This window comes from Malania oleifera, chromosome 8 (genome assembly GCF_029873635.1).
Source record: "Malania oleifera isolate guangnan ecotype guangnan chromosome 8, ASM2987363v1, whole genome shotgun sequence".
NCBI classification, from domain to species: domain Eukaryota; kingdom Viridiplantae; phylum Streptophyta; class Magnoliopsida; order Santalales; family Ximeniaceae; genus Malania; species Malania oleifera.
This window is the reverse complement of record NC_080424.1, coordinates 55,255,428-55,327,516: the sequence shown is the minus strand read 5'-3', so window position 1 is coordinate 55,327,516 and position 72,089 is coordinate 55,255,428.

Below are 72,089 nucleotides of genomic sequence, written 5' to 3'. Positions count from 1 at the left end.
TTTAGCACCACAAACACCTAAAAAAAATGGAGTTGTTGAGAGAAAGAACAGATCCCTACAAGAAATGGCTAGGACTATGCTAAATGAGCATAACCTACCAAAATATTTTTGGGTCAAAGCTATAATTACCATTTGTTATGTTATGAATAGGGTCTCCATTAGGGCTAACTTGAATAAAACCACTTATAAGCTTTGGAAAGGAAAGAAACCAAAATTTTCATATTTCCATGTATTTGGCAGTAAATGTTTTGTTTTAAATGATAAAGGAGACCTAGGAAAATTTGATGCAAAATCCAATGAAGGGATTTTTCTAGGATATGATCTGAATAGTAAAGCCTTCAGAGTTTACAACAAAAAGAATGTTGTCTGTTGTTGAATCCATTCATGTTGTATTTGATGAAGCCAAACCATTCTCTTCTAAAACCATTGATAATGATGATCTAGATATAAGAAAGAGTTTAGAAGACTTAGCAATTGATGATAGCAAAGAAGAGAGCATTGAAATTAAAGAACCATTTGATAATGGCTCTCAAAACCAAGTTAAATTTCCAAAAGAATGGAAATTCATGAAAAAACACCCTAACGACCAAATCATTAGTGAACCATTACGAGGGGTGTCAACTAGATCTTCACTTAAGTTCATGTGATAATTGTGCGTTCCTGTCACAAGAGGAACCTAAAAACATAGATGATACAATTATTAATGATTTATGGGTATTAGCTATGCAAAAGGATCTAAATCAATTTGAAAGGAATAAATTTTGGAAGTTAGTTCCTAGGTCTGATGATCATTCAATAATAGACACTAAATGAGTTTACGGGAATAAAAATGATGAAAATGGCATTATTGTTCGTAACAAGGCTAGAATGGTAGCACAAGGTTACAATCAAGAGGAAGGAATCGATTTTGAGGAAACCTATGCTCTAGTTGCTAGAGTGGAAGCCATTTATATGTTACTTGCCTATGCATCCTATTGACTTTATGAGTCCAATCCTGTTTTGATAATGACAAATCACAAGTATCTCATTTGTGCATTTAGTATTTAAACATGTTTATATTTTAGCATGCACATATGGTAAGGATAAAATGGAAGCCATGAGGCATTTAAAGCTCATTTCACCTTGCTTATTGAAGAGCAAAAGAGTGAAGACTTTTACAATTTCAGTTGTATTGCTTTAAGTTTCAATTGTAAATGCATTTTTTACTTGATTTGATTTGAATGCTCAATATGGACCATAGAATGACCTTAGGAAATCAATATTTTCATGGAAAACCTTTTCACTTAAAATGCTAAATTCATACAAAAGGTTTGAAATGCTTTTGGGGTCAAAAGAGGGCCAAAAAGCTGAATTTTGTGTAAGGCCTAGTTGACTGGATCCTAAAGCCCAGTCGACCGAATAGAACATTTGGCCTGAACTGAATTGTGTTAAGGGGCAGTCAAATGGACCTTCAAGCCCATTCGACCAGACCTCACACTGTTGATGATCCAGCAGCCCAGATTATGTGGCCAGTCGACAAAACCTCGCGGAAAGGGAAAATTGCACTAGGCCAGTTGACCGGACCATGCCCCAGTCGACCGAAACTCTTGGGTTTAGCCATTTTTAAGCTCCAAAATGGCCATAAAGTTCTAATTTAATATTTTTTTAATGGTCAAACAGTCACTTAACGACTACAAGGGGTTTATGCCTATAAATACCAAACCCAAAAGTCATTAAACAACTTTTGCCAATATACTTTCATATTATTACATCTTTGGGCATTCCATACTCTCATTCTCTAAAAATCAAAGAGCATTCATTCACTCTCTTCATTTACAAAGTCATTTATTGCTCTTGAGGTTTGTTGAAGAAGCATTGATTTGGGCATTTAATTTTCACATAAAAGATTGTCCACTCTCATCTATACTTATTTTGCAAAATTATTTTGAGAGCAAATCCCTAGCTTCTCCTACACTCATTCTTGAAAAATATTTTTGGAGAAATATTTTATTAGGGCTTGAATCTTTGAAGCGCTCATTATATATAATTTTTTTTTTCAAAGATCATCCGCTCTTTTATTTTGCAAAAATATTATTGAGAAAAACACCTAAACTCTATTGAGCTTAAATCTCATCTTGTGAGAGTGCATATAGTTTTACATTGTACAAATTAGATTTTGAGAAGCATTTTCCTATAAGCAAATTTTTCATTCTCATTTGTATTTACGGTTTAGGTATAGAACCGGGCTAGGTGTGGGGTATTTTCTGGAGAGGGGGGCTCCACCCTACTGAAGGAGTGTGAAATGGGGCGCTCCACCCAAGTGAAGGAGTGTGTAAAAAGGTGGCTTACCTTGTTAAGGAGTGGCTTAGTGAAATCCTTAAGTGGGTTGGCTTTAGGCGGGAACATAGGCGAGGATAGCCAAACCTCGTAAAAATCCTATGTTTGCATTTTCTTTCCCTACACTCTTTATTTTTCCACACTTGTATGCTCATTACTGTATATGTGTTGAATATTGGCATACTTAAATAGTTGTGGGATTTGAGATTGATTAGAAAACCCTAAGCTTGAGTTATACTGGTTGTGGTTTTAAAAAATTAAGGCAAAAGTGACCCAAATTTTTAAAATACCCAATTCACCCCCCTTTTTAGGAATACACCAAAAATCACACTTGGTATCAGAGCCTCGTTGCAATATAACTTAACTGTTTTTGTTAAAGATTGCAATGGGTCATCTTGGTGTATCCCCTTTTGGTGAGGGACAATCATCCACATGCCCTCCAATCTTTTGCGGTGTCAACTACACTTTTTGGAAATGAAGGATGAGAATTTTTCTACAAAACTTAGATTGGAAAGTGTGGAGAGTTGTCTCCACGGGAGATTATGTACCTATAAAAACTGTAGGAGAGTGTTTTCCTATAGTTGAAGATGATTTTACTGATGATGATATGAAATTAGTTCAAGTAAATGCTAGTGCCATGAATGCTTTATACTATGCTTTAGATGCAAACAATTTTAATAGAATTATTGCATGTAAACTTTATAAGGAGATATGGGACAAATTAGAAATAACGTATGAAGGTACCAAGGATGTGAAAGATAGTCGTATAGATATGCTTACTAGTGAATATGAGGCTTTTAGAATGACTACTAGTGAATCCATACAATTCATGTACACGAGATTCACACATATCACAAATTCTTTAAATGCTCTTGGTAAGACTTATCCTACATATAAGATGACTAGGAAAATACTGAGATGTCTACCTCCAATTTGGGAGCCAAAAGCTACAACCATAGCTGAGGGGAGAGATTTTAAAGTAATGACGCTAGATGAGCTCATTAGATCCCCCATCACATACGAAATGGCAATCAATGAGAGGATGAATGAGCAGAATAGAATGAAGAAACTCATAGCTCTCAAAGCTTCAGCCATTAGCTCTAGTGGGGAAAGTGATCATGACTCTAAGGAAGAAATGTCCATGCTGACCAAGAAGTTCAGCAAGTTCTTCAAAAAGAATAGAAGATTAGACAGAAAATACTAGGGCTCAAGATCGGAAAAAGGAGAGTCAAGCAAAAGAAAACAGAAGTCAGATTCTCTTATGTGCTATAATTGCAATGAAGTAGGCCACATCAAGCCAAAGTGCCCATTGCTGAAGAAGGATTCGAAAAAGAAGGAAAAGGCAATGAAAGCCACTTCTTGGGACAAACATAGTACCAGCAGTTCAGACAGCGACTCCAGCGACAATGAAGTCAAAAATTTGTGTTTAATGGAACATAGCGACCCTGAGGTAAAATCATCATATTCTATCTTTGTATTATTCTAGTGATGATTCTGTTGATAATGACATGCCTATTTATCATGAATTACAACAAGATTATCTTAGTGTTATTAAAGTGCTTGAGAAAATAACTAAGAAAAATAGCGATTTGAAAAATAAATATAAAGAATTGCCATAGTTCTTAGAAAATCAAAAGGAGTCTCATTCTACCTTGATGAAAGAAAAGGAGTTAAAAACTGAAAGATTGGAAAGAAAACTAGAAGATGACTCCCAAATTATTTACAAATTTATCAAAGGCCAAAATAATTTTGAAAAACTCTGTGGTGCTCAAAGAAAATCTTTAGACAAGGAAGGACTTGGCTTTAATGGAAAGGAGAATAGGAAATAGAAAAATCTTTACATGGGCTATTTCGTGAAGGAAACAAAATCTTATATTCCCTCTAAAGATTCTGATAGGCATACCATATGTTTTAAATGTAAGAAGAAATGCCATATTAAATTCTACCATCCTTTAACAAATAAGGACGCTAAAAGTAAGATGGTCTAGAAAATTAAGGGAGAACCAGGTACTAACCCCAAAGGACCCAAGAAAATTTGGGTTCCAAAAGTAGTCACTTGAGTATCTCTTGTAGGTATGCTTGAGGACATCCTGCACTAAGGACAAATGGTATATGGACAGTGTATGCTCGAGGCATATGATGGGAGATAAAGTCAAGTTCGCATCCATCACACCAAATGATGGGGGTTTCGTCCCCTTTGGAGACAATGCCAAAGGAAAAATCATTGGAGTTAGTAAGGTTGGTAAGGAATCCTCTCTCATTATTGATAATGTTTTGCTTATTTATGGTTTAAAGCATAACCCGTTAAGCCTCAGTTAGTTATGTGATAAAGGGTATAGGGTTTCCTTTGAACATGATAAATGCATTATTGAAAATCTATGTGAGCATAAAATACTGTTTACTATTGAACGTAATGAAAATGTTTATACTACTAGTTTTGACAACTTAGCCTCTTAATATGTAAAATGCTTTTCTGTAATTAATGAGGCTAGTTGGCTTTGGCATAGGAGATTAGGACATGCCAGCATGGATTTACTATCAAAACTGGTGAAAGGAAAACTAGTTAAAGATTTACCTAAGACACAATTTGTAAAACATAAAATATGTGATGCAAGTCAACTAGGTATACAAACTAAGTCTAGCTTTAAAAAGAAGAAAATTATCTCCACCACTAGGCCACTTCAGATGCTTCACTTAGATTTATTTGGCCCAACTCAAGTCCAAAGTCTAGGAGGTAAATCATATGCATTTGTTATTGTTGATGATTACTCTAGATTCACATGGTTTTTGTTGGCCTAATAAGGCTTACAATTATTATTTTGATGATAACAAATCAAATGATAAATTTAATATGTTTCAAGTAAAAGTGTTCAAGAAAATAACAGAGCTCAAGTGTATAAGAAAGTTCATGGATTACAAAAAGCATGAAGAATGAAGTCATATTGTGAAAAGCTCAAAGGAAAGAATGCAACTACAAAGATGGTGGAAGAACAAGTTTTGAAGACTAGATTATACTTTTAAGGATATTCTCAAATGTAAGTACTTCAAAGTAAATCTTAAGTATAAAGAAATTTGAAGCTCATAAAAATTCAAAAATATGTTTTTATATATATATACTCAAAAGAATATTTCTTAAATCCATAAAAAGAAAGGGTTTAAGAAAAGAAATTTTTTTTGAAATAATGAAGTTTTTAAACATATTTATTTCAAAATATTTGGAAAATAAAAAATATTTTTTTAAAACATATATACTCTAAAAAGTATTTTTTTTATAAATAAAAAGGGCTTAAAAAGAGAAGATTTTTTAAACCATGCTTTTAAACATATTTATTTCAAAATATTTGGAAATGAATTTTAGAAATCCTTGGGAGTAATGGATGATTTCAAAAAAACTCTATAAATAGTTCTAATCTCAAACATTTTAAATTAGAGAAAAGAAAGTACAAAGAAAGAGAGAAAAAACTTTGATGAAATATTCAAACGAATTTTGAAATTGAGAAATCCTCTAAAGTTTCCAGATCAAGTGCTTTTCAACAACTTTTCTGATCCAGAGATATTCAAAGCTTTTAGATCAAAGTAAGTTTTTTTTTAAGGGTTTTGGATCAACTAATCTTCAAGTATTCAAAATTTTATTTTCAAAGGATCTGAAATTCTTTTAAGATAAACTCTCTGATCTGAAATCGATTTACATTTTGAAATTAAGTTTTCCAACGATCAAAATTTTTATCTTCTTTGGAAAATTATTTGATAATCCATACCAAGTAATTGAGCTTGAAATTTCTTATATTTAAATTACTTTGAGGTATAAAGTGAGCTGATTGGTGTATTAATTCACTCTACTGTGAGAGTTTTCTTTTGTACACATATTCTTCGTTATCTTTCTTAAACGATTCTGAGTTGTTGAATCGTTGAACTAAATAAGGGGTTGTTATTTGGAGAGGCGGGTTCTAGCCTAATTGAAGGAGTGCATTGTAAGTTGGTATTGTTCCACCAGGTAAAGGAACTGAGATAGTGAAATCCTTTGGTGTTTTTGCCAAAGGCGAGGACGTAGGCTGTGTTGAAGCCGAACCTCGTAAAAACTCTTGTCTACTTCTCCCTACTTTAATTTACGTACTTTATTCGCTTTTGTTATAAAATTTGTGAGTGCAGGTTGCAGGATTTAAATTAAGTTCTTGATCAATAGAAAGTACGTTTTGATTAATCTTTTGCGGAAACCCAAAAGGGGAGTACGTTGATTAATTTGCGGAAATCTTTAATCAAGTAAAGTGAATAATAAAAGGTTACAGGGAAAGCGATGGAAGCCTAAATGTTATTGATTGATTGATTACGTTGATTGAATTATTATTTTAAATTCCAGTTTTCTTAAGTGTTGTTATATATTGTATTTTGTTGGGTTATTAAAATTAGAAAACTTAAAAATCAAATTAAATTAAAAGATTTCCAATTCACCCCCCCTCTTGGGAAGCTATTCTTCATTTTAGTTTTTATTTCTAGCATCTATAGATGAAGCATGTAAGAGATTTACTAAAGTATGTAGGAAAATTCAGAATGAAAAGGGGTATACAATCACACATATCTGGAGTGATAGAGGTAAAGAATTTAAAAATAAGGTTATGGAAAACTTCTGTGATCCACATGGCATATCCCATAACATTTTAGCTCCTAGGACTCCACAAAAAAATGGTGTGGTTGAGAGAAAGAATATATCTCTACAGGAAATGGATAGAACTATGCTTAATAAACACTGTTGACTTTGGTGCAATCCTAAGAGGGGGGAAGGGTGAATTGGAGATTTAAAAGTTCTTCTGAGGTTCAACTAATCTAGCAACAGTATTACACCACCTAGGGGTAGTCTAAATATGTAAGAAATTGTAGAGATGACATATCTATTAATTTTCAGCACATGTAAACCAATTTTAGTATCACTCAACCAAAAATAATAACGTGTCAACTAGATATGCAGTATATTCAGTAAGGAAATTAAACCAAGTACAAAGTAGAATATAAAACAAGCAAAGTAAAGGTAAGACAAATATGTTATTAGGGTTCGGCAAATGTGCCTACGTCTCCACCTTAGCTCGCAAACCTGAGGATTACCACTATTGCACACTTAATGGGTGGAGCGATGCCGATTACAACCAGGTCAAATTTATAGGGCTGACCTCAACCTTTACAAACTCTCTTTGTGCGGCGGAGAAGACCCTGGCAACTAATCCTTATGGGCTAGATCAATACCCCCTCAGGCCACACCTGGAATACAATCAGAATAATATAAAATTTGTATACAATCAAGACGCTTCTTAGACTAACAAAATATGTACCACAATAAGCACAATACAACCAATGCACTCAAATATGATAAGAGTTAATGCTCAAGTGAGTATATCAAATATATCTCTCAATCAAATAAATTATATGATAATGTGAGAGATGCTAATGTGAACTATATGACAACTCTCAAGAATGTGTGTGTGTGTATATATATATATATATATATGAGAGTGAGCCCTTTGATTCAATATATTATATTCAATAAATGAATAATCAAATGTGTTCTATAAATCCCTATGATAATATCTCAAAATATTTTATCAAATATCAAGCACAATAGATATTAGAGTTTAAGCTTTCAAAAATATTTTTATCAACAGCACAAAGTAAGCTTTTGAACCTTGCAATAAGGATGCAAAGATTCACAAGCAAGGAGGAGTTCTTCCCGAATAATATTTATCAATAAAATATAATGGAAAAAACTTTAACTTACTCTCAAAATCAAAATCAAACAACGCAAGTATGTGAGAGTAGTTAACTTAATCAGAATGTATAAATGCCCACAAGATACGAGTGTTCACTCAATCCTCAAGTTGCAATAACTTTGCAAATGAAGATGAAGAACACAATGCACTCTTTCTAAAATATGTAATCAATAGAGTATGAGAAAGAGTTTTAACAATGAGCTTATGAAAATGTGGGAGTATGAAAGATTTTAGCACAATAAAATTTTCAAAGGATTTTTGCCTAATCACTTTGCTGATCTTATACTAATTATGACAACTAAGGGCGTATATATAGAGTAGGGCAAAAATCTAACTGTTAGGGACATATAGGGTATTTTAGAAATTATTTAATTATGTTTAGTAAAAATTAAGCCTGTTTAACACGCGGTAAAAATATCCAATCCGAGAGGTTTGGTCAACCAGATTTGAGGTTCGGTCAACCATATCACTAACTTCAGTTGGCCGTGACATTTTTGAGCTAAGGTTTTGGTCGACCAGATTAAGGCGATTTTAAACCCTCTAAGGTTCAGTCGACCAAAGCATGTTCGATTGACCAAATTTAGAGGTTAGGTCGATAGGTCAAATTTGAACTAAGATTTCGATCGACCAAGACATTGGGAATTCCCCACATGTCAATTCGGTTAACTGTATGTGCCCAGTTCATTTGAAAATAGTCGACCAACCAAAGCCAAAATGTTGACTTCAGTTCGGTCGATTGAAGACTTTATATAGCTTTGGGTTCGGTCAACTGAGACCACTAAAATATGCATTTAAGTCTTGTTTTGGTATCAGTGTTTCATCAACCTAGTGTAATTAAGCATAAGGCATTTTAGGATATATGGGTGATGATTCCTATGGTCATTCTAAGGCTTCTTGAGAGTTAAACCCAAAAATCCAACGTTGGTCAACCTGATCCCTAAGGTCAAACTATGGTCTTGAGCATTCAATTCTTATCATGCATGATTTGCAAATATTACAGACCCAAAATATAAAACAAAATGCATTTTACAATAAGAACAAATGTCTTCAGTCTTCTTACTCATGTGTCTTCATGGAAATGCTCCAGATACATATAATCTTGGAGTTTCTTTTGGCTTCTACGTCCCTTGATGTTATGTGTACTGAAATTTAAACTTGTTCACGTACTTAAACACACATAAGATATTGGTACTTTGTCAGCATCAAAACAGAGATCAGACTAAAAAAGTCAACAATCTCCCCCTTTTTGATGATGACAAGCACCGAGGAGAAAAATGGGTTATGCTTGAAAAGGCTCCCCCTAAGAGTATGCATAATTTAAAGATAAACATTATAGCTCAAGCATAATCGTGAAAGAAGACATTAAGAAAGACACCATGCATTTCGTTTTAACATTAAAGCATTGGCTGAAAAGGCTCCCCTTAAGAGTATGCATAATTTAAAGAAAAACATTATAGTTCAAGCATAATCATGAAAGAAGACATTAAGAAAGACACCATGCATTTCGTTCTAACATTAAAGCATTGGCACACATGCATTTTGCTCAACAAATCTCTCCCCCTTTTGGCATTAGCGAAAGGGTTAAGTTAAGTGTAAGAGATTTTAAAGGACACAATTAGCTTCAGAGAACTCCCTCTCTTAAAAAATGTTCCCCCTTTTCAACATTTAAGCGTAGACAAATTCTCCCCCTTTATCATATAATATATGGCCATATAAATGTTGTTTAACGAAGATATAACATTTAAGCACATATGCAAGAAAACAAGATATGTCGCATGAAAAATCATTTTCTTGCCAAAAATAATTTAAAAATATATATGTATGTGTGTATATATATATATATATATATATATATATATATATATATATCCACCAATGATGTTATCAGGAAGTACTAAGGCTTTCGATTTAAATTGCATGTGTATATGTCTCCTTTAATTGTATGCATTCCTCTAGATTAAGACCTAGTGCAACCAACTTAACCATTCAACTCATCATAAAGGATATGAAGCTCAAATGGATTTGATTTATTGTTTGAGAGCTTATGAAGCATAAAAGAATAGATGCTCTTAACAATTAAATTATCATTAAGTTTAGAAGAGTATTCAGAAGTGAGCATATATGGATAGTATTAAAATAGTTTTATAGTAATGAATATGTCCAAACCATTTAGACAAAGATTAACCAGGTGTATATGAATTCTTAAACACTGCTCTTTGGTGATTGGAAAGTATTCTTAAGACAAGATCATGATTTAGAACAAGGATACACCCCAAGGAATAGGCAAAACCTTTACTTGATGTGATCATGGAGTGGTAAAGATTTCTTGTGGATGAGATAAACCAAAATTAGAGGATTTATGATTGAAACTCATAGGGAAAAATTTTATGATGTCTAGATGAAGACTTGATTCCCTTAGTGGATACCCTTAATTTGGTTAAGAAATGATGTCTCCTGATATGCACTCAATTCATTAGTCATTTTTTATCAAGGCTTTTATAGTAAAAACTGAGTTTAGGGATAGATGATATATGACAAGATTGATTCCCTAAACCTCAGGGTTGTGTGATGGAAAAAAGTGCACTTAACTTTATATTTTCATAATAAGGCATAAGTTAAGCAATAAGAATTATTTACCAAAAAAATATGCATTGTCCATTTGGAAGTGGCTTTTGTTCAATTTTTGTATTGGTTTGCTAATTTTTAGTATGGTAATAGTGTATAGTGAATACATATACTAAAATTTGACATTTGAAGCCCAAACCACTTCCCAAGCTTATTGTCATCACTACCCCCAATAGCTAATCCTAAATGCTAAGGAAGAATTGCGTGATCATGTAATTCCTGTTTGAGTAAATTCTTCCTTGAATTTCAAGGGGTTTGCTTTCTTAACAACCCATAGCATTTTTCTTTCTTTGATTCTTGATGGGTTAGGAGTCAGTGATTCTTTGACTTTCCATACTCGTTTGGGTTTCACACCTTTTCTTTTAAACATGCAATCAAATTTTATGTGCCCCTTTTTTTTACATAAGGTGTAGGTGGTGTGAGTATATAGACTGGAGGAGGTACTAGCATAATATTTAGATTATCTTACAAAGTACCCCATGTATAGGTTCTTCCTTTCCCTATTTTAAATCCCATTAAAACCGATACCTTATTTATTTAAGGTCATTTTTTGTGAACCTAAGAGCTTGTCAAAGTTTTCTTTACCCCTAGTGAATGTGTGGATGATCTTAGCTTGGTCCTTAATTTTTCTTTCTAGGTTTTGAATTTTTAGATCTTTCAAACCTTTGCAAACACCTTGTAGTCCTGAGGGGGGGGGGGGGTGAATTGGATTCTAAAAATTTCTTTTAATTTCTTTTAAGTTACCTTGAACTTCTTTTATTTATTTTAACCAATTCTTGACTTGTTTGTTTAATCTTTTAATCAATTAAGAACTTAGTTCTTTTATTCAATCAATAACACCACCAATCAATTAAACACAAACAAACATTCAATATTCAACTACACTTTGAAAGTAGAAACAATTAATCAATTAATCACAATTTCCAAATCAATATACCCAATTTGATTGCCAAATATAAATTCACTTCAGCACAATAAGATTAATGTAAAATTCATGATTTAGCACTTTTAGAATACAAACACTATCCAATCAATCTCAAGCATATGAAATTGTAAGCCCTGTAGTTTATAATTTATACTTAGCTGATATAGTATTTACTTCTTCAATATGTTTTTCAACAACACATTCACACTCTTCTCAATATTCAGAACTCAATTAAAATCTCAGTTAATTTATCCTTGGGCTGTTAACCAAGTAACGTACTCCCGTATGGTTTCAGCAAAATATGGTATAACCAACGTACTCCCTTTCGGTTTCCACAACCCAAATCAAAAATAAACTTTAGTTTACTTGATTTCTATGTTACGTAGTATATATGATTTTCAAATTAAACCAACCATGCAGTTTAAATATGCTCTGAAAATAAAGAATAGAAAAAGAGAGAGTGAGACTGAGATTTTTACGAGGCTCGGCTTATACCCAGCCTACGTCCTCCCCTTTGGCAAACCACCAAAGGATTCACTAAACTTGTTCCTTTAATGGGCGGAACAATACCTTTACAACACTCCTTGGTTAAGGCTAGAGCCCACCTTCTCCTAACGATATCCCCTCGTCCGGTCACTCCTTACATAGGCTAGAGTCCACCTCTCTAAGCAATGTCCCCTTGCTTGCCAACGATCAAAACAACCTTTGGAATCGTCAATCTATAAGTTATAATTCAAATAGATGCGTGCAAATAATGCTCACACAAAGAGCTGATTAGTACATGTTAGAAACTAATATACTCCAAAATCAAAATATCAAAAGAATGAAGTAAGAAGCTCTATGTGAATATCATCGGATTACTTCTCTTTGATGTGGATCAAGAACTTAAATTAAATGCTTTAGATAAGTCGAAAAAGCTCAGAGATTTTATCAGAAATTTCACAGCAATCAGAACTTTAGAAACAAAATAGCAAGAGCTTTGAGTGAAAGATATCTTGAATGAATTTTCAATTGCTTGGTGTAATTTTGATTTGTAAAACCATGTATTTATAGGCTTTCAAACTTGTTTCCATGTTGCAAAAGTTTCCTTAGAGAGTTTCCCAAAATTTTAGAAAGTTTGAAGCTCAAACAGCTATATTTTAAAATATGAGAAGATTAAAAAATTTGCTCGTTGCCGTACTTCGGTCGCCTGAAGTCCAACCTCAGTAGCCTGAGGTACATTCAGGAGCCTGAAGATGCAGGGTTAGGCGCCTAAAGGTACACTGCCTGCTTTTATTTTCTACAGGAAAAATCTTCGGTTGCCTGAGGTTTTAACCTCGGTCGCCTGAGTAGTTTACAACTATTTTCATTCTATCTTTTTCAGAGAGTTTTGGTTTCTTTGCTATCTTACACTTGAAAAAAATTTTATTGGGATATTAAAATAAGATCTCTAAGTCCATATTTATCCCCTAATGAGCTTCAATTCATTCATAATGATATTTTTAACTTTGAAGTACTTACATGAAGATTTCCTAACAAAATAAACATTTCCTGTTCTTTGAAACTTCATGACTCTCTTGAAGCTTTAAGTTCATTCCATCTTCAGATGTCTTTTGAGCTTCCCTTTTTGATATCTTCAAGATATATCTCATACTTTTAAGTTTCCTGTAAAAACATTATTACTTGAACATGCAATATCATCAACTTGAACACACAATATCATCAAACCTTTTGTTATCATCAAAATAAGAGGTTAAGCCTTGTAAGGCCATCAATCTCCCCCTTTTTTATGATGACAAATAAGGGGCAAAAATTTATAAAAACTTAACACACTCCCCCTTTCAATAAGCATAGATTCAAATTTATGAACATTCAGCATGATATATAGTCAACATATAATGTGTGCATATTCAACTCAGCTCAACACTTTCAATAAGCATAGATTCAAATTTATGAACATTCAACATGATATATAGTCAACATATAATGTGTGCATATTCAACTCAGCTCAAAAATTCCACTTTAACTTTTAATTCATGTTTTTGCTCTCTCTAAACCATCTCTCCCCATTTGACATCATACAAAAAGGGTGCATAATTCAAATTCAAAGAGCAAAGAACCATATGCATAAATCTTAACACTGCCCCTTACAATTAGCATAATTCAAGAATTTCTCATAAAGTTCAGAAGTTTCAAGTTTTGCAAATTTATCATTAATAATAGAACTTGTAATATATCAGACTGATAACAAAGCATTTCAAAGTTTCAAAAATTTAAAGCTAGAACCAAATACATAGAAAGACGCATAGTCTTTGCTCACACATACTTTTCCTTTTACAAAGACAAAAACAAATGACATTCAGAATTTTAAGCATGTGTAGCATACTAAGTAGCAAAAAAAATCATCTAACGTCTATGCATCCTAGTCAGTGTCACTGTCTTCAGCAATTCTTTTTCCTTTGGATTGCTAAGAACCTTCTTCTTCTTCTTCTTCTTCTTCTTCAGATGCTTCAGCTGAATCATCACTGTGGAGACGCTGATTTATGGATTTAAGACCATCATGCATATCTCGGCTAAAAGATGGGAATTCATTATAGAATGGCATGAACCAAGAAGGAGCTTCAGTTACAGATTCTTGTGACTGAGTTCGAGATGAAATAGGAGGTGCAGCAGTTGTTCTTCATTGTCTTCCCCATTTAAAGAACCACTCTTGATTTCATTTTTCATAACCCATCTGTTTGAGAGTAGTTGAGGTAAAGAATTCATATCTAATCCTCTTGATAAACAAGTCTGTAGGTGAGGCAATACTTAATTTTGAAAAAATAAGATTGAGAGCTCCACCGTAAGGAAGAGTAATTCGGGATGCATCAAGCTTAGCCCACATCCATTTTATGATAAGGCTGGCTAAGTCAAGTTTCCTTCCTTTCAACAAACACCACATAACAAAACAATCGGCATATGAAAGATGGTCGTAGGATCCAGCTTGTGGTAGAATGTTGTTGGTGATAATTTTCTGGAGAATTTAAGCTTTCAGGTTTAGTTGCTTATACAATGGTGGATGCCCAAAGTAAGTTGGTTCATTCTCCATAACTAATGGCAAAAATTCCTTAGGTGTGAAGTCTTGTTGAAGCATCCATGATTGTACTAATGTTGGGCATTCAAAATTTCCAAGAGATACATTCAAAATGGATGCTAAGGATTCCGGAGAAAACACTAACTTCTTACCCTTCAATTCCGTTGATAAAGAATTTTCCTCAAAAGTCATGTTCACATAGAAAATTTTTATCAAGTTAGGAAAGATTCCCTTGGCTTGATATTCAATGAAGTTTTTCCATCCAATGTTTTGGAACAAAGACAAAATCTCAGGAAATTAAGATTTGAAAAACTGGAGATCAATTACCTTACCAAAGATCGGTTCAATTGTAAGAAGTCTAGTCCTATAACGATGTTTAGATTGAGAAGATACCAACCATTGTTCGATATTTGGGTCATCTCTACCAGAGGATGAGCCGCGATTTTCCGTTTGCTTGGTTCGAGGCATTGTGAGGCTTCTTTAAGCAGCATATGATTTCTTTCAAACCCTAGAGTATGTATAATCGAACTTAGAAGCTTGAAAACTAAGATTTTGGTGCTGGAGATTGAAGGAGGTAAGATGTTTGGAACTTCGGGTGAGTGGTAGGTTTTAGTTCAGGAGCTTGGAGTGTAAATGAAATAGGGTTTCACGCGCTTTAAATATAAGAACTTCGCGACTTCAGGCACTTGAGAATAAGTATAGGTGCTTGAAGAATTTCCTGGGTGAAATTTCAACAGGCAGTAGTTGTTCAGTTGCCTGAGGTCTGGAGTTCAGGCGCCTGAGGTACATTTAGGAGCCTGAAGTTGTCTGCTCAGTCAACCGAAGTGCTTCAACTTCTGAAATTTTCTTATTTCTTTGTTTTGGACTTTTTAAATTTATCTCCTTATGGTATAATGATTCAAGAATTATCCTTATATAAAAAAAAAAAATTTTATGATTAAGCTCAAATAATTTCATTCTCAATTTTTAACATAATGAGCCATCAAGTTAAGTTTAATTATGTAACATATAGCATATCAACACAACACTTGTAGACAAGCAAGCATGTAGCATGTAACATCAAGGTACTTTTATAATAAGCTCAAATTTGAAATTTTCTCAAGTTAAGCATTGTAAAAAAAATCATCCTATGATTTTGGCCAACAATGTCATTTTCTATTTTATATAAGTTTTAAGTCATTATTTCATTTTTAGTACCTTCTTGGGTCCGGAGGATTTTTCAAGGGAGGTCTCTTTTATTTTCCATACTTGTTTGGTTTTAACACCTTTCCTTAAACGGACATTCAAACTTTATATGCCCCTTTTTCTTGCATTGATAGCACATGGTGTTTGTGTAGGCATTAGAAGATGTGCAAGTATAATCTTTGGATTCTTTAGAGAAATATCCCATGTAAGAATTCTTGTTATTTTTTATATTTTCAATTCCATTGAAACCAATGCCCTCTTTATTTAGAGACATTCTTTGTAAGCCAATCATCTTATCAAAGTTTTCCTTTCCTTCTATGAAGTTGTAAATAATTTTATCCTTATCTTTGATTTGATTCTTGAGATCATTTAACTCTATGTCTTTCTTGTACTCAACCTTCGTCTGAGATTTCTCTAACTCTAGAGATAATTTTCTTATGTTATCCTCTAATTCAGAAATATTCATATCTTTCCCATATACGGTAGAGGATAAGGATCGAAGGTCTTCTATCATTTGGTCATTCTTGTTTTCTAGTTTCTCAATTTTCAAGTTGTTTTCTTTTTTAGTAAGATTTTTGGATTCTATTTCTTTCATTACTGATTCATACTTATGTTCTAATTGCTTGAGTTTTGAGTCTTTATCTCTTTCAGCATTCTTTAGGAATTCTAATTCTTTCATTAAACTTTCATTCTTATTCTTCAATGAGGTGTTTTGTTTATTTGTTTTGACCAGCATCTTGTGAACTTTAAATAAATCATTTTGAAGTTCTTCATATGATGGCATACCCTCATTACTTGATTCTTCACTACAAGAATTTCTTGAAGATTTAGTTGAGGAGCTTTCTTCGTTATCCCATGCCATAAAGCATGTGTAAGCAACCTCTTGGTCACTTATTTCATTCTTTAAACTACTTGTACCATCCCAAGTAGTGGTTTTCATGGCCTTCTTGTTTTTCTTTTTAGACTCTTTCTTTAATAGTGGACATTCCAGTTTTAAATGTCTAGCTTTATTGCAATTATAGCATCTAGGAGTTTTATTTTTAGATTTCTTTTTGTTGATTTCTTCTTCTGATTCATCTTATTCAGATTTTTGATTTCTTCTCTTGAATTTTTTTCTCCTTCTTAGTATCCTTGCTAGCTTTTTAGATATGAAGGCTTCTTCATCTTCATCCATTTCACTACTTGATTTTTCTTTTATGTCTTTAAAGGCTATTTTTTCTTAGGCTTTGGTTTTCCCACTCTTTTCATTCATTGTCATTTCATACGTGAGGAGAGAACCTATAAGCTCATCTAAAGATGTGTTTTTCATATTTCTACCTTCCGTAATAACAGTAGCCTTTGGTTCCCATATGGAGGAAAGGCCTCTTAGAATTTTTCTTATCATCTCATAAGTAGTGTAAGTTTTTCCTAATGCATTTAGGGAATTGATTATGTGGGTGAACCTAGTAAACATATTTGTAATTAATTCATATGGGTTCATCTTAAAGGCTTCATACTCGCTTGTGAGCATATCAACCCTATTATCCCTAACATTCGTTGTTCCTTCATAAGTAACTTCTAACTTATCCCATATTTCCTTAGCTGATTTACAAGCCATTACTCGATTAAATTCATTAGCATCCAAGGCACAATATAAAGTATTTATAGCACTTGAATTTGTTTGGAGCATTTTATAATCTTGATCGGTCATATCTTTCTTCTCTTTTGGGTTTGTTTTCCATCTAATATCTTAGTGGGAATTTGATCTCCATCAATAACAATTTCCCATACTTTCCAATTCATCGTTTGGAGATAGATTTGCATTCTCTTTTTCCAAAACGTGTAGTTCAAACCACAAAAGATAGGAGGCCTAGTTGAAGATTGTCCCTCTCCAAAGGGAGCTACGCCTAAGTTAGCCATTACGATCTTTTTATAGCTTCTAGTTAAGAGTTGCTATAACCCCGCTTTGATACCAATTGAAATTAGGATTAGCTTCCCAAGAGGGGGGGTGAATTGGATTCTAAAAATTTCTTTTAATTTATTTAAAGTTACCTTGAACTTCGTTTATTTATTTTAACCAATTCTTGACTTTTTTGTTTAATCTTTTAATCAATTAAGAACTTAGTGCTTTTATTCAATCAATAACACCACCAATCAATTAAACACAAACAAACATTCAATCTTCAACTACACTTTGAAAGTAGAAACAATTAATCAATTAATCACAATTTCCAAATCAATATACCCAATTTGATTGCCAAATATAAATTCACTTCAGCACAATAAGATTAATGTAAAATTCAAGATTTAGCACTTTTAGAATACAAACACTATCCAATCAATCTCAAGCATATGAAATTGTAAGCCATGTAGTTTATAATTTATACTTAGCTGATATAGTATTTACTTCTTCAATATGTTTTTCAACAACACATTCACACTCTTCTCAATATTTAGAACTCAATTAAACTCTCAATTAATTTATCCTTGGGCAGTTAACCAAGTAACGTACTCCCGTATGGTTTCCGCAAAATATGGTATAACCAACATACTCTCTTTTGGTTTCCGCAACCCAAATCAAAATTAAAATTTAGTTTACTTGATTTCTATATTACGTAGTATATATGATTGTCAAATTAAACCAACCAAGCAATTTAAGTATGCTCTGAAAATAAAGAATAGAAAAAGAGAGAATGAGACTGAGATTTTTATGAGGTTCGGCTTATACCCAGCTTACATCCTTGCCTTTGGCAAACCACCAAAGGATTCACTAAACTTGTTCCTTTAACGGGTGGAACAATACCTTTACAACACTCCATTGTTAAGGCTAGAGCCCACCTTCTCCTAACGATATACCCTCGTCCGGTCACTCCTTACATAGGCTAGAGCCCGCCTCTCTAAGCAATGTCCCCTTGCTTAGCCAACAATCCAAACAACCCTTGGAATCGTCAATCTACAAAAAATAATTCAAATAGATGCTTACAAATAATGCTCACACAAAGAGTTGATTAGTACACATTAGAAACTAATATACTCCAAAATCAAAATATCAAAAGAATGAAGTAAGAAGCTCTATGTGAATATCACCGAATTACTTCTCTTTGATGTGGATCAAGAACTTAAATTGAATGCTTCAGAGAAGTTGAAAAAGCTCAGAGATTTTATCAGAAATTTCGCAGCAATTCAGAACTTTAGAAACAAAATAGCAAGAGATTTGAGTGAAAGATATCTTGAATGAATTTTCAATTGCTTGGTGTAATTTTGATTTGCAAAACCATGTATTTATAGGCTTTCACACTTGTTTCCATGTTGCAAAAGTTTCCTTAGAGAGTTTCCCAAATTTTTAGAAAGTTTGAAGCTCAAACGACTATATTTTAAAATATGAGAAGATTAAAAAATTTGCCCATTGCCGAACTTTGGTCGTCTGAAGTCCAGCCTCAGTAGCCTGAGGTACGTTTAGGAGCCTGAAGATGCAGGGTCAAGCGCCTGAAGCTACACTGCCTACTTTTATTTTCTTCAGCAAAAATCTTCGGTTGCCTGAGGTTTTAATCTCGGTCGCCTGAGCAGTTCACAACTATTTTCATTCTATCTTTTTCAAAGTTTTTTGGTTTCTTTGCTTTCTTACTCTTGAAAAACATTTTATTGGGATATTAAAATAAGATCTCTAAGTCCATATTTATCCCCTAATGAGCTTCATTTCATTCATAATGATATTTTTAACTTTGAGGTACTTACATGAAGATTTCCTAACAAAATAAACATTTCTTGTTCTTTGAAGCTTCATGACTCTCTTGAAGCTTTAAGTTTATTCCGTCTTCAGATGTCTTTTGAGCTTCCCTTTTTGATCTCTTCAAGATATATCTCATACTTTTAAGTTTCCTAAAAACCATTATTACTTGAACACACAATATCATCAACTTGAGCACACAATATCATCAAACCTTTTGTTATCATCAAAACAAGAGTTTAGCGTTGTAAGGCCAACAAGTTTTATAAATTCTTTAAACATTGTGTTTGCTTCACGTTCAAGTTATGAAATAAGAAAATCCTTTTTATTATCATTAGAGATTTGGGATCTTAAGACATTCAGCTCCTTTCCCAATTTTTTCATTCTTGTTTACTAAATTTTTTATCTTCAAATCATTTTTCTTTTCAATAAGAATTTTTGAATCAAGTTCTTTCAATGATGCCTCATTCTTGTTTTTCAAAATAGTATAGCATTTAAGAGTTTTAACAAAACACTTACGAGTTTTATTGTGTTCTAGTTTGAGTTCCTAATAAGTTGGCATGCTATCATCATCAGATTCACTACAATAGTCGCTACTAGAGGAGTCACCATATTTAACACAATCATTGCATTAATCATTTAATGAGGTGGAAGGAGACGAATTTACCTATTCGTCGGTTAAAGTTATAAAGCACAGATTTCCTCCACCATGATCCTTTGAGCTTGAGTCACATAGAGTGATAGTCTTTTCTTGCTTAGTTACTCCGTATCTCTTTTCAAGTTCCTCTCATATCTCTTTAGCACTATTACATGCCATAACTTGATGAAGAATGTTAGAATCTAAAGCATGCAGCAAAGTGTTCATGACATCAAAATTTATTTGCATTATGTTCATGTCATTATCATTCAACTCATTTTCAGATTTGGGAACTTCAACACAATCGATGATTTTCACTGGTAAACTATTTCACAGGGCAATAACATTCTAGAACCTCCAATTCAAAGCCTTAACAAATACAGTCATTCCAAACTTCCATTTAGCGAAATTCTCACCGCAAAACACTGGAGGGTTCGTAGATAACCTTCCCTCACAAGATGGGGATGCACCAACATGAGCCATCATGATCTTTTTACAAAATAATGTTTAAGTCTAGGTAACAAGGCTCTGATACCAATTGTTGACTTTGGTGCAATCCCAAGAAGGGGGGGGGGGTGAATTAGAGATTTAAAAGTTCTTCTTAAGTTCAACTAATCTAGCAACAGTATTACACCACCTAGGGGTAGTCTAAATATGTATAAAATTGTAGAGATGATATATCTATTAATTTTTAGCACATGCAAAACAATTTCAGCATCTCTCAACCAAAAATAATGTGTCAACTAGATATGCAGTATATTCAATAAGGAAATTAAACCAAGCACAAAGAAGAATATAAAGCAAGGAAAGTAAAGGTGACACCAAATATGTTATCGGGGTTATGCAAATGTTCTTATGTCTCTGGATCAGCTCGCAAGCCTGAGGATTACCACTATTGCTCACTTAATGGGTGGAGCAGCACCAGTTACGATCAGGTCAAATTTCCAGGGCTGACCTCAACCTTCACAAACTCTCCTTGTGGGGCAGAGAAGACCCTAACAACTCATCCTTATGGGCTAGATCAATACCCCCTCAGGCCACGCCTGGAATACAATAAGATAATATAAAATTTGTGTACAATCAAGATGCTTCTTACACTAAGCAAATATGTACCACAATAAACACAATACAACCATTGCACTCAAATATGATAAGAGTTAATGCTCAAGTGAGTATATCAAATATATTTCTCAATCAAATAAATTACATGATAATGTGAGAGATGCTAATGTGAAATTATATGACAACTCTCAAGAATGTGTGTATATATATGAGAGTGAGACCTTTGATTCAATATAGTATATTCAATAAATGAATAATCAAAGGTGCTTTATAAATCCCTAAGCAAATATATCAAAATATTTTATCAAATATCAAGCACAATAGATATTAGGGTTTAAGCTTGCAAGAATAATTTTATCAAGAACACAAAGCAAGCTTTTGAACCTTACAATAAGGATGCCAAGATTCACAGGCAAGAAGGTGTTCTTCCCGAATAATATTTATCAATAAAATATAATGGAAAAAACTTTAGCTAACTCTCAAAAATCAAGATCAAACAATGCACTTGTGAGAGTAGTTAGCTTAATCAGAATGTATAAATGCCCACAAGATATGAGTGTTCACTCAATCCTCAAGTTGCAATAACTTTACAAATGAAGACGAAGAACACAATGCACTCTTTCTAAAATATGTAATCAATGGGGTATGTGAAAGAGTTTTAACAATGAGTTTATGAAAATATGGGAGTATGAAAAATTTTAGCACAATAAAATTTTTATAGGATTTTTGGTTAATCACTTTGCTAATCAGATACTAATTATGACAAATGAGGAGGTATATATAGAGTAGGGAAAAAATCTAACTGTTAGGGACATATAGGGTGTTTTAGAAATTGTTGAATTATGTTTAGTAAAAATTAACTCTGTTTAACACACGGTAAAGATGTCCAACCCGAGAGGTTCAGTCGACCAGATTTGAGGTTTGGTCGATTGTGGCATTTTTGAACTAAGGTTTTGGTCAACCAGATTAAGGCAATTTTGAACCCTCTGAGGTTCGATCGACCAGAGCCTGTTCGGTTGACCAAATTTAGAGGTTTGGTCGACTAAGTCAAATTTGAGCTAAGATTTTGATCGACTAGGGCATTGGGAATTCCCCACGTGTCAATTCGGTCAACTGTATGTGCCCAGTTCATTTGAAAATGGTCGACCAACCAAAGTCCAAATGTTGACTTTAGTTTGGTCGACCGAAGACTTTATATAGTTTTGGGTTTGTTCGACCAAGGCCACTAAAAATATGCATTTAAGTCCTATTTTGATCTCAGTGTTTCATCAACCCAGTGTAATTAAGCATGGGACATTTTAGGTTATATGGGTTATGATTCCTACGGTCATTCTATGGCCTCTTGAGAGTTAACCCCAAAAATCCAACGTCGGTCGACCTGATCCCTAAGGTCAAATATGGTCTTGAGCAGTTAATTCTTATCATGTATGATATGCAAATATTACAGACCCAAAATATAAAGCAAAATGCATTTTACAATAAGAACACATGTCTTCAATCTTCTTGCTCGTGTGTCTTCATGGAATGCGCTAGATACGTATGATCTTGGAGTTTCTTCTTGCTTCCAAGTTCCTTGATCTTATGTGTGTTGAAATTTAGACCTTTTCACATACTTAAACACACATGAGATACTGGTGCTTTGTCAGCATCAAAACAAAAATCAGATTCAAAAAGTCAACAAACACAATCTTCCGAAATATTTTTCTCGACTGAAGACTGCTTGCTGTGTCAGGAATAGAGTATTAATCAGGTCCACACTCAACAAAACCCCTTATGAATTATGGAATGGTCATAGGCCGAATATTTCCTACTTTCATGTCTTTTGCAGAAAGTGCTTTGTTTTAGAAGATAAAGATATCCTAGGAAAGTTTGATGCAGAATCTGAAGAGGGAATCTTTCTAGGTTATGCCATAGATAGTAAAGCCTATAGAGTCTTTAACAAAATAACTTTAACTATTATAGAATCCATCCATGTAGCATCTGATAAGTCCAATCCATTCTTTAATAAGATAGATGATGATGATCTAGAGATAAGGAAGGGACTAGAAAAATTATCCATTGAAAATAATGCTGAAAAGAGCACTGAAATTAAAGAAACATATATTGAGGATAATCAGATAGAGAGTGAGGTTCATGAGTTGCCTAAGGAATGGAAATTTTGAATAATCGTCATAAGGACTAAATCATAGGTGAACCCTCATGTGGAGTAGCCACCCAATCATCACTTTGAAACATGTGTATCCATATGACATTCTTATTTTAGGAAGAGCCAATGAATGTGGATGAGGTCATAGAGGATGAATCGTGGGTGATGTCTATGCTAGAAGAGCTAAACCAGTTTAAGAGAAACAAAGTATGGACCTTGGTTCCTAGACCAGATGATCATACTATAAGGAAAGGTGAAAATGGAATTGTTATTAGAAACAAAGCCAGATTAGTAGCCCAAGGATATAACTAGGAGGAAGGAATAGACTTTGAAGAAACATATGCTCTTGTGGCTAGAATGGAAGCCATTCGTATGTCATTAGCATATGCATCTTTTAGGGACTTCAAGTTAAATCAAATGGATGTTAAAAGTGCATTCTTGAAAGGCTACATAAATGAGGAGGTTTATGTTGAGCAACCTCTAGGATTTGAAAACCACAAATGACCAAATCATGTGTTTAAACTTTCAAAAGGCATACATGGACTAAAGCAAGCTCCTAGAGCTTCGTATGAAAGGTTAAGTGGTTTTCTCCTAGATAATGGGTTCACTAGAGGAAATATTTGTTGGGGATTTATACTAAAAGACATGCTTTATGTAATCAATTTTAGTATTTATTAATAACTTCAGTTATTTCATTTTAATGAGAATCTTTGTGAGCAATGTTTGCCTGATATTATTTATTTAATGATTATGCATGTGTGTCTTTTATTCTATATAGTAGGTGATCTAGTGTGTAGAGTATGACTTATGCATAAAAGATTAGATCATCAGTTCTTATAGAATAAGAGTTTATTGTTCATAGTCTTAAATGAAATTAAACACACCATTGGTAGGACTGTAGCACAAGGTTTTAATAGGTCTGTCTTGACTATTGAGAATGGTACAGTTCCAACTCCTTGTGCTAGTACACTTTGTGTGTATTAAACAGGATTGGCTTGGAGTAATTGTTTTTATACTGACTATATAAAACAATTAATACCTCATGGTTATTATGAGTGCTTATGCTCTTAATCCTGATATGATTATTGGACACGAGCATATAATGTTTATTACTTTGATTCATAGAAGAGTGAGATTCTTTATGGGTCAAAATAATCAATGAGTTGGGTGATGACATTATATGTATGGTGAACATTAATTATTGATGGATTCCATGTCCTGGTATCGGGATTGATGATACCCTATCAAGGAAGCTTATAAGTTTTGATTGTATCAAACCCTGCATGTGGATTTTGAATTCGACACATCAAATAAGTTAAGTGGAAGGTCATAGGGAATTAATAAGTCAATTAATTAAATTGTTAGTAATTTAATTTAATATACGGGTATCTGTAATCTTTACGTGGGGAGATAAATAAGAATTATTAATAGGAGCTCAAAATTTAATTTTGAATATGGCAAGGAGTGCAATTATAATTCTTTAGTGGTATGGATCATAATTAGCGTAATTAAGGATGAATTCGGGTCAGATTAGGAATTCTTAATTACATGGGAAGCCCTAGTCATATTTGCCTAAAGGTCCATGTTGTAGCCTATATATACACACACTCACTCACCTAGTTAACTTTGCTTTTCTTTTCAAGATGGTTTCCTTCTCTAACTCTGGTTTTCTTCTGATTTTATATCCAATGGCAAAAAAGAAAAGTGCAAAATAAGAAGACCAACATACTTATTTCTTCTCCTTTGGTGGACAAAACTTACATAAATGGCAAAAGAAGGCCATTGTGCAAATGTCTAAAAGTTTTAAGTTTGGTTTTGGGGGAGACATATCCAAATCTTACATTCATATGATTTGTTTCATCTATTCAATAGCCTTCTATGATATTCATATACATTAGAACTGATTTATGTGTTTCTATGTATTCATAATTTGAGTCAGGAACCATACGATTCTAAGAGCTACGATTATACATATTGTTAATATTGCTTGAATCTATCATGTTTGAGTGCAGGAATTTTTTGGGATATGTTCAATTTACAGATGCCATGCTGCCAAATTTTTGTTAAAGTTTTTCCATAATAAAACTATGTACAAAGAAATGTATGCATGATAAGCTAAAACTTAAAGTCATTTTAACTCGTGCCTCTCACGTGTTGAAATTCGTAAGAAAAGAGACGATCTTAAGCTTATAATTGAAAATAAAAAAGACTTGGCTAAGAACAAAAATCTTAAGTGTACAGTGAAAGGCCAAGAACTAAATGCCATATGTAGTAAAATGCCAAATTAATTACTGCCATTTCGTGTATTCATTGAAGCATAGACCCATCCAAGAACGGTTACTATACATTCATACCTAATCGTACATGTGGGACAAATCGATTGTTATATTTCAATTGATTATTAGTCATACTATGTTGACTAATAATCACTTGAACATGTTAATTATTTGTTTCACTTACGATTAGTAATGTTTGTATTTCAAACATTCTTAGATTGTCCAATGTGGACAGCTCAGGAAGTTTTATTTACATTGTTGTCATTGTTCATGCTTTGTCAATTATCATTATATATTTCAAGTGCGTCTCTACTTGTGTTCTCTGGGTGCATAGTGGGGTGTCGTGATAATTTGTTTGTGATGGAAAACTAGCAACATGTTCACTTCCCCTATCTCGTGTACTTGGAGAGACATGGGGAGATGCTGTCAAAATTTGTAACGACTACGATGAAGGAATTTGAGCAATTGATCGCAATGTAAATACAACATTCCTGAATGGGATAGGATCCGTACCCTTTAGAGTATGATGGTTGATTATAGGATTCACGATGCATGCGTTATGAACATTTTGAGAATCATAATAATAACATCATTTACTTGAATATGTTATAGGGTAATTAATGAACATGGATTAGAGTTGGATGAACGCTTAGGGTAGGTTTTTGCCAGAATACGTGAAATGGGTACATGATTTCATAGAGTTCGCACATTCTCGTGCAGACAAAGCCACTAGAATAAGGTGTCCTTGCAAGAAATGCCAGAACGTAAAATTTAAACACATTGATTTGGTCCATTCACATTTATTAGACTTTAGAATGGAGAAAAGGTACACAACGTGGGTGTTCCACGGTGAAGATTATGTAGTTCAGAGTGATGATGATAACGATGAAGATGAGGGGGAAAATATAGTAGGTGGTGATACCTGTTCAGAAGGGGTAATTGAAATGTTAGGTGACTTGCAAAGGGGGATTGCAATTGACATGGGCAATGTGCCTGTGTCACGTACTGGTGATGAATCTACTTTAGTAGGTACCATACCTTGCGATCCTAGTACGTTGAATTGAATCGGTAAACCATTTTCTAATCTCATGAGGGATGCATGAGTGCCCCTGTATCCAAACTGTAAAAAGTTTTCAAAATTAGAGTTTCTGATAAAGTTGCTTCATGCAAGGAAAATGCATGGGTTATCTCAAAGCACAGTCAACATGCATTTAAGCCTCATTAAGGTGGCACTACCTGATGGTGAAACACTTCCCAAGTCTTTCTATGAGGTGAAGAAATACATGTGTGAATTGTGTCTCGGTTACACTCTAATACATGTGTGTAGGTATGATTGTGCACTCTTTTATGGTGAACATGAAAATGCGAATGAGTGCCCAGAATGTGGTGAACCTATGTATACAACTAATCAAAAGAAGGGTAAAAAGATCCCAAAAATTTTTTTGCGATACTGTCCATTAATCCCGCAGCTGCAACGATTGTATATGTGCAAAAAGAATGCTATAGATATGAGATGGCATTAAGAGAAACGTATTCAAGATGTAAACACCCTTAGCCATCTAGCGGACTCCGGAGCTTGGGCTGATTTTGTTAAAATGCCTCCATGGTTTGCTAGTGATCCTCGAAATATTAGACTTGGCCTTGCTTCATATGGGTTCAATCCTTTCGGTCACATGAACAACCCGTATAGCATGTGACCAGTTATGATGATGCCATACAATATGCTGTCATGGCGATGTATGAAAGAACCTTTCTTTTATATGTCTTTACTCATTCCTAGACCGAGGGCTCCTGGCAATGATATTGATGTTTACCTGCATCCGTTAATTGATGAATTGAAAAAACTATGGGAAAAAGGAGTGGAGATATTCAATGTGGAAACCGGGACAACATTTCGGATGCATGCCATAGTCTTGTAGACAATTAATGATTTCCCCACTTACGGCAACCTATCAGGTTGGAGCACAAAAGGTTACTTTGCATGCCTAGTATGTAATAAGGATGCTGGGTCCTTATCCTTGAAACATGGCCGCAAGTTATGCCTTAAGTGTCGTCGTCATTTTCTACGAACTGGACATCCTTGGAGGACTCATGGCGTCAGAAGTTTCAATGGAAAACCTGAACGAAGGTTGTAGCCAAAGCGACTAAGTGGGGAAGAGACATTAAACCAGCTAAGGTTGATTGGAGATGTGAAATTTGGGAAACCACCGACTAGTAGAAAAAGAAAACGCGCTGAGTGGTAGTTGAATTAGACAAAGAAAAGCATTTTCTTCGAGTTGCCATACTGGAAAGATCTTCCATTATGCCACAACTTATATGTCATGCACATCAAAAAGAACATTTGTGAGAATGTCATTGGTACATTGCTTGATATAAATAGGAAGACAAAGGACACTGCAAATGCTCACCGGGATATGGAAGATATGGGAATATGACCTGAGTTGCACCTATTTCGTGATGGGGACAAAATTCTTATGCCATCAGCTTGTTACAAATTTTTGAAGGATGAGAAGAATAAATTCTTTGAATGGTTGAAATCAATGAAGTTCCCTAATGGATATGCATCGAACATAACTTGATGTATAAACACAAAGGAAGGGAAGATGCTAGGAATGAAAATTCATGACTGTCATGTCCTTCTACAATGGGTTCTACCTGTTTTCCTTCATGGACACTTGACTGAAGATGTTTGCTCGGTGTTGATTGATCTGGGGATCTTTTTTCGACAATTGTGCCCCAAAAAATTTAGCGTAAATGTACTTGAACAGTTAGAGGATGACATCATGATCATACTATGCAAGCTGGAGAAAATATTTCCGCCAGCATTCTTCAATTTGATGGTCCACCTAACCGTTCCTTTACCAAGGGAGGCCATAATGGGAGGACTGGTTCAATATCATTGGATGTATCCTATTGAGAGGTAAATTATAAAGTCCTTGTATAATGGTCACGTGATTTCCTTGTTTTTCTTTTTTTTTTCTTTATTGTGTCTACAAGTAATGCTATATAAAATGCACAGGTTCTTGTCCACTTTGAAGGGGTATGTGTGTAATAAGGCACGACCGAATGATTCAATCATTGAGGCATACATTGACAGTGAATGTCTTGCATTTTGCTCAATGTATCTACATGATATTGACAGAAGGTTTACTCGTGAGGAGTGAAATGCAGACATTCATGCTATTAATGCCGAAGATGAAGAACCAAGGAGCTCTATATTTTAAGAAAATGTTTGACCTCTCGATGCACGAGTTTACGAATTTATTGATATGGATGACCTAAAAAAGGCTCATTTTTACGTGCTTAATAATTGTGATGAAACTGTTCCATATATCGAGTACGTGGTTCCAAACTCTTTACTTTGCATTGTATTTATATATGCATATTTATATACTTAGTTGACATTAACATGTACTACTGTTGCATGTAGTGAACATAAAGCTGAACTTCTGGCCTAAAATGAATAGAATGTTGACCAAAGACATAAGAAGGAATTTATCAATTGGTTTGGGAGTCGTGTAAGTAACAAATACTGCTTGAGTGAGAAACAATGTATTTTTTCACTATTGACGGTTTATTCTTCTAAACTTATGTTTATTTAATAGATGAAAGTAATGTATTACAATAAGGAACCAAAGGCAAGTAAATATTTTTACGCGTTGGCATGTGGCCCCGATCAAGGAGTTAACCGCTACAGCGATTGCATTGTCAACGGGTTACGATTTTATACAATGTCCTTCAAACTGCATAGAAGAACCAAACATTATGGGGTTGCAGTGCTAGGTATAGAAGGAGATGAAGAAATTGACTACTTTGGTGTGTTGGATGACATTATAGAGCTTTGCTGTGGAGCCAACAGACTTGTCCACCTGCTCAAGTGTACTTAGTGGGACATTGGCAGTAAAAAGACTGGGATAAACACTGATGCCTACTTTATTAGTGTCAATTTTAGCAAGACCTAGTATCAAAATACCCTTTTGTGCTTGCGACGCAGGAAGAACAAGTGTTTTACCTTAAAGATACTAAATTGAAGGGTGAATGGCAAGTGGCCCAAAAGATTCCTCCCCAGAGTTTGTATGCTGTTATAGAAGTTACAGATGGGGAGAATAGTGCTAGTGAGGCTGCGTTCCAAGAAGATGTGCCATCAGTCAGTGTAGCAGCGCAATTTGCTTTCAATGTTGTTAAAGAGGGAGCTGATCCTATACCATTGAATAGGTGCCACTTCAGAACACATAGGGACTACTAACATGACAATTGAACCTTCCATAGACGTTAACTTCATCAATGATGAGGAAATTGATGGGGAAGATGAAACAGGGGTTGAGTACTATAGTGAAGAGGAAGACACTTTAGAAAGTGAGGATGATACCGATATTGAGGATGCATAGAGGGGGTAAGTATGTTATGTTTGTCACTATGTATTTGACTTGTGTAAATAACTTAAAAGATATGTATTATGCATCCATATAATATTCATACTTCTTATATTTACTTGTCTAATAATTTGTAGATATGGCACCAGGAGGTCGACGTGGCCGACTTCCTTCCAGGCACTCGACTACATTGCATAAGGATGATCCGACATCCTCGAGACCGGTGAAGCCCATCGGTCTGGATGCGACGACACCATTGTATGAGCCATCGGCACCTCTGCTAGACATGGACACCAGTCATGCGACTGATATGCAGGGTGAGTTGTCGACCATGACGAGCAATGTTGGTAAGGATATGATTACTTTATTTACATTTCAATTATTGATGTTAGTTATTCAAGTGTATGATTATAATGTTGTTCTTAATTTAACTCTGCTTTCAGCATCTACATCCACAGTTAAATCAAGCCATGGTGCAGCAAAGAACATGTCGCTGAAGAAGCACTTGGATAGGACAAAGCAGCGGATTCAGATCGACATTCCTCTAGGCTACACTGCCCCACTTAACGATTGGTGCACATCGTGGACCCAGAAACTCAACATTATGTGCCGATAGTATGCTCCAGTCACGACCTTCAGCTGGCCGCAGGAGACTTAGGAGCAGCACATGGTTCTTTACATGCGCATTTTGGTAAGTAATCCCAAACCTTTTTTTTAATTTGTTTTTTTTACTTTTAATATACTAGCCAATTAACCATTGTCTAAGATTCTAATTGTATTACCTATATAGGAGGAGTTCGATATGGACATCCTCAAGGATGACCATGTGAAAAGGGTGGTCGACGTCCAATTGGGCAATAAATTTAAGAGCTATCACTCAAAAATGCGCAAGCATTTTCGAGCAATGGGAGATCAAGCAAAAGCGTGGCCATACGATAAGATATCCCAAGAGGATTGAGAGGTGGTGCGTTGCCATTTCCGCGACCCACGCTATTAGGTGATGTGTTTATATTATAATAACTAATTTTTCATATTGATGTCGCTAATAAACCGTCATCACATCTTCCTTGTAGGCCATATGTGAAAAAAATGCCGTGAATAGCAACAAACTCCCTTACGAAGCATTGTGGTGGTTCAAGGTTATTCGTAAATCATCAATAGGTAATTACTATATATAAAACTATCTGACCATTACATGACATAATACTAATGATTTCTTCTATGATAATGTAGCGTGATCTCGATACTAACGGAGAGGAGCCGCTGCCGGACCTTTATCAGAGAACACACCAACGGTGATCGGGGGAGTGGTGTGAGGGTGTACAGGGCAGACATGTAAGTGAAACAAAATATTTAGTTTATTACTTGATTTGAAACATCAAAGTTGTAGTCTTACTTATTTATTTTTATCACTTTCATGACTAAAATTAGGCACGAATGCTCGAGCAGAGGGATGCACCTGTTTCAAAGGGGAGTTAGCGATTGATAGATTTCCTGATAACTTCCCAGGTACTTGGGGAATGAGCGGGGGGCTGGGTGAAAGGTCTGGGAAGTGGATACATTACCCCAACAACATCATCATCCATGGGTGCGGTGGCTTGCGCAGACATGGAACGAGCGCGTCGAGACGCTGAGTCTCGTGCATACGAGATAGCTTGACGAATGCAGATGGTGGAAATGGAGAACCAGCAATTGAAAGGCACGGTCTCTACCTTTAAAGCCCAGCTACAAGATATGATGAATAGGCAAGCGCAGCTCGAGCAAATGATGCGCTAATCTCGACTAGATGATGCGGGTGGCTCCTCTCATTAGAAGGTATGTATGGTACTTATGGCTTAACATAGTACTTGTGTAAAAGTATTTTTTGATTTTGTTTGTTTTATAATATAGCAAATTTTTCCATGATTAATGAATACTCATACTAGTTCCCCTAAAACGTGGCAAAAAATTGAAATAAGATAACTTTGAAAAGTATAAGGAGACGAGAAAAGATGCAAAAAAGGTAGTTAGCGAAATGATATATTAGATTCCCAAGAAGGAGAAATAGATATATTTAAACTTGTTAAAGATAAAGAAAGGAAGAGTAAGGACTTAGAAAATGTAAAGACTAGAAAAGGGCTTGCAAGGCCTTTTTACCAATACATATGTTTTTTCCACCCTTATTTGTAAGAATAGCGAGAAAAGTATAATTACTGTCATTAAGGTAGTTCGACATAGTGTGAAGCATGATCTAAATTTAGGTTTTGAGTTCAATATTTTTAATAAACGTATACCAAAAAAAAAAAAAAGAAACAAGAAAAAACCCTTTCCGCGTTTCAGTTAAGATGAAGTGTAGTCTCTACTTTTATTAGTGTAATATGCCAAGTCAAAAAAAATGGGTTACCTCAAGCTCCTTGGCTGCTTTGCCATCGTCCACTATATCATAGCTGCACCTTTGGTACCTTTCCAGCATTTTGAGCATGCTGATATGATGGCCCAAATGGAAAGAAGTGAATTATAACCAACACAGAAAAATGAGAATACTAAGATCATACCAATTCCAACGCACAATGGTACAACTTTCTCAGCAATTACACTCAATAATCAAACCTCTATAATAAGTTAATTGGGTCTATCCTCTAAAACTAACTGGGCCTAATTTCAAAAACATGAGTAGTTTTTGAATGATTGATGCAGAAACGTAATGCAACAGAGTAGGAAAGGAGGTTGGAAGCCTATGGATTTGGAAATGAAAACTCAAAAAAATTAAATTGAAAAAAGATAGATATGAAACTTTTAAATTAAAATATTAAAAAAAAAGAAAAAAGAAAATGGAGCCTAGGCCTGGGGATAGTGAAGGTTAACCCACTAAACAAGGCTTGGGGACAATGAAGGTAGAGCGTGGGCCTAAAATAAAAAATTACTAAACTTTTAGGAAAGTAGTATTGGAACAAGGATATATTATCATTATTATTGACAAAAGGTGAGCAGCAGTTATTAGAGATAAGGGGAAAACAACATACATACAGATCTACAAAGTACCAACACAATAAGATACCAGTAATTCCAAAAAAATGAGTAGATTTCATTGATTAATGCAGAACCATACTACTAAAACAGAGCAAGAAAGGAGGTTCAAAGCCTATGGACTTGGACATGAAGTCTTAAAGAAAATTAAATCGAAAAAAGATAGTTAAAAAAAAAAACCGTAAAGAATGGAGCCTAGGCCTGGGAAGAGGGAGGGTCAACCCACTAAGCTAGGCCCAAAACCAAGAGCGTAATTTCAAGCTTTTAGAAAGCCCAAAGTGAGGTAGAAAAGGGGCGAAAAACAAAAATTAAATTTTTAGGAAAGGAGTATTGGAACAAGGGTATTTTTCGCCGCATTTATTTGAGCAAAGGGCAAACAATATACATACAAATCTAGGAAGCAATAATACATACAAACATGACATGATATTGATACGATGATATGATAATTTCAAAAATTAAAGATACAACATGACAATAATACGTTGATTAATTAATGAATATATATTTACTATTTAGGCATGTTACAAATATGTGAAAATTTTTTATTTAAAATGAAATATAATAAATACCATTCTTGCAAAATCATCAATTACATATTTTACAAACTTATGCTTTTTACAAACTACATTTATACAATCATCAACTATATTCATATTATAAAATATTGGTTCAACAACAAATAAACAACTCAAAGGGCATGATTGATTATGGGCAATATAAGAATAGGATGAGGAAAATGTAGTGGTATTGCAAATGCTTCAAGACACATTACAATGTCATTTTCCTTAAAATGTTATTTGTTCCCACCAAATTGGTGTGTATTGAGTCAACAAATACGTTTCTAGGATATAATGAAACTCAAATTATGATTTGATATCAGTATGTGTTATACACAAACTAAAATTGTCCACTAAGACCCTTAGAGTCAACTTGTCTTTTTTCAGAATCTCATATGTATGTTTAGTAGAATCGGATTGAATGTGTAGAAAGGAATTTTAGAAAATGTTCAAATAAAGAGTTAAATGAGATTTGACAACTGAGAACTCAAAGAGGACATGTTGATTATCAAGGATCTATTTTATGCAACAAATAGAACATTAGGAACATATGAGAGTATAAAATGAGAGTAGAATAAATGAAGTATAGAATTATTCTTATGTGTGGTTCAAAAATTCCTAGCAGTGTAACGAATAGAGTTTATAGGACACTAGCAAAGTTTGTTACATTTTATTGTGCAAAATACTATATGTGTGTGTGTCTCCAAAAATAGGCATTTCGTTTTGGTGCTAGAGCAATACTTCTTTGTGGAGTAACATTTAGTTAATTGGTTTTTTATGCTTGTAATGACAGAGCAAAGAAGCTAAATTCTGGTATGCATTGCATCAATAGTCATCTTAAGATGCATAAACAAAATTTTTTTCAAGAGAAATCTTTTAAGAAAGTGCTTATTTAAATAGAAAAATTCTAATTTTTAGACACCGAAACTCAAAATCAACTATATAATCAAGCACTGTCCATTTAAATACAACTATTAAGTTCTCACATATGCACTAACTTATAATTCAACCTTATTTTCTTCTTAATTAGGTATCTTATTTGGTTGCAAACTCTCTGCATGAGTAGATCTAGAAACCACTAATGTTTAATTGATTCTTCTTCTACAAAAATTTTCCACTTCATAAGAACTCGTGCAATTATTTTCCTTGATATTGTGAATTGTCTATATGTAAGGATAACTTTAACTTCTTATATGTCCGGTTGCGTTGTCTTCAGTGGAGTTTGGTTGAAATTTTTTTACCATAGTCTACAATATTGACAATAAATAGGTTAAGTTTGAATTGAGGTGTTTATAAATGAATGAATAAGACGAGTTAATTAATAAGTTGTAAATGATAAGCTTTAATAGAGTATTGTGCTCATCATCTTAGAATGTTAACTTTTTTTATCAAAATAATTTGCAATTTTATATATTAAAAAATAATATCTTGAAAAACAACTTTAGGAGATATTCCTCTTTTTTTAAGAAGTACGGGTTATAACATTCAATTTAACCCACCCATTGCGGACAAAATTCTGAATGTGGATTGCATTGATTTTGAAAAGATCTATTTTAAATTCAATGACATGATGCATATATTTTCAATTCAAGCTTATAATTATTTGTTTTTTCATCGAATAATATTATTTTTTGATCTTTGTTGTTTCAAAAAGCTCCATCAGTATTGGACTTTTTGGATGCATCATCCTTGTGAGAGCATCCTCCTTGTGGATGTGCCTATGCATCCTCTTTGCGGTTTCAACCTCCTTTTGGCTGCATCCTCCTTGTGGATGCATCTTCGTTTTGGATGCGGCTTCCCTTTGAATGTGTCTTCGTTTTGGATGTGTGCTCCTTCTAAATGCATCCTCCTTATGGATCCATCCTGCTTTTGGATGTTGTTATCTCTAATTACTTGATATGGTTGCATAATGCGTACATGTTTTTTTTTTATTGTTATCATAGTTGTATATCTTGTTTAGTTGTGAAATTTTCATAGGATAGATATTCATCTTGTACGGATGATAGATTGACTCATTGGCATTTCTGAATTAAGTGGTGGTTAGGAAAGCTGGAATTTGGCACTTGTTTGAGATAAAATGTGCACTTAGTTGGGATAACACTGCTATATTCAGAAAGAGAAAGTGTAAATGTATGTTATTTGAATGTTATGTGATGGTCACTTTAGATGAATAAATTGCCTAGAATTAAGAGTGTGTTGATGCATATTGTTTTGAATAAAAAGTGTGTTCGTCCACCTTATGATCATGCATACATGTAAGACAAAATGTGTTAAGTATTGAAATCATAAGAAAGGATGAGTGAAAGTTAGGAATCATAAGAAATGAGGCAATGTACGCTTAGTTCATTTAAAGGCGCATTCATTTATATATTTTTGGTCCGATGAGCCTAAAGCATTAGTTGCCGAGCCTAAATCATTGAAAATATTAGAAACACTTGGCTAAGGAATTTAAAATTTGAAAAAGACATAAATTGAATATATACATAACTCAGAGGGAGCATCATCTTCATAATTCTTCAAATTAAATGCTCTCATCATCTCATAATGTTCATGTCCATATGCCTAGATGAATAACAATGAAAGCTACTTGGGATGACTCGAGCTCCAGTGAAATTGAAATCGAATCAAGTGAACAGGAGATGGCGAATATATGCTTCATGGCAAACAATGAAGAGGTAAATTCTTGTTACTCTTCATCAGAATCTCAAAATGAGTCTTGTGATGAGTCATGTGATAGCTTGCCCTTTTATAAGGAATTACAAACTGAGTTATTTTCACTCCATAAAAGATTTATAAAAGTGTCTAAAAAATACATGATTTTGAAAGATCAAAATCAAGAGCTAGTAAAGCAACTTGAATTATTCAAAGTTATTGAAGAAGAAAGACATACTTATAATAAGTAGCTGGAAGAAGAATTAAATGTAGTAAAACAAGAGTTAGATAAATCTCATAAAGAAAGCTTAAATAAGAAAGATTTAAAAATAAATGAACTCAAAAAGGAAATTGAGGATAAAGAAAAGATTATCTAGGATTTTACCAAAGGAAAACAAAACTTTGAAAAGATGATCGGACAACAAAGACTTCATGGAAACAAAGAAGGAATAGGCTACAATGGTAAAAAAAATAAAAAGAATAAAAAGCTATATATGGGATATTTTGTTAAGGAAGCCAAGTTTTATGCTAGTACCTCATCAAATAACAAACATGAACACACCACTTGTTATATGTGTAAAACTAAAGGTCATGTGATGTTCAATTATCCATTAAAAAGAAAATATGTTAAAGTCCCACGAGAATGGAAAGCAAATAATGGAACTAATAACAAAATGAAGAAAGTCAAAAGAATTTGGGTACTAAAAACTAACATATAGTGTCCCTCATGTAGGTTTGCCTTAGGACAACAATGACAACAGACAAATGGTACTTGGACAGCTGGTGCTCAAGGCATATGACCGGTGACAAGACCAAGTTTTCTACTCTTAAACAAATGGATGGGGGATACGTTACCTTCGGCGACAATGCCAAAGGTAAAATTATTGGTATTGGAAAAATTAGTAAAGAATCTTCACTTACTATAGATAATGTGTTATTAGTGGAAGGACTAAAACATAACCTTTTAAGTATTAGTCAATTAAGTGATAAAGGTTTTGAAGTAATTTTCATGAAGGAAAAATGTGTTATCCAAAATCCCAAAAACAAAGAAATCCTATTTATGGCTTATAGAATAAAAAATGTATATTGTATAAATCTTGAGAGAATAGCAAATCAAAACATAACTTGTTTAACAGCTATGAATGAAGTAAGTTGGTTATGGCATAGGAAACTAGGTCATGCTAGTATGGATTTACTATCCAAATTATCTAAGAAAAATCTTGTAAAAGGACTACCAAATACTAAATTCATAAAAGACAAGTTGTGTGATGCATGTCAAAAGGGAAAACAAGTAAAAACTAGTTTTAAGAAGAAAAAAAATACATATCCACTAAAATACCTCTAGAACTCTTGCATCTAGACTTATTTGGTCCAACTAGAACCTTAAGCTTAGGTGGTAAGCAATATGCTTTTGTTATAGTAGATGATTATTCAAAATTCACTTGGATAATATTTTTAGCAAACAAGGATGAAGCATGTAGCCAATTAATAAACTTATGTAAGAAATTACAAAATGAGAAAGGATACAATGTAACAAGTTTTAGAAGTGACCAAGGAAGAGAGTTTAAAAATAAGGAAATTGAAAAATTTTATAATGAATATGGAATAACTCATAATTTTTCAGCACCTAGAACTCCACAACAAAATGGAGTTGTTGAACGGAAAAGCAAAACTTTACAAGAAATGGCAAGAACAATGCTAAATGAAAATAATTTGCCTAAATACTTTTGGGCAGAAGCTGTAAATACAGCATGCTATATTGTAAATAGGGTTTCAATAAGATCAAAAATAGGTAAAACACCTTATGAACTTTGGAAAGATAGAAAACCTAATATTTCCTACTTTCATGTTTTTGGTTGTAAGTGCTTTATATTAAATACTAAAGATGATCTAGGAAAATTTGATGCAAAATCAGATGAAGGTATCTTCTTAGGTTATTCTACAAGTAGTAAAGCTTATAGGATTTTCAACAAAAGAACTTCTATGATCATGGAATCAATTCATATAACTTTTGATGAAACAAATAGTTTAGACATCAAAGACATGAATGATGAAAAAGAAGTTATACTTCAAAAAGAAAAAGACATTGATATAAAGGAAGAAAAGGATAATGTTGCCTCAAATAAAAACTTTGCAAAAAATATGAATCTTCCTAAAGAATGGAAATATAACAAAAATCATCCAAAAGAACAAATACTTGGTAAAACATCAAAAGGGATAACAACGAGGGCCTCACTAAAGAATATTTGTAATCATTATGCATTTTTGTCCCAAGATGAGCCTAAAAATATTGAAGATGCTTTAAATGATGATTATTGTATTATAGCAATGCAAGAGGAATTAAATCAGTTTGAAAGAAGTCAAGTATGGGAACTTATACCAAAACCTAAAGATAAATCAATTATAGGAACTAAATGGGTGTTCAGAAACAAGAAGGATGCAAATGGAGTTGTTATAAGAAATAAAGCTACGCTAGTGGCTCAAGGGTATAATCAAGAAGAAGGAGTTGATTATGATGAAACATTTGCACCTGTGGCTAGGATGGAAGCTATTAGGACGTTTTTAGCTAATGCAGCTCATGAGAATTTTAAGCTATATCAAATGGATGTAAAAAGTGCATTTTTAAATGGATATATAAATGAAGAAGTATATGTCAAACAACCTCCAGGTTTTGAAAGTTCTAAAAATCCAAACCATGTATTCAAATTGACAAAGGCTCTCTATGATTTGAAACAAGCTCCACGAGCTTGGTATGAGAGGTTAAGTAAATTTTTACTTAAAAATGAATTTATAAGAGGAAAAGTTGATAGTACTTTATTCATCAAATCCAAAAACAATGATATGCTAATAGTTCAAATATATGTAGATGATATTATATTTGGAGCAACAAATGAAGATTTATGTCAAGACTTTGCTTTATGTATGCAAAAAGAATTTGAGATGAGTATGATGGGAGAGTTAAATTATTTTTTAGGACTACAAATAAAGCAAGCTAAAAATGGAACTTTCATAAATCAAATTAAGTACATCAAGGATATGCTTAAAAAGTTTGATATGGAACAAAGTAAACCAATAGGAAATCCTATGAGTACAACTACAAGTCTTGATAGAGATGAAAAAGGAAAGCAAGTAGACATTACTCACTATAGAGGAATTATTGGTAGCCTACTATATTTAACTGCTAGTAGACCGGATATTATGTTTAGTGTGTGTATGTGTGCTAGATTTCAATCAGTCCCCAAGGAATCACACTTAATAGCTGTAAAAAGAATTCTTAGGTACTTGGTAGGATCACTCGATCCAGGGTTATGGTATCCAAAGGACACAGATTTTAATATGATCAGTTATTCTGATGCTGATTATGGTGGATGTAAGATTGATAGAAAAAGTACAAGTGGCACATGTCATTTTCTAGGACAATCTTTGGCGTCATAGTTTTCAAAGAAGCAAAATTCTATAGCTTTATTTACCGCTGAAGCTGAATATGTAGCCGCAGGAAGTTGTTGTGCACAAATCCCATATATGAAACAACAATTAAAGGATTTTAATTTTGAATATAAAACAGTTCCAATAAAGTGTGATAATACAAGTGCCATAAATATATTTAAGAATCCAATTTCACACTCAAGAACTAAGCATATAGACATAAGACATCATTTTTTGAGAGATCATGTTCAAAAGGAAGATATAATTCTTGAATTTATAAGTACAAGTGATCAATGGGCTAATATTTTTACAAAACCTTTATGTGAAGAAAGATTCATACATATTAGGAGGGAACTTGGGTTAATTCACTGCAGAGAAGTGTTTTAAAAGAAACATTCCAGAATTTATATACACTTCAGACGACTGATGTTCATACCTTAGACGTCTGAACTCAGTAGAAGAAGAGTTTAGATGACTGAACCTAGGGCTTTAGATGACTGAACTCATACTGATTTTTAAACTTTCAGATTTTTTAGACTTTAGTCATCTGTACTTAACCTCAGTCATCTGAAGTCGCGGGATTTATATATTTTCAAGTGGACTAAACCCTAACTTCAGACTTCTGAAGTTCTTTGCCGCATTCATTCGAACTCCAAACTCTTCATTTTCCCTCACTTTCTCTTCACTTCATCATTTCTACCCTACTCAGATTCCTCACAGACATCTAGGTTTTCTGCAAATCTGTATCTCCATGCCTCGAACCAAGCAAACTGCGAACAAAGGTTCTTCTTCAGGTAGAGAAATCCAAAATATTGGTACGTGGTTAGTTGCGCCTCGAGCTCGAATCCGTTATCAAAATTCCTTGAGTTCTATAGAACCTATCTTAGGTAAAGTTCTCGATGTATCGTTCTTTGTCACTGAATTTCCTGATATTCTTAACTTGTTTCGTGCTATTGGATGGTATGAATTTATCATTCAACAACCTAAGGGTTGTTTTCCTAATTTAGTCAAAATCTTCAATTGCAATTAGGATAGCTTCCCAAGAGGGGGGTGAATTGGGAATTTAAAAACTTTCTTTTTAATTCCTTTTAAGAATACTTAACTTCTTTTATTGTTTATCTAATTCTTTTATTTGTTTGTTTAATTTGTCAAACAATAACTTGATTTCTTTTATAGAATCAACAACACAAGCACTTAAACAACTAAATCACCAATCAACCTTTCAATTAACCACACTATCCAAACTAACCAAACACAATTTGAAGGCAAACAACCAAACCAAAATTAAGATATACAGTAGTAAGAAATTAGGATGGTTGTTTGTTTATGTATGCCTTATAAATATGAATCAAGCCTTGTAGTTGAATGATATGCTTGTTAAAATAAATTTGCTTCTTTTATATGATTTACAACCACACATCCACACTCTTCCCAAAATTCAGAATTCAAATAAACTCTTAGTTAATTTTCTTTAGGTGTTTTAACCAAGTAACGTACTCCCGTATGGTTTCCGCAAAGTAAGGTTTAACCAACGTACTCCCTTTCGGTTTCCGCAACCCAAAACAAAATTAAACTTTAAGTTTGTTTGATTTCCAAATAAACGTAGTGTATATGATTTCAAATTTAAACCATCCACGCAATATAAATATGCTGAAAATAAAGAGTAAGGGAAAGGGAGAGTGAGACACGATTTTACGAGGTTCGGCTTCAACACAGCCTACGTCCTCGCCTTTGGCAAAACCACCAAAGGATTCACTAAACTTGTTCCTTTACCGGGTGGAACAATACCTTTATACACTCCTTCAGAAGGCTAGAGCAGCACCTCTCTAAGCGATAATCCCTCGCCTAGCCAACGATCCAGCAAACCTGGAATCGTCACAATCTACAAGAATATAATATAAATTCAATGGTTCGTTTAAAAGAGAAATGGAATTGCAACCCGGAACCGAACTTTGATATTTTCAATCTACTAGAATTGTAGAATTCCTCCCCAGCAAAAGATGTGAGCAAAGAAGAACTTCAGAAGAATTTCAGCACAAGATGAATTTCAAATTTTGTCTGATTTCTCTCTTTTCTTGTGTTTTCAAGTATTGTGTTTTTTCATTACCCAAAGAGGTATTTATAGGCAACTTAAAAGATCAACTTTCACATAAAATTAGGTAAACTTTGAAAAAACATTTAATTTGTTGACTAAATTTTGAATTTCAAAATTTTGAAAGATCAACATTCACATCAAATTAGGTAAACTTTGAAAAAACATTAAAATTGTTGACTAAATTTTGAAATTCAAAATTTTGAAAGATGTTGTCCATATCAAATTAGGTAAACTTTGAAAAAACATTAAATTGTTGATTAAATTTTAAAATTCAAAATTTTGAAAGATGTTGTCCATATCAAATTAGGTAAATTTTGAAAAAACATTAAATTGTTGATTAAATTTTGAAATTCAAATTTTTAACAAGAAGCTTCCCTTTGAAATCTAAAATTTGCTCCACGTGGCAGTCATCTGCCATGACATGGCAGTCATCTGTCATAATTAAAATTTAAACCCTGAATACTTTTATTAAACCCTTTAACTTGCCAGTCATCTGTCCATAGATAGACAGTCATCTGTCAGGTGCACTGCTTATCAGAAACTCACTTTTTATTTTGAACACTTTCCTTCCGTTAAGGCCTTTGTTACTTTAATTTCAAAAACATGTTTTAAGCTCTTTAAAACAAAGTGTTTCTTAGTTTCTTTTGATTTTATAAGAGCTTCACATATCTAAATGACATTTGGTTTTGAAGTACTTACAACAGTTCTTCTAATTATGGTCTTCTTAAATCCTTCAGCCTCCTTCAACCTTTTGAGGTTTACTTTTGACTTTGGGTTTGCTTGCCCTTAAGCTTCTTCATTTGTTATTCATTGCCTTCAATATTCTGAGGTGCTTTCACTAGATTAACATTGAGCTTCAACTTATCAACCTTGAGATTTCTTTTACCTAAAACACATCACTTAATATGAGCATCCTTCATTTTGTTATCATCAAAATAGGATTGAAAACTCCAGTTAAGTCAACAATCTCCCCCTTTTTGATGATGACAAATGAGGAGCAAAAAAAATATGAATAAGCATAAAAAATCTCCCCCTTACAACTTGCTTTATTCTACTCCCCCTTACGATAAACATTTCTTTAACAATTTGTAAATTCAAGTCCAATCATGCTCATTGCTCAATTTTCTTATCGCTTTTATTTTTCATTCTAATCATAATCAACATGCTCAAGTTTCAATATCAGACTATCAATATCATGCTTTATCATGTTTTTAATCAATTTAATCTTTATCATGCCCATCAAGCTTACAATCATGCCAAGATTTTGCTCAAATACTACTCCCCCTTTTGACATCAATCAAAAAGGGTAAACATTAAAATGTACATATGACCACATACTCCTTAATCATGCCAAGATTCAACATCATATTTCAAATTGGGCATTCTTATTTCATATGTGTTGTGACATTTTTGAATTTTCAATCATTCATATGGTGCTCAACTTAGTAATTTTGATGCTTAGATTTTCCAAAATATAAATTTTAAGATACCAATTTTTTTTTTTAAACATCCACATGTAGCATGCTGCATATCACATATCATGAGCCTAAGAGACAAGGAAAGCAATTCAAACTCAGTGTTGAATTATACAACACATCGAAGTACATGCCAAAAAAAATTTTGATAACTTAAAAGAGACAAACCCTAAGTGATCTTAGAGATTGTAGATATTTCTTTAAGTCTAGTTCCTTTTAGTTTACTTCTCTACTATGTAGTAGACCAAGTTCTCTTCTTATGGTTATAAATCTATCTTCTGAGAGTGGTTTAGTAAAGATATCAGCCCATTGGTCATTTGTATTGATGAATTCCAGATTTATGTCTTCTTTTTGAACATGATCTCTTAGGAAGTGGTGTCTTATGTCAATGTGCTTTGTTCTTGAGTGTGAAATAGGATTTTTAGATATGTTAATCGCACTCGTGTTATCACACTTGATTGGTATAGTTGTGTAGTTTAAATTGAAATCTCTTAATTGTTGTTTCATGTAAAGAGTTTGTGCACAACAACTACCAGCTGCTACATATTCGGCCTCAGCAGTTGACAAAGCCACGAAATTTTGTTTCTTAGAAAACTAAGAAACTAAAGATCTTCCTAAGAAGTGGCATGTGCCACTAGTACTTTTTCTATCTATCTTACAACCGGCATAGTCCGCATCTGAATAACTGATCATTTCAAAGCTAGTGTCTTTAGGATACCATAGTCCTAAGTCCATTGTGCCTATTAAGTATCTTAGGATTCTTTTAACAGCAATTTGGTGTGATTCCTTAGGTGCTGATTGAAAACGTGCACACATACACACACTAAACATTATATCAGGTCTACTAGCTGTTAGATATAATAGACTTCCAATCATGCCTCTATAGTGCTTTGTGTCTATGGATTTTCCCTTTTCATCTTTGTCTAGGCTGATGGAGGTACTCAAAGGCGTGCCTATGGGTTTACTATTTTCCATATCAAATTTTTGTATCATATCTTTTATATATTTTGTTTGACTTATAAAAGTCCCATTTTTTGTTTGTTTAATTTGCAGTCCAAGAAAATAGTTTAATTCCCCCATCAAGCTCATTTCAAATTCTTTTTGCATACATTTTGCAAATTCTTTACATAAATGTTCATTTGTAGCACCAAATATTATATCATCTACATAGATTTGAACTAAAAGTATATTATTTTCCTTATTTTTAATGAACAAGGTGCTATCAATTTTTCCTCTTAAAAATCCCTTCTCAATTAGAAATCCACTAAGTCTTTCATACCAAGCCCTAGGGGCCTGTTTAAGTCCATACAAAGCCTTAGTTAGTTTAAATACATGGTTAGGATTTTCAATATTCTCAAAACCAGGGGGTTGTTCAACATATACCTCTTCATTGATATATCCATTCAAGAATGCACTTTTGACATCCATTTGGTATAACTTAAATTCTTTGTAGGAAGCATAGGCTAACAACATCCTAATAGCTTCCATTCTTGCTACAGGGGCAAAGGTTTCATCATAGTCTATTCCTTCTTCTCGATTGTACCCCTTTGCTACAGGTCTAGCTTTGTTTCTAGTGATTATACCATTTTCATCCCTTTTATTTCTAAATACCCATTTAGTTCCTATGATCGAATGATTTTCCGGTTTGGGTACTAATTTCCATACTTGACTTCTTTCAAATTGGTTTAATTCTTCTTGCATTGCAACTATCCAAGGTTCATCCTTAAGGGCTTCTTCAATATTTTTAGGTTCATTTTGGGATAGGAATGCATAATGATTGCAAAGGTTCTTTAGTGAAGATCTAGTAGTCACACCTCTAGATGGTTCACCTATAATTTGTTCTTGAGGGTGATCTTTCTTATATTTTCATTCTTTTGGAAATTCCATATTTTCTATGAGTTCATCTTTTGACTTTTCTTTGATTATTTCATTTTCCTCCTCGATTTCTATCTCATCCTCCTTTTTGAATACATAATCTTTTTCTTCGTTTTTAACATCTCTTAAAAGAGGGCTAGATTCATCAAAGTCTACGTGAATTGATTCAACTATGGTTAGAGTTCTTTTGTTGTAAACTCTATAGGCTTTACTATTTGTGGAGTATCCTAGGAAAATGCCTTCATCCGATTTAGCATCAAATTTTCCTAAGTTGTCTTTGTTATTTAGGACGAAACACTTACATCCAAAAGCATGAAAGTACTTTATGTTAGGCCTTCTTCCTTTCCACAATTCATAGGGTGTTTTGTTTAGGTTTGATCTAATGGAAACCCTATTAATTATATAGCTAGCTGTATTTACAGCTTCGGCCCAAAAATATTTTGGTAGGTCATTTTCATTAAGCATGGTCCTTGCCATTTCTTGGAGGGTTCTATTTTTTCTTTCCACAACTCCATTTTGTTGTGGGGTTCTAGGTGCCGAAAAGTTGTGATTTATGCCATATTCATTACAAAAATTTTCAACATTTTGATTCTTAAATTCTCTTCCTTGGTCACTTCTAATATTTGAGACATAATACCCTTTCTCATTTTGAAGCTTCTTACATAAAGTGATTAATGAGTTGCAAGCTTCTTCTTTGTTAGCTAGGAACAACACCTATGTGTATCTTGAGTAATCATCAACAATTACAAAGGCGTATTGTTTTCCTCCTAAACTTTGGGTTCTAGTAGGACCAAACAAGTCTAAGTGTATGAGTTCTAGGGGTCTACTAGTTGATATATGTTTCTTCTTTTTGAAACTTTTCTTGGTTTGTTTTCCTAATTGACAAGCATCACACACTTTATCTTTGACAAATTTTGTTTTAGGTAAGCCTTTAACTAAATTATTTTTGGAGAGTTTGGATATAAGATCCATGTTAGCATGTCCTAACCTCCTATGCCAAAGCCAACTATTTTCACTCATGGCTGCTAGGCAAGTTATGTCTTGAGAGATTAAACTATCAAAATTTATGCAATAAACATTGTTCATTCTAAGTGCAGTGAATAACGTTTTTTGATTCTTAGAATCTCGTATTATGCATTTTTCTCTCTTAAACATTATTTCACATCCTTTGTCGCTAAGTTGACTAATACTTAGTAAATTATGCTTTAGACCATCTACTAACAAGACATCATCTATAGAAAATGAAGAGTCTTTACCTATTTTACCTATTCCGATGATCTTGCCTTTTGCATTGTCACTGAAGGTTACAAATCCTCCATCCTTTGGAGTGAAAGAGGTAAACTTAGATTTATCGCCCATCATATGCCTTGAACATCCGCTGTCCAAGTACCATTTATCCTTAGACGGAGTGGTCCTAAAGCAAACCTACAAGAAATGATTCAAGTTGTTACTTTTGGAACCCAAACCTTCTTAATTTTCTTTAAATTTTGTCTATTTTTAGCATTTATCTTCCACTCATATTTTACTTTTGTATACTTTTTCTTAAGTGGACAATTAAACATTATGTGTCCTTTCTTTTTGCACATGTAGCATGTGGTGTGCTCATGAATATTTGTTGATGAAGTACTTGCATTATATTTAGATTGATTTACAAAATATCCCATATACAAGTTTTTCTTTCTTTTGTTTGAGGCTCCATTATAACCAATTCCTTCTTTGTTGTTTGTCATCCTTTGTTGTCCTACCATCTTTTCAAAGTTATCCTTACCTTTGGTAAAGTTATAGATGACCTTTTCTTTCTCTTGAATTTGATTTTTGAGATTATTTATTTCTTGCATAATCTTGCTATCTTCATTCACTTGAGACTCAGCTAATTTTTTTGATAAGTTATCTACTTTCTTCTCAAGTTCTTCAATCTTTAAATCTTTTTCTTCTTCAACAAGTTTTGTAGATTCAAGTTGATTTTTAAGTGCCTCGTTTTGTTGTTTCAAACTAATGTTTATTTTTGAGACTTTAATAAACTTGTTATGTAAAAAGAGTAATTCATTTTGAAGTTCTTTGTAAGAGGACATACTTTCACACGAATTACTACAAGATTCATTACACGAATCTTCAAAGAGGGAATAATAAGAGTTTACCTCTTCGTTATGCGCCATGAAGCACATGTTTGCTATTTCTCGATCACTTGGTTCACTTTCCGATTCACTCGAACTAGTGTCATCCCAAGTTGCCTTCATTGCAGGCTTCTTCTTGTCCTTCTTGAGTTGTGGGCATTCCGGTTTGATGTGCCCTACCTTTTTACAATGATAGCAAGTGGGAGGATCATTTTTGTTTTTGTATTCTTTTTTACTACTTTCTCCTTTTTCAGCTTTTGATCCGTTAAATTTTCTAGTGAATTTTTTGTTTCTCCTTAAGAATTTTCCAAGTCTTTTAGTTATGAGTGCTAAATCCTCATCTTCTAATTCACTAGATTCATTATCTTCCCCACTTGAATATTCTTTCAAAGCTTTTAGAGCTATAGACTTCTTATTTTTGTTTTCAGTGCTTCTTTCTTTCAACATCATTTCATAGGTTAGAAGAGATCCTATGAGTTCATCTAAGGAAGTTGTTTTAAGATTTCTTCCTTCTGTAATGGCTGTGGCTTTTGGTTCCCAAATAGGTGGAAGTGTTCTTAGAATTTTACGAATCATCTCATGGGTGGAATAAGTTTTTCCTAAGGCACTTAATGAGTTTATGATATGGGTGAACCTAGTGTACATGCTTGTTATACTTTCATCGGAGTTCATCCTAAAGGCTTCATATTCACTGGTTAACATATCGATTCTACTTTCCCTAACATCTACTGTGCCTTCATAGGTTACTTCGAATTTATCCCAAATCTCTTTGGCTGTTTTACATGTCATTACTCTATTGAACTCATTTGCATCAAGTGCACAGTATAAAGCGTTTATTGCACTTGAGTTAATTTGCAACATTTTATAATCTGAATCGTTTAGTTCTTTATCTTCCTTAGGTACCTCTTTTCCATCAAGTAGTTTAGTGGGGATTAGATTTCCATTTGTTACAACATTCCATGCCTTCCAGTCCATTGTTTGAAGATAGATTCTCATTCGTTGCTTCCAAAAGGTGTAATTTATTCCACAAAAAATTGGTGGCTTAGTTGAGGATTGACCCTCACCAAAGGGAGCTACTCCTATTTGTGCCATTTAGATCTTTATATAGCTACTTGTTAGGTTTTGCTATAATTAGGCTCTGATACCAATTGAAATTAGGATAGCTTCCCAAGAGGGGGGTGAATTGGGAATTTAAAAACTTTCTTCTTAATTCCTTTTAAGAATACTTAACTTCTTTTATTGTTTATCTAATTCTTTTATTTGTTTGTTTAATTTGTCTAACAATAACTTGATTTCTTTTATAGAATCAACAACACAAGCACTTAAACAACTAAATCACCAATCAACCTTTCAATTAACCACACTATCCAAACTAACCAAACATAATTTGAAGGCAAACAACCAAACCAAAATTAAGATATACAGTAGTAAGAAATTAGGATGGTTGTTTGTTTATGTATGCCTTATAAATATGAATCAAGCCTTGTAGTTGAATGATATGCTTGTTAAAATAAATTTGCTTCTTTTATATGATTTACAACCACACATCCACACTCTTTCCAAAATTCAGAATTCAAATAAACTCTTAGTTAATTTTCTTTAGGTGTTTTAACCAAGTAACGTACTCCCGTATGGTTTCCGCAAAGTAAGGTTTAACCAACGTACTCCCTTTCGGTTTCCGCAACCCAAAACAAAATTAAACTTTAAGTTTGTTTGATTTCCAAATAAACGTAGTGTATATGATTTCAAATTTAAACCATCCACGCAATATAAATATGCTGAAAATAAAGAGTAAGGGAAAGGGAGAGTGAGACACGATTTTACGAGGTTCGGCTTCAACACAGCCTACGTCCTCGCCTTTGGCAAAACCACCAAAGGATTCACTAAACTTGTTCCTTTACTGGGTGGAACAATACCTTTATACACTCCTTCAGAAGGCTAGAGCAGCACCTCTCTAAGCGATAATCCCTCGCCTAGCCAACGATCCAGCAAACCTGGAATCGTCACAATCTACAAGAATATAATATAAATTCAATGGTTCGTTTAAAAGAGAAATGGAATTGCAACCCGGAACCGAACTTTGATATTTTCAATCTACTAGAATTGTAGAATTCCTCCCCAGCAAAAGATGTGAGCAAAGAAGAACTTCAGAAGAATTTCAGCACAAGATGAATTTCAAATTTTGTCTGATTTCTCTCTTTTCTTGTGTTTTCAAGTATTGTGTTTTTTCATTACCCAAAGAGGTATTTATAGGCAACTTAAAAGATCAACTTCCACATGAAATTAGGTAAACTTCGAAAAAACATTTAATTTGTTGACTAAATTTTGAATTTCAAAATTTTGAAAGATCAACATTCACATCAAATTAGGTAAACTTTGAAAAAACATTAAAATTGTTGACTAAATTTTGAAATTCAAAATTTTGAAAGATGTTGTCCATATCAAATTAGGTAAACTTTGAAAAAACATTAAATTGTTGATTAAATTTTAAAATTCAAAATTTTGAAAGATGTTGTCCATATCAAATTAGGTAAACTTTGAAAAAACATTAAATTGATGATTAAATTTTGAAATTCAAATTTTTAACAAGAAGCTTCCCTTTGAAATCTAAAATTTGCTCCACGTGGCAGTCATTTGCCATGACATGGCAGTCATCTATCATAATTAAAATTTAAACCCTAAATACTTTTATTAGACCCTTTAACTTGCTAGTCATCTGTCCATAGATAGATAGTCATCTGTCAGGTGCACTGCTTATCAGAAACTCACTTTTTATTTTGAACACTTTCCTTCCATTAAGGCCTTTGTTACTTTAATTTCAAAAACATGTTTTAAGCTCTTTAAAACAAAGTGTTTTTTAGTTTCTTTTGATTTTATAAGAGCTTCACATATCTAAATGACATTTGGTTTTGAAGTACTCACAACAGTTCTTCTAATTATGGTCTTCTTAAATCCTTCAGCCTCCTTCAACCTTTTGAGGTTTACTTTTGACTTTGGGTTTGCTTGCCTTTAAGCTTCTTCATTTGTTATTCATTGCCTTCAATATTCTGAGGTGCTTTCACTAGATTAACATTGAGCTTCAACTTATGAACCTTGAGAGTTCTTTTACCTAAAACACATCACTTAACATCATATGTTAAAGCATCCTTCATTTTGTTATCATCAAAATAGGATTGAAAACTCCAGTTAAGTCAACATCTTCTATGCAAATATGCAATATGAACATGGGATTTACACTTCCGAAGTTAAAGGGAAGAAAATTTTGTTGAATTCTGAAATATTATCTCCTATTTTCAAAATTTCTCCAGGAGATTTTAATTGTCCTGCATTTACTCAGTCTTGGATCCTAGAACAAGGCTTCACTCCTGCAGAATTTCTTCCTATGATTATGGAACGTGAGCTTGTTTATTTTGCACATCCTCCACTTTACAAGCAATTGAATTTAAAAATCCAAATTCTTCATAAGATCATTTCCACTAATATCTTACCAAAACAAGGTTCTTTTGATCACCTCTCTTATATCGAATGCTTTGTTCTTTGGTGTCTACTTAAAGGTAAGAAATTAGATTTGGCTAGTTTGATTGTGCATTGGATGTGGAATAAGTTGGAATCAAATCGAGTTATTCTTCCTTATGGAGGACTTCTTACACTCCTCTTTACTCAACTTAATGTTACCAATGTTTCTGAGTTTTTCATAAAAAGGACTCGATATGATTTTTTTAATGAAACTTCTCTTAAAAAGATGGGCTATGATAAGGGAAGTACTGGATGGTATTTGAAAGTTGCTAAGTCTATACAAGCACCATCTACATCTGTAGTAGCTTCAGCTTCAGCCTCAGCCTCTGCTCCAGTATCAACAGCAGCTCAATCATCTTCCACACAAGAACTTGGTTCATTTTCAGACGCACCTTCTTGGTTCTTATCCTTTCAACAAGACTTTTCTAGTTTCTCTTCTGAAGTACGCACTGGTCTTCAGAATATCAAGGCAAAGCTTACATCACTTGATAAACGAGTCACTCTTATAGAGCACTATCATGCCAAAACTTCTAAGCACAGTGATCCCATGGACATAAGCTCTGCTCATCAGAGTGCCGATGATGATGATGATGATGATGATGATGGTAATGATGATGGTGATGCAAATGATGATGATGAGGGAAATTCTGACAATGAAGGTGATGATGAAAATACTGAAGAAGAAGGGTCTCAAGAAGAAGGAGGAGAAGCAGCAGAAAAAGGAGATGATTCTGTAGAAGAAAACTAGAATAGCTAGATGTTCTCTAGTTTAGGTTTCTATGTAATTTTTTGTTTTACAAGGCTCACAACTTATGTATTTTATCTTATCTAGTTCTCCTGCTTATCTGTAACCTTTTGATGTATGGGACATATATATATATATATATATATATATATATTATCTTCTCAGCACATTTTTTTTGGCTCTTTATAATTGGCTTATTATTTTTGATTAATGCCAAAGGGGAAGAAAAGATAGCAAAGATAAAACATAAAACCTCCTGAAAATCCTGCAAGTAAATGGATTATGCAATCATATATGTGAACTTGAGTATATGTGAACTTGAACTGAAATCAGAATTATGTAAATCTGGATTATGTAAAAGAACATAAACTGCAATCATATATTGTGAATCTGATGCTTTTTTATATATATGAGTTACATGGATATATGAATTACATAAATATATGAACTTAAAATTTTCTATAGCTTTTAGCAAGGGGGAGTTCTTTTTACTTGCCTATTAATGTTCATAGTAAGGGGGAGTAATTCATTTTACATTTTATCTTTACTCCTTGTTTGCCATCATCAAAAAGGGGGAGATTGTTAGCCTAACAAGGTCTTTCAATTGATTTTGGTGATAACAAACAAATGATGATTTAACTTGAAAAAGGTTGAGTTTTGATGTTTCAGGAAATATGGATCAAGGCAAAGCTCAAATTTAGACCAAGTATGGGTTAAGAGAAGAATAAATATAAGTCAAGTATGAAGATATCTTCTCAAAGATTCATAGAGGGTCTGATATATTTGAAGCTCAAGAAAATTGTTCAAAACATCTCAAAAGTTGAGAGAACTCAAGCTTGAAGGCCTAGGAAACATATTTGCAAGTATTTCAAAAGGCAAAATATCTTTGAAATATATTTTGAAGCTTTTTCTAAAAAGATTATCAAGATTTAAAGACTTATTTAATTAAGTATTTATTAAACTCATGAGAAAGCAAAAGAGTTTTTAAAAAAGCCTTTTTATAAAACAGATTTTAGTAAAGATCAGTTGACTGAACTTTTCAGTTTAGATGACTGAAGTAGAGACTTCAGTTGATTGAACATTAAGTTCAGACATCTGAAGAATTACTTCAGTCAACTGAAGAATAAGTCCAGCTGACTGAAGAATTTCCAGAACAGGCAGAGAGTTGTAGCAGTGAGTTTAGTCGACTGAACTTGTGACTTCAGTCAACTGAACCTGCGACCTGAACCTGACTTCAGATGACTGACCCTGTATCCAGTTTTATTTTTTAAAAGTGTAAGAAACTTCAGTCGACTGAACTCGTGACTTCAGTCAACTGAACTTGCGCTTCAGTCATCTGAACTCTAACTTCAGTTGACTGACCCTGTATCCAGTTCAATTTTTTAAGGGTTTAAGGAACTTCAGTTGACTGAATACGACACTTCAGTCAACTGAACACTGTTCAACAAGAAAAAATTTTAAAATTCTTATTTTTAAATTATAGCCGTTTGAAACCCAAATTTTCTAACAACTTGGGAAATTCTTTAAGGAAACTCTTACAACAAGGGAACCTACTTGAAAGCCTATAAATATATGGTTCTTGTGAATCAAAATGTATAATCCCAAGCATTGAAACTCTCTCAAAGTTCTCTTGCTCTCAAAGTCTTTTACTCAATCTTCTGAAAAGCTAAAAGTATTGTTATTCTGATTTTTTGTTCATCAAAATTCTGAAGAACTGCTGTTTTCTCATCTGGTGAAAAGGATTTTTGGTGAATTCTTTGAAAAGTTTCAAAAGTTTATTTCATTCTTGATATTTTATCTTTTGAAGTACATAGTTCTTATCTGTACTAATCTGCTCTGTGAGTGAGCTTCTCTTGTACATCAGTTTTTGATATTTCTCTTGTAGATTTTGAACGATTCCAGGCTATTGGAACGTTGACCAAACAAGGGCATATTGTTTGGAGAAGGCGGGCTCTAGCCTTGACCAAAGGAGTGATTGTAAATAGGCATTGTTCCACTCGGTAATGGAACTGCTATAGTGGAAACCTTTGGTATTTTGCCAAGGGCGAGGACGTAGGCTGTGTTGAGACCGAATCTCGAAAAAAATCTTGTGTCTTTCTCTCTATTTTATATACTTTACTTGCTGTGTGATTTCAAAGTACAAGAAACAAGTTTCAAAGAAAAAGAAATAAGGATTCTTGGTATTTGGAAAGTACGTTTCGATTAACCGTTTGCTAAAACCCAAAAGGGAGTACGTTGGTTAATCTGCGGAAATCTTAAATCAAGTGAGGAGCATACTAAAAGTTATTTCAAAGTAGGTTATACATATTCACAGGGAAATCAAAAAAAGCAATATCATCCTTGATTGAGTGATTAAATTGTTTTAGTTTCATTGTTTGTCTTGTTTATTTAGATTACAAGTATTCTAAGGAGTGTTTATATATTATATGTTATGCTCTATTCATTATTAAAAAAATAAAAATCATCAAAATATAAAAAGATTCCAATTCACCCCCCTCTTGGGAAGCTATTCCTAATTTCAGTATTGCATGCTGGTAGTGGATATAGGTTCTTGTGTACCTTGATCTAAATTATATATGACTTATCTGAACATATTAGGTACAAATTTTATGGAAAAGTGTTCAATTTACTAACGGCATGCTGCCAAAATTTCATTAAAATTTTCCCAAAAAAAAAACCATGTACAACGACAATAATGATAGAATGAATGTTAAAATATTTTTGAAAGGATGAGTGAAAGTTAGGAATCATAAGAAATGAGGCAATGTAGGCTCAGGTCATTTAAAGAAGCATTCATTTATATATTTTTGGTCTGGTAAGCCTAAAGCATTCGTTACCGAGCCTAAATCATTGAAAATATTAGAAATACTTGGCTAAGGAATTGAAAATTTGAAAAAGGCATAAGTTGAATATATACATAACTCAGAGGGAGCATCATCTTTATAATTATTTAAATTAAATGCTCTCATCATCTTATCACGTTTATGTCCATATGCCTAGATGAATAACAATACTATACTGAACTCAACATTATCCACTGTTCTATACTATTTATATTTTGAATTTAATGGATAGATTATATGTTGTGAATTGTTGATTGCTACATGATTGCATGCTAGTCTAGAATGCCTCCTACATGGTAGATGCAGTTGATGTGTATTGCATGCTGGTAGTGATATAGGTTCTTGTGTACCTTGAACAGAATTATAAATGACTTATTTGAACATATCAGGTACAGTTTTTATGGGAAAATGTCCAATTTACAAATGATATGTTGCCAAAATTTTGTTAAAATTTTCCCAAAATAAAAACCATGTACAACGACAATAATGATAAGATGAATGTTAAAATATTTTTGAAAGGATGAGTGAAAGTTAGGAATCATAAGAAATGAGGCAATATAGGTTTAATTCATTCAAAGAAGCATTCATTTATATATTTTTGGTTTGCTAAGCCTAAAGCATTCGTTGCTGAGCCTAAATCATTGAAAATATTAGAAACACTTGGCTAAGGAATTGAAAATTTGAAAAAGGCATAAGTTGAATATATACATAACTCAGAAGGAGCATCATTTCATAATTATTTAAATTAAATGCTCTCATCATCTCATATCGGTCATGTCCATATGCCTAGATGAATAGCAATACTACACTGAACTCAACACTATCCACTGTTCTCTACTATTTATATTCTGAATTTAATGGATAGATTATATGTTGTGAATTGTTGATTGCTACATGATTGCAAGCTAGTCTAGAATGCCTCTTGCATGGCGGATGCAGTTGATGTGTATTGCATGCTGGTAGTGATATAGGTTCTCGTGTACCTTGAACTAAATTATAAATGACTTATTTGAACATATTAGGTATAGGTTTTATGGGAAAATGTCCAATTTACAGACAGCATGTTGCCAAAATTTCGTTTAAATTTTCTAAAAAAAAAACCATGTACAACGGCAATAATGATAAAATGAATGTTAAAAATATTTTTGAAAGAATGAGTGAAATTTAGGAATCATAAGAAATGAGGCAATGTAGGCTTAGTTCATTTAAAGAAGCATTCATGACTAAACATGCCTAAAAGACTTTAAACACTAACACAAAAAAATAATAATAATAACAATAGTGACATTTTATAATAATAATAATCTAGAAACTAAGATTTCTATTTATCTTCTAATAAAACAATGGTGGATGGTGGATTATTACCAATTTATTTATTTTTATTATCTTTCGTCGCCAAGAAAATTAATTGAAATCAAGCAAGCTATGCAACCAAGAATGATTCATTGAAAACATAAATCGAATTCCATAACTGCTGGAAGTGCTTTCAAGAATCAAGATTATTAAGAACAACCATTCCATATAATTTTTTCAAGTTATATACAAATTCACAAGATGCAAATCACACTGCAAGTAACTTATCACACTTGTACACCCAGCCAAATGAACATGTTTAAGCCAAGTGTTAGAGGCTGATTTATTGTTTAGTTCCTACAATGACTAGTCAAGAATTATGGCTATACAAAAAAATATTCACGGGAGATATAAAACTCCCATTGAAATTGAATGGCTACAATGCATTTTACAATAAGGACATTTATGGTTTGGAGAATGTGATTTCTCCCCTATACTAATTATGTTTTCTAAAATTGAAGGCAATGAAAAATCTAAAGAATATTCATTATGTGATTTCATTAAATAGTCCCCTTTCTAAACATATTTAGTCAAAGTAATCTTATAAAATGTATTGAAACTTCAGATGGTATGAAAAATTTAAGGTAGTGCACTAGTCAAGGGGCAATATGCAAACACCCATGGCTCACAATCTTTGAATCCCATATTTACAAGTGAAATGCCAAGTTGCAGGTATAATGCATAAAAAAGTAGGATGCAACCAAGTCAGTACTTTGAGCAAATAATAAAATGAAAAAAAAAAGAAAAGAAAGAGAAACAACTGATAATAAATTGCAACTCACATAACTTCTCCCACAAAATCATCTTGAGTAGCACCATCGTTGTCCATGATCTTCATCCTGAGTTCGGTGACCTCACCAGTTATGGTGAATACAAAATTCTCATTCCATTCTGGCTGAGACCCTTGCCCTGTATTAGCCATTTGTACATATTAGTGACCAAACTTGTATAATATACATTACAATGATCACTGTTACCATTAAGCACGTAGCTTAAATGCCCATTGTAAGTTCACTAATCCAGCTATTAACAAAATTTGATTTCACTTTCATTCTATAATTTCTTAGGCATAAATTCAAACTGATTGATGACCCACTTGATGCAATGCTAATTTTCTGCTCCTGAGTATGACAAAGGAGGATGACATAAGGATCTATGTTACCTACTCGAAAGCACCTAAACTTATCAAAATGGCAACAGAGGACTCAAATATTGGACATAAATTTATTTAATTGGAGATTAGGGTAGAAGGACAGACTAACCTCATGTCCTAAAAAATTAATCAACTATTTGAAAGGTCTTAAACACCATCATAGAAAAAAATTATAAAATAATTTTCATGACTAAACATGCCAAAAATACTTTAAACACTATCACAAAGAAAGAAAGAAAAAAGATAAAACAACCTCCATAACTAAAGGTGTCTCAATCTTAAGATAATAATTGCACGTATGGTTAATGAATAGTATCAAATTCTCAGGTGGTTGATTCAGCTGCTTTGGCATTTTATATTACTGGTGTTCTCTTCAATTTTTTTGTTGATTTGTTTGCTGCTCACTGTTTTTATTTCCTTGTTGGTTTCCTATTTTGGGTCTTCTAGCACTTTTGTATCCCTAAGGCTCTTACTTGAGCTTTGTTTATTAATGAATTCACTCGGTTTTACCTTTCAAAAAATTAAAAGGTAATTACACATAATATATATATATATATATATATAAGTAGTTGCAAGTATAGTTCTGTGTATATCTTCTCATGGTTATTCAAAGACCCTCTCATCCCTTCAACTTTATAGGCTACCTTTCAAGTGTGCAACTGAATGGAAATATGTGAACTCGGTGTTTAGCTCTAGATACTCACATTATTTTTTTCATTATTGATATTACTGCTGTAGAAATTGTGTAATATGCATGATTATGAAATCTTTGCGAATTTGTTATATCATCTAATTATTTTTCGTAATTATACTGAGTGTCAGCTCTCCATTTGTATACTAATTTTTTTTAATGACTCTTAATTTGTAGAGTTCGCGGCTGTCATAACATCTGCACGATGCCATGCATGTACGCATTATAGTTGTTAGATGCAACTTTTGATTATTTCTTTGTAATTTGTATTATTATTTGAACAAATGGAATTTTTGTATTTTAATTTGAATTTGTACTAGTTTGTATTTTAATTTTGAATATTTTGAAATTTTTTTTGTTATCTGAACAGATGTTATTTCTTTATTTTAATTGAATTTGTATTAGAATTCAAATTTTGAATGATTTATGAATTTTGTAGTAATTATGGTTTCAGGTTATGTATGCGAAAATGTAATTACAGATTTTTATATAGGAATTGATGATTAGAAAAAATTAGTATTAAAGGTATTTTAATTTTTCTAATTATTAATGAAGATTCAAATTCGTCACTAATAGTAGGGTATTAGTGAAGGATTCAAATTCGTCACTAATAGTAAGTATTAGTGACAATTCCTAGATTCGTCACTATTAATAAAGTATTAGTTACGAATTTGAATCCTTCACTAATACCCTACTATTAGTGGCGAATTTGAATCTTTCACAAATACTGTACTATTAGTGACGAATTACAAATTCGTCACTAATACCTTACTATTAGTGATGAATTTGAATCCTTCACTAATGCCCTAGTATTAGTGACGAATTTGAGTTGAGCCGTTCTAGAATTTATAATGACGGTAATAGGGTTTTAGTGACGGTTATAATTCGTCACTAATACTCCATTATTAGTGATGAAATTTTGTACTCATCACTAAAAGTTAGTAGTAACGGTAGATATAGCAACCATTTTAAAACCGTCACTAATACTCATAAATTCATCACTAATACTATTAGTGACGAATTTATGAGTATTAGTGATGGATTTGATCCTTCACTAATACCTTGATTTCTTGTAGTGAAGTATGTGCTCATAGAGGTATGTCCACAAAAACTTGGTGAAGGGGCAACAGATGAGGAAACCCAGGCTTACCGGAAGTGGATTAAGGCTAATGAGATGGCGCGGTGTTACATTTTGGCATTATGTTGAATGTTCTGCAACATTAGCATTAGTCTATGCCTTTTGCCTATAATATAATGCAGAACCTCAAAGAATTGTTTGGGGATCAAAATCGTACTACTAGGCAGACTGCTATGAAGGAACTTATTAGCTTTGGCGTATTCCCAAGAGGGGGGGGGGTGAATTTGAATTTAAACTTTTTCTCCTAGGTTAAATTAGTTCAGCAATAGTACATTCACAACCTAGGGTCTGTCTATGCAATTTCAATATGCGCAGATAAATATAACATGAAAATTAAATCGTACGCGACATTCACACTATAACATACACGTGTGGAAATGTAAATTGCAAAACTATAAACAATGCACACACAATATGTTATCAGGGTTCGACCAACTATGCCTACATCCCTGCCTCTAGCTCGCAAACTCGAGAATTTCACTAATGGCTCACTTAATGGGTGGAGCGGCACCTAACACAACCAGGTCAATTAGGACAGGGCTGACCTCAACCTTTAACAACTCTCCTTGCGGGACGGAGAAGGCCCTAGGTCAATTTCACAGGGCTGACCCAACCTGATCCTTCCAGGCTAGATCAAACCCCCCCCAGGCCATGCCTGGAAATACAACAGTATTTTTCACAAAGTAACCAGTATAGTGATTATGCTTTTATGTAAAGCAGATATGTACCCAATACACTCAATCACATACACATCAACAATGTAGGTAAATGTAAGCTTAGTGATGTGTATTTTTGTGCAAGCTGCACTCAACAAGATATGATCTTTAATATGCTTAAGAGTGTTCTAATCAAGTTATTTCTTTGAAACAGTAAATATCAAATCTCAATAATAAACCAGGGTTTCAAAATGCTGCAAATATTCAAAACAACTCAAAATATTTTCTTCAATGTAATATGCTCAAGAGTTGCTTGAAAGAATAATATAGCTTGTTAAAAATATTTTGCACAACAAAATCAAGCTTTAGGAATCTATGCAATGACAATGCAAAGATCCTTGAGCTACTAGGCTTTTCCCAACACAAGATTTATTAAATGAAATTTGTGGGAAAACCTTGCCTAACTCCCCAAAATCAATATCAATCATCCAAGCAAAGCAATAGGAGTATTAGCAACCTAATATACACTAGCACAATCAATATACTCTCACAATACTAAGATGTATCAAGGGAAAATAAATTTGAGAGTATTTGGACAAAAGGAGTATTTTCAAGAGAGAGGATTTTTGGCTAATGAATTTTTTTAATCACTTGATAATCCACACAAATGAACCCATATTTATAGGCTGGGGTAAAATTATAACTGTTTGGGACTTGTTTGGAATTATTAGAAAAGATTCAAAATGTTTAAACACACTTAACCCAACTTAACCTAGTTTTACCGCAGTTAAATCAATTTTAACCTGCCAAGGTTCGAGTGGCTGAACCGAGGTTCGGTCGCCTGAACAGACACAGTAACTGAAGATCCTTAAATGGGTTTGGCAGCCCGAGTTTAAGTTCGGTGGCCCGAATCAAAGTCAGAAAGTTTGCTTCTTAACTTCGGGTGCCCGGTGCTTCTGTCGGTGGCCTGAACTCATGTGTTTGGTCACACAGGGCCAATTTGAACTAAATAGTTCGGTCGCCCAAGTTGGTGGAATGTCCCTTTCAAGGGGTTCGGGCGCCTGTGGACAGTAGCACAAAATGGTTCGGTAACTCGAGAGTCCAAGTCAACTGTTGACTTTTCAACAGTTTGGGTGCCCAAGGAGTTTTGAACTCCTAGGGTTCGGTCGCCCGAGTTCTCTCAAATCCCTTCAAAATATTCAATTACAGCTTAAATTAAACACTCCTATATATTATATGATATGTGTGTGGGTGTTGGGACCTATAGTCATACTAGGGTCTTTACTGAGGCCGTTTTGAGATAGTCATACTAGGGTCTTTACCGGTCCCTATGGTCAATCTATGGTATTTTTGAGAACTTACAAATACCTACATGCATGACATGCAGAGATTATTACAGACTATTCTTACTTAAATATTACAGACCTAATAATAGTGAAATGAATTACACCATGAAAATAGTCTTTAGGGTCTTCAAGCTTCACTTCAGGTTATCGCGTGCCATTATATGAATATGTGCCAATAAGAACCTACACACAAACTTGGAAACCATTAAATACCCGAGTATTTGTCATAATCAAAACAGGGTATGACCCATGGGGTCAACAGAACTTATGAATACTACTATGGTAGATGGGACCCTTGTAAGGGATCATGTTCTAAAGATGATTGGTCTTCTTAATGAGCTAGAGATCCTTGGAGCTGAAATCAAAGGGGAAACCCAGATTCATATCATTCTTTAGTTACTGCCTGAATCTTTCAAGTAGTTTTGTCTGAACTACAACATGAATAAGCTCTCTAATTCATTGGCATAACTACTTAAAGAGCTTTAAGCAGCTGAGGGCCTCATTTGGAAGCAAAATATTGCTCTTATGACTGAGAAAGGTTCTTATTCTAGGCTGAAAGGCCGACAGAAGTAGAAAAAAATTCAGAAACCATAGGGAGCTCCTCTAGTAGTGCCTGAGCTACAGGATGGAATGAAAAAGCCTAAAGGCAAGTGTTTTCACTACAAGTAGTCAAAGCACTGGAAATCACAATGTCAAGTTTATCTCGCCAAATAGAACAATGAAGGTATATCTCATTCACTAGTATATGGCGCGAGAGTGTCAGTAGTTATAGTAAGAGATATTCACATTTCTTTTGGCAGAGATAGGATTTTAATATTGAAAGAATCTCTTTATGTACCTTTGATTAGAAGGAATTTGATCTTAGTTCCTAAGTTGGTTGATCACGGATATTTCGTTTATTTTAATAAATCAATTGTTATTTGTTAGCTTTATAGGAAGTCAGCAGTCAACCCTGTTACGAGGGATCGTAGCAGTGGGCCCCAGCTCGATAGTGTTTGGTGTGCCAACTTGTTGGCACCTCTGCTTGGAATTGGTGCAACCCCTCATTTCCACTTGATGCTTAGTTCAGGGCTCTGTGCTGCCTTTTAAAGGAAAAAGTTGCACCCTTTCTACCACCAATTGGTTTTATAAGAACCGGTAGCACTTGATCTTGACAAGTGGTATCAGAGTGAGGTCACGGGTTCGAGCGCTCCCAGGGTAGCTGCTGGGGGGTGATTGTTGGCTTTGTGGGAAGTCAGAAGTCAACCTTGTTGTGAGGGATCAGAGTAGTGAGCCCTAGCTCGATAGTGCCTGGCGTGTCAGCCCGTTAGCACCCCTGCTTGGAATTGGTGCAACCCCTTATGTCCACCCGATGCTTAGTGCGAGGCTTTGCACTGCGATTTAAGGGAAAAAAGTTGTGCCCCTCGTGTCCACCGGACACTTGGAATTGGTGCAGCCCCTCATGTTTTGATGCATTGGTTGATGGTCTTTATATTATTAATCATGTTTCACCTAAAGTGCTGCTAAATGAATTGAATAACACTGATAAATTACCATGTAAGAGAAAGAAACTTTTTGAATTGAACCAAACTTATCTTTGGCACTTACGCCAAGGTTATATTATTCTAAGATGGATTTCAAGACTGGTTCGGAATGGACCATTAGGTTCATTAGAAGTGGAGGCACTACCAGTCTGTGAATCTTGCTTAGAAGGTAGGATGACCAAGCGACCCTTTTCGGCCAAAGGCTATAGAGCAATAGAGGCATTAGAACTGGTTCATTTTGTTTGTGTGGCCCCATGAATATCCAAGCTAGAGGTGGCTTTGAGTATTTTGTTACTTTCATTGATGATTACTCAAGGTATGGGAATATTTATTTGATGCGCTGTAAGTTTAAATGCTTTGAGAAATTCAAGGTATTTAAGGTAGAAATGGAGAAACTTAGGGTAAATGTATCAAGACACTATGAACTGATCATGGTGGCGAGTACCTCTTAGGAGAATTTGTAGATTACTTATAAGAGTAGGGAATTGAACCCCATTTTTCTGCACCTAGTATGCCACGAAAGAATGGTGTAGCATAAAGAAGGAATATGACTCTAATGGACATGGTTAGATCTATGATGAGTTATTCAGATTTACCTAATTCATTTTGAGGGCACGCACTAGAAACAATAGCCTATATTATAAAATTAGTCCCATCTAAGTCAGCATCTACTACACCCACATAATTGTGGACTGGGTGCAAACCTAGTCTACGGCATGTTCGGATATGGGTAGTCCAGCACACATGCTAAAAGGGAATGAAAGGTGGTTTATTTGATCCTAAGGATCAAAGGTCATTGTTAGCATCAATGCTCAATTCTTAGAAGAGGGCAATGTAATGAACCACAAACCCATAAGTAGGACTGTTCTAGAAGAATTGAGAGGAGATATGCCAGCTATACCAATAGTGCAAGAAGAACCACCAAAAGATAGAGTTATTAACGTCCCATTACCTCATTGTAGTGGGAGGAATGTTATAACTCGAGCTGAGTCTGACCCATCATCTACCATCAATACGCTAATTGTACAACTAGGGCAGAATAATGGTGCACAAGGATTAAGATCAACACAGCAAAATGTGCCCCATCGTAGTGGGAGGGTTGTACACCAGCCTAATCAGTATATGTTCTTAGGAGAGTGTTATGATAGGATCCCTGATGAATTGGATACCAACCCTGACAACTATTGTAAAGCACTTCAAGATAAAGATACAAAACTCTAGCAGAAGGCTATGAAATTAGAGATGGAGTCCATGTACTCTAATCAAGTCTGGAATCTTATAGAGCCACCTGAAGGGATAAAACCCATTTGATGCAAGTGGATCTATAAGAAGAAGAGAGGAGCAGATGGGAGGGTGGGAACCTTCAAGGCTAGGCTTATTGCGAAATGGTTTACTAAAAAAGAGGGATCGATTATGAGGAAACTTTCTCATAGGTAGCCATGCTAAAGTCTATCCAGATTCTCTTATCCATTGTAGCTCATTTCAATTATGAAATTTGGCGAATGGATGTCAAGACAGCTTTCCTTAATGGAAGTCTTGATGAGTGCATCTATATGGTGCAACCAGATGGTTCTATAGTAATAGGCCAACAACACATGTTGTGCAAGCTTAATAAGTCCATTTATGGACTTAAGTAGACATCTACATCTTGGAACATCCGTTTTGATCAAGCCATTAAATCTTATGGTTTTGATCAATGCCCTAATGAGTTGTGCGTATACAAAAAGCATGATGGAAATATGGTGGTATTCTTGGTGCTATATATGGATGATATCATACTCATCGGAGATGATGTGGGGGTAATATCTTCAGTTAAGGTATGGTTATCTAGATAGTTCGACATGAAGGACTTGGGAGAAGCCAATCACATCCTTGGGATCAAGCTTATGCGAGATCGCAAGCAAAGGATGTTGGGCTTATAACAAGCTACTTATGTCAATATGATTCTTGCCCGTTTTAGTATGCGGGATTCCGAGAAAGGGTTACTCCCTTTCAGACATGGAATCTCCCTATCCAATGATTAATGTCTTAAAACATCGATTGAGGTGGAGAACATGAAGGCAGTTCCTTATACATCAGCAGTAGGAAGCCTCATGTACGCTATGCTTTGCACTAGAACTGACATCTATTTTGCTGTAGGCATGGTCAGCAGATTTCAATCTAACCTAGGGCAGGAACATTAGACTACGGTAAAACATATAATCAAGTGCCTAAAAAGGACTAGGGATTATATATTGGTTTATCAGGCAGATATTCTAGTATCCATTTGGTACACAGGCTCCGATTTTTAGTCAAATAAGGATTCCAGTAAATCATTGATGAGTTTAGGATTTTACATTTCATACCATAAGATAAATTTCCTAAAACTTGATACTGTATGAATGAAAAATTTTGCTATATTTAAGATTTTTATATTAAAGCATATATATAGCAATAAAACTCTTTTAGCAAATAAAGTTTCTTTGTCTATTTGAAAGGGATATCCAATATATTTATAAATTATCCAATCATGATGATATTTATTTATATTAAGGATAGATTGATCAAAACACTTTAATTTTCATATTAGCTTGTGTCTATTATGGTTCTTAGGATGAGAATAGTGTATACTAAATTTTAGATTTTTAATCACAAACACTATTTAAGCATTTATCACCATTGTAACCCCTTATATAATGACCTAATGAAAATCTTATGAGTATAAATAAAATTTCTTTTCAAGCTCTTCAAAACATATAATGCAATAACAAAAAAAAATATGATCCATATAAAAAGACTTGACATAATATACATCATATGAATCATTTCATAAAACATTCAACAAAGTAGAAGGAGAAAAGATATACCTTTTCATTTTAGCTCCTTCTTAAACATTTAGGCTCAGAGTGGTGTGCTTCTCTCTCTCGGATTTTCAAAATTTTATTGATCCAAAAATCCCTTAGGACTACTACATGACATAATCTTTTAAAGAAATTAGTAGCTAAGGCATCACATAAATATATGCATGGCATTCAAATTGTATGCATTAAAACTATGTCATGTAGATTCAAATCATTTTCAGGTTTGGGAAACATGCATCTTCTAAAAACGTTTCAATGGGGATATGAAAGAATTCGATAAACACTTTCTAAATCCTCCAATTAATTGATTTTACAAAATAATTTTCAATAGTCAAATGGTAAAATCTATATAATATAAGGATACACGAGATATGAGCCGTTACAATTTTTATGCAAATAGGGGTCAAGCTTATTGCAAACGGGATCAGATACCAATTGTTGGAAATGGTGTGATCCCAAGAGGGAGGGGGGACGATTTGCGTTTTAAAACTTTTTAGCTAATTTAAACATTTTCCGATTCACCACAGATCATATCCCATTTGATATTACAACGTGTATGTAAAATGATTAAGCTATGAGTGTGAACATAGACGTGCAACATATCTCATTTAAATAAAAGTGTGCGTGCAAATAATTAGAACTATGAATAAACAAGCATACACATATGCAGATTAAAAGTGCAATAATTAAATGAGATGGAGACACACACAATATTTGTTATCGAGGTTCAGCCAAACCCGCCTAAATCCCTGCCTTGGGCATATCCCCCAAGGATTACACTATCCCTACTCACTTAAATAGGTGGAGCAGAAGCTGTTACAACCTCTCCTTACGAGGCGAGGTAAACCCCAACTCAATTACCAGGCTGAGCCGAGCTGGTCTCTCCTATGGGGCGAAGACACCTCAGTTTAATTTCTGGGCTGAATTAAGTATGTCTTACTCACGGGGTAGAGACTCCCTAGTTCAATTAACAGGCTAAACCCAACTGGTCTCACTTACGGTGCTGAGACTCCTCAGTTCAATTTACGGGATGAACCCAATCGGTACATTAAAACCATTTTGTACATAAAACAAGCTTCTAAATACAAGCAGAGATGTACAATTTTATGCTCAATACAAGCACTCTAATATGATATGCAATAATGCTTAGAGAGTAAGGGTGTTTTTTCAAAATAATATTTTGTATGACGAACACTCAAAGGTTTTGACCCTAACAAAATATTCTCCCAAAAATATTTTTCAAAGAATAACTGGAGAACCTAGGGTTTGCATTCAACTAAATTTCGCACAACATATATATATGATAAATATGTTCTCTAAGAAATATTTTTGCAAATTAAAATTATTTAGAGAATCTGGGATTTAAGCTCACAAATATTTGTGCAATAGAAAATTTCTCCCAAGAAAATTTATGAAGAAAATAATTGGGTGAAATTTTAATCCAACTCTCAAAAATAATTTTGTGAAAGAAATAAAGCTTATGTAAGAGTGGATGATCTAAAGTAAATGCTCACATAAAAAATTCTTTTTCAAAAATGATTTTACAAAAGTAATAAGTGAAAGAGATTAGGAGAGAGTAAAATAAATTTGCCCCAAAGAAAAGATTTTTTAATAAAATGTTGTTGGGGGAACTTTGATTGACAAAATATTTTGAGAGGATTTGGAAGTTAATCAAAGTTTCTAATCTAAAAAAATGAGGGGGTATTTATAAATTTTCTAAAAATATGACCGTTAAGGACATGCTTGGTATTATTAAAAAAGTTTAATTAAATTTAAACCTCAATTACCGTAGTTAATTCTTGGCAACCGGAGGGCCGATTGCCCGAACAGACACAAAGCCTATATCAGATTCGGGTGACTGTGGGTGAGTTCGGTTGGCTAAAGCCACAGTGATTTCCCAATCTTCGTAGGTTCGGGCGCCCGGTTCATTAGTTTGGTTTGTTGTGCCTCACAATTCAGTTGCTCAGGATGATTTTGAACTATAAGTTCGGGTAGCCGAGGACAGTGGAACAGTTAATGACTAGGGTACAATCTACCGTGGATGGTACGTTCATTTTTGTTCTGTCACCCAAGGCTTAGTCAACATTTGGACTTTTTGGCCAACAGAGTGTTCGGTCAATCGAGGTGTTTATAACTGAAATGGTTTGGTCAACTGGGGCTATTAAAGTAACCTAAAAATCCAACATCGGTCGACAAGTCTGTCATAAGGTCTATCTGTGGCCTATCAGAGCATTAAGTCATATCATGAAAATGTATGCATTATTATAGACCACAGTATGAAAACCAAATGCAATTAAAATTGAAATAAACAAATGTTTTCTTTCTTATTTGCTTTTCTTTTCATGGAATACGCCAGTATGATGTGAGCTTTAAGTCCTTCCTAGCTTCCATTGCCAGTCTCCATATGTGTGTGTTGAATTAAAACTTATTCAGTAACTAAATACACATATAAGAAACATGTGCTTTGTCAGCATCAAAATAAAGATCAGACTCAAAAAGTCAACATGAGGCACAGTTGCGGCATGTGCATAGCAGGGATGAAAAATAGGAAAAACCCTAGAAGTGTGATGCAGTTTTTCATTCCTTTTTTGAATTTGAATTTGAATTTGAATTTAAGTTTGAATTTGAATTTGAATTTAAATTTACCTAGAGCCTTGCGACCTGATTGGGTAGGTTGAATCCCGTCGGGGGGCGCTGTTGAACTTCGGCACTGCATAATGACAAACAAGGATTCATGGTGTGTGATGCAAGCTGCTTTACCCTAATAGCTGGATATTTATTATATCATGTTTCTTGTTTATATATGCTTGCTTGACATGTTTTTTGTTCTTGCGTTATGTCATTAGCATGTGAAATTTAATATTTTAGTGTTGGTTTATGCATGTGCAACTAGAGAATAAAATTAATTTCCAAGTTATAATACAAATTTTTTTTATAAAAAAATACTAAAGGAATTTGGAATTTTATTTGTTGCGTGTAATTTAGTTACTAATATTGGAATATTAAATTTATTCTAATATTGAACATATGTTTGTATCCCACACGAATTAAATAACTAAGTGGGTGAGGGAATTTTATTACATATAAATCCCATGGTCTCCATCACTAGTTTATACGTGAAGTAATTAATTTTATGTGATGATATTAGTATCTTCCTCGCCATCGGATGAAATTAATTACAAACTCACCGAGTTTAAACTCTAGTAATTGTTAGTATTGGGTCACCTCTCAATTTGGGGATTCATTATGGGACAATAGGTCTAGTATTATGCAATGGTATATACTTAGCTGTGAATAATAGTGTTGACACTATGAGTCCAAATCCTATTTTGATAATGACAAATCACTTGGTATTTTATATGTGCATTAAGAGTGTGAACAAGAACATTATTTAGCATGCACGGAAGTTTAGGAAGTCGTGGAAGCCGTTCGGATTAAAGAATATACAACCAAGCACAATCAATGGAACTAAAAGAGTAGAAGAATGGAAATGCAAGCATCAAGTTCAAGATAGTCATGGGAATGGGTATTTAGATTTCATTGTATTTGCATATTTTATATGATATACCTAGATGCTCAAAATCATACCTTAGTCTGACCTTAGGGCACATGCATATCATGAAGAATTTATTTAAAAGAGTCTAAGTTAAACTGAATTTTGGAGGCAAATTTTTAGAGGCCTCATAGACGAACCCAATGGTATCTTCGACGAACACATGAAGGCCACTCGGTGACAAACAACGTGTTCTGGTCGATGAGAAAATACCGAGAGCACAAAAATTTTAGACAGGTCTCTTGTCGATGAACTCACATTCATGTCAATGAACGTGTGTTGAACACTTGTTGACAAAGGTGTTCTCTCATCGACGAATGTCAAGTGTAGAGCTTCGGTTCAGCAGGGATATGCGTGGAATTTTGTTTAGATAAAATGATCCAATGACTGGGATTAAACCTAGTGTCGAGAACATTGATAAAATTAACCTAAGGACCCTAGTGACTCACCTATTGAATATATCTTAAGAGCGTTAAATGAAAATTCTCTACGGGCTTGCATTCCAACTTCTATACATCAAGTTTCAAGCATTCTCATTCAAGAGTCAAGAGCTTTCACTCATATCATATTGCAACGTTTCATTCATCTTGAGGTTTGAGGATTGGTAAAAGTATTTTACACATTTAAATCTTATTTTTGTTTTCCCTTGACTCATAATATTTATATATCTATTACTTGGGAACAAAAATAATAATCCGCATATTTTATTCACTGATTGAATATACATACTTGAGAAAAATATTTGATTGAACTAAACTCTTTGAGATATTCTTGAATATATTTATCGTTCTAAGATTGACTACTAAAAAAACTATTTGATTGCTCAATTTGAAAGTGTTTGAAATATATATGCGTGAGAAATCTTTGGAATATTTCAAGTCGTACTTTTATTCAAAGAGTTAATCTTGCAAATTACTTGATAGCTAGAACCTAGATCTGAGTGCTACTAAAGATTATTTTTACAAGGGTCATATCTTGATTTTCCTGCATCAAGTGGATTGGTTTGAAACCCTAAAATCATCAAAGTGTTTATTTATAAGAAATTAATTTTCATAGATATTATCTTGAAGGTAATTTTGTGAAGCATATCATACGTATAACGATTTTATTGTTATATACATACCGAGCTACAAGTTTTATCATATGAATATGTGTTAGGGATTTCTATTGTACTCACTATCATGTGTAGAAGCATTATTGAGTTTTTGCAGAATAGTTCTACTATAATCACGGTTCGGGTTGTGAACCAGGTTTGCGGAGAAAACTATATCTCTTGTAAGCAGCAGATTAGGAAGAAGTTGTACCTGAAAAGTAAGGTGTAGTCCCAAGAGAGGGGATGAATTGGATTTTAAAAATTTTCTTTTAATTCCCTATGTCCTCACCTTTGGCAAACCACCAAAGGATTCACTAAACATGTTCCTTTATCGGGTCGAACAATACCTTTCACACTCTTTCAGTAGGCTAGAACCCGCCTCTCCAAACGATGTACCCTCGTTCAGTCACTCCTTTAATTAGGCTAAAGCTCGCCTCTCTAAGCAATATCCCCATGCTTAGCCAATGATCCAAACAATCCTTGGATTCGTTAATCTATAAGATACAAATCAAATATTTGTGAACAAAGAATTGCTCACACAAAGAGCTGAGTAGTACCAAATTCAGCACAAATATACTTCAAAGTAAATCAATATAAAGAGATTCAAGCTCAATTGAATTTAGATCACCAAATATATCTTCCAAGTATTAAAAGATTCAGACTTTGAAGGCTCTACTTCGGAATTCGTATCAGCACCAATTCAATAGCGGAAGTAGGATGAACACAAGAGAGATTGAGAGCTTTTAGAGAACTTTGATTGCTGGAAAATTTCTTAAGTATACAAATATATGAAGTTTGAGGCTATTTATAGATGTTTAAAAGATAATTCCTTGCCCCTCAAGTTTACTTGGAGTAATCCTCAAGTTTTCCAAAAAAGTAGTGCCCAAGAAATCTATTTAAAAAATCTTCCCGTTAAGTTTTTTTAAAATCTGTTTCAACTGGTAGTTGCCTGACACGACCTGGAAGTCGCCTGCCATAAAGAAAACTGAACAACCTAGAAGGCTGGCAGTCACCTGGTATAACATAAGTAGTCGCTTGGCTTGACCACCCAGGCGCTTGGTAGTGTTCAGGTAGTCACCTGGATCCCTACTGCCTCCCAAGTTTTATCTTCTAAAATCCGGCAGTCTACTGCCTATATAGGGAGTTACCTGGCTCTCAGTTTTTCCTTTATATTCATTTGAAAAACTTTTCTTCCTTTGAGACCTTTGTTACTTTGATTACAAAAAATATTTTAAGGTTTTTCTAAAAATATATTTCTTAGTTTGTTTTGATTTATAAGGGCTTCAATTTAGTTTATATTGAAGTTTACATGAAGTACTTACATAGAGACATCCTTAATACTTTATTCTTTTGATCTTCAAGTAAGTCCTTGTTCTTCCCTGGTCATATATCATCTTTGAGCTTTTGATCATCTTTCTTTCTTGAACCTTTTTTATAGTATGTTCATCATGAGCTTTATAATCCTTTTGCGTTTGGAATTTCTTTAAACTTTGCCTTCTTCCTGAAAGGATTGCACTTGAAACAAACCATATCAAACTTATTAAGATTTGTTATTATCAAAATAAGAATTGTAAGCCTTGTTAGGCCAACAATCTCCCCCTTTTTGATGATGACAAATCTAGAGCAAAAAATAAGAAAATACCCCTTAACATACTCCCCTTTTTAATAAAAGTTATGGCTCATGGCTCCCCTTTTCAATAAGTATGGGGTTTTCAAACATATGCATCAAGTATGTATCAAGTCATTACCAAGTATGCATTAAGTACCATTAAGTATCAAACATCTCCCCTTTTAAAACACAAAGTATAAAGTATCATATAAGTATCATCAGGTTATAAGTATCATTAATTATCAAGCATATAAAATACATTCATATTTCTTTTTGCACCTCTCTCTTAAACACTCTCCCCCTTTAGGCATCAATCAAAAAGGAAAAGAGGGTGAAACAACAATCAGCATAGTGAAGAGATAAAATACAAAGTACTTAAGTTCTTACAAACAGAAAAGGAATGTAGTCCGGTGAAATACATAGAAATAATAATACATAAGCGAAGATATTAAAACATCACAAAGATTAAGCATATCAATCTGAGTCTTTCTTAGATCCACTCCCATCTTCTTCTTCTTGTTCATCAGAATTTTCAACAGATTCATCATCACTAGATGGAATGGAGCTAATATCCATTGGAGTCGTGCCTTTGGAAGAACCAACCAAGTGTTTCTTAATCTTATCAACACGCTGACCAAGGATAGAACAATGAGTTTCCATAGTGGAAACCTTCTCCCGAAGAGTACCAAGACCAAATTGTATCCCATCGCTGAAGTTCATATAGTGATTGTAAAATGGTTGGAACCAAGTGGGAGTTTCTGGGTCTAG